Source organism: Dryas octopetala, chromosome 1 (genome assembly GCF_963921425.1).
Source record: "Dryas octopetala chromosome 1, drDryOcto1.1, whole genome shotgun sequence".
NCBI classification, from domain to species: domain Eukaryota; kingdom Viridiplantae; phylum Streptophyta; class Magnoliopsida; order Rosales; family Rosaceae; genus Dryas; species Dryas octopetala.
Genome location: NC_141366.1, coordinates 3,517,496 through 3,584,141, shown reverse-complemented (window position 1 = coordinate 3,584,141; position 66,646 = coordinate 3,517,496). Strand labels below are relative to the sequence as shown.

At 37.0% G+C, this 66,646-nt stretch overlaps 14 protein-coding genes and 1 long non-coding RNA gene across 16 annotated transcripts in view; 9 read left to right on the top strand and 6 right to left on the bottom strand.

Annotated features, from left to right (window-relative positions):
* The window catches only part of LOC147296570 (putative protein phosphatase 2C 4), a 3,181-nt gene extending 2,508 nt beyond the window's left edge, over nt 1-673 (bottom strand). The window contains exon 1 of the mRNA XM_086229387.1: nt 1-673. This exon is cut by the window's left edge and continues 1,194 nt beyond it. Coding sequence (XP_086085513.1) covers nt 1-522 — 522 coding nt within the window. The 5' untranslated portion in view covers nt 523-673.
* Nucleotides 674-7,932: 7,259 nt separating this feature from the next.
* Nucleotides 7,933-9,401, bottom strand: SOS5 (Fasciclin-like arabinogalactan family protein). The gene has a single exon (XM_086228728.1). The coding sequence runs from the start codon at nt 9,339-9,341 to the stop codon at nt 8,085-8,087; it is 1,257 nt and encodes a 418-aa protein (XP_086084854.1). The 5' UTR covers nt 9,342-9,401; the 3' UTR covers nt 7,933-8,084.
* Nucleotides 9,402-13,638: 4,237 nt separating this feature from the next.
* ATOBGM (GTP-binding protein Obg/CgtA) lies at nt 13,639-22,823 on the top strand. Its single transcript, XM_086228874.1, has 6 exons — nt 13,639-13,738; nt 14,298-14,395; nt 19,529-19,675; nt 19,984-20,069; nt 20,197-21,853; nt 22,044-22,823. The coding sequence occupies exons 2-6, from the start codon at nt 14,389-14,391 to the stop codon at nt 22,652-22,654; spliced, it is 2,508 nt and encodes an 835-aa protein (XP_086085000.1). The 5' UTR covers nt 13,639-13,738; nt 14,298-14,388; the 3' UTR covers nt 22,655-22,823.
* Nucleotides 17,040-17,915, top strand: LOC147296568 (uncharacterized). Its single transcript, XR_015120681.1, has 3 exons — nt 17,040-17,110; nt 17,525-17,632; nt 17,871-17,915. It is a non-coding gene; the product is annotated as an uncharacterized LOC147296568 (long non-coding RNA).
* A 753-nt stretch (nt 22,824-23,576) lies between the features above and the next one.
* On the top strand, nt 23,577-26,512 carry LOC147296566 (GTP-binding protein Obg/CgtA). 2 transcript variants are annotated; one of them, XM_086252065.1, is made up of 7 exons: nt 23,577-23,685; nt 23,877-24,113; nt 24,232-24,340; nt 24,501-24,583; nt 24,674-24,736; nt 24,847-25,982; nt 26,305-26,512. In XM_086252065.1, exons 2-6 carry the CDS (start codon nt 23,979-23,981, stop codon nt 25,978-25,980), a joined length of 1,524 nt encoding a protein of 507 aa, XP_086108191.1. In that variant the 5' UTR covers nt 23,577-23,685; nt 23,877-23,978; the 3' UTR covers nt 25,981-25,982; nt 26,305-26,512. The 2 variants fall into 2 exon arrangements, with proteins under 2 accessions (XP_086108191.1, XP_086108197.1); XM_086252071.1 differs by lacking the exon at nt 26,305-26,512 and having other exon boundaries at nt 24,847-26,250.
* A 2,488-nt stretch (nt 26,513-29,000) lies between these two features.
* LOC147296565 (metallothionein-like protein type 2) lies at nt 29,001-29,994 on the top strand. Its single transcript, XM_086235807.1, has 3 exons — nt 29,001-29,159; nt 29,301-29,381; nt 29,652-29,994. Exons 1-3 carry the CDS (start codon nt 29,101-29,103, stop codon nt 29,749-29,751), a joined length of 240 nt encoding a protein of 79 aa, XP_086091933.1. The 5' UTR covers nt 29,001-29,100; the 3' UTR covers nt 29,752-29,994.
* Nucleotides 29,995-31,592: 1,598 nt separating this feature from the next.
* Nucleotides 31,593-32,720, top strand: LOC147296564 (metallothionein-like protein type 2). The gene is made up of 3 exons (XM_086235814.1): nt 31,593-31,753; nt 31,885-31,962; nt 32,302-32,720. Exons 1-3 carry the CDS (start codon nt 31,689-31,691, stop codon nt 32,390-32,392), a joined length of 234 nt encoding a protein of 77 aa, XP_086091940.1. The 5' UTR covers nt 31,593-31,688; the 3' UTR covers nt 32,393-32,720.
* Nucleotides 32,721-34,457: 1,737 nt separating this feature from the next.
* Nucleotides 34,458-36,634, top strand: LOC147296563 (Tetratricopeptide repeat (TPR)-like superfamily protein). The gene is made up of 2 exons (XM_086229194.1): nt 34,458-34,793; nt 35,259-36,634. The coding sequence occupies exons 1-2, from the start codon at nt 34,458-34,460 to the stop codon at nt 36,507-36,509; spliced, it is 1,587 nt and encodes a 528-aa protein (XP_086085320.1). The 3' UTR covers nt 36,510-36,634.
* A 677-nt stretch (nt 36,635-37,311) lies between these two features.
* OEP16-1 (outer plastid envelope protein 16-1) lies at nt 37,312-39,236 on the bottom strand. The gene is made up of 6 exons (XM_086241756.1): nt 39,025-39,236; nt 38,836-38,887; nt 38,575-38,606; nt 38,263-38,296; nt 38,060-38,127; nt 37,312-37,640 (listed from the first exon to the last, which is right to left on the bottom strand). Exons 1-6 carry the CDS (start codon nt 39,136-39,138, stop codon nt 37,500-37,502), a joined length of 441 nt encoding a protein of 146 aa, XP_086097882.1. The 5' UTR covers nt 39,139-39,236; the 3' UTR covers nt 37,312-37,499.
* A 565-nt stretch (nt 39,237-39,801) lies between these two features.
* Nucleotides 39,802-41,696, bottom strand: LOC147296561 (uncharacterized). The gene is made up of 2 exons (XM_086229580.1): nt 41,071-41,696; nt 39,802-40,567 (listed from the first exon to the last, which is right to left on the bottom strand). Exons 1-2 carry the CDS (start codon nt 41,591-41,593, stop codon nt 39,936-39,938), a joined length of 1,155 nt encoding a protein of 384 aa, XP_086085706.1. The 5' UTR covers nt 41,594-41,696; the 3' UTR covers nt 39,802-39,935.
* A 1,021-nt stretch (nt 41,697-42,717) lies between these two features.
* TIM9 (Tim10/DDP family zinc finger protein) lies at nt 42,718-44,760 on the top strand. Its single transcript, XM_086228298.1, has 2 exons — nt 42,718-42,958; nt 44,292-44,760. The coding sequence occupies exons 1-2, from the start codon at nt 42,864-42,866 to the stop codon at nt 44,476-44,478; spliced, it is 282 nt and encodes a 93-aa protein (XP_086084424.1). The 5' UTR covers nt 42,718-42,863; the 3' UTR covers nt 44,479-44,760.
* Nucleotides 44,761-45,434: 674 nt separating this feature from the next.
* On the bottom strand, nt 45,435-47,244 carry CXIP4 (CAX interacting protein 4). The gene is given in 3 exon segments (XM_086255661.1): nt 45,435-45,702; nt 45,704-46,694; nt 47,108-47,244. Coding segments are annotated over 2 exon segments (993 nt in total). The 5' UTR covers nt 46,673-46,694; nt 47,108-47,244; the 3' UTR covers nt 45,435-45,678.
* A 4,440-nt stretch (nt 47,245-51,684) lies between these two features.
* Nucleotides 51,685-53,738, bottom strand: LOC147296558 (Glycosyl hydrolase superfamily protein). The gene is made up of 3 exons (XM_086250877.1): nt 52,612-53,738; nt 52,049-52,388; nt 51,685-51,929 (listed from the first exon to the last, which is right to left on the bottom strand). The coding sequence occupies exons 1-3, from the start codon at nt 53,674-53,676 to the stop codon at nt 51,784-51,786; spliced, it is 1,551 nt and encodes a 516-aa protein (XP_086107003.1). The 5' UTR covers nt 53,677-53,738; the 3' UTR covers nt 51,685-51,783.
* A 1,632-nt stretch (nt 53,739-55,370) lies between these two features.
* On the top strand, nt 55,371-57,140 carry LOC147296557 (Pentatricopeptide repeat (PPR-like) superfamily protein). Its single transcript, XM_086229369.1, has one exon. The coding sequence runs from the start codon at nt 55,412-55,414 to the stop codon at nt 57,110-57,112; it is 1,701 nt and encodes a 566-aa protein (XP_086085495.1). The 5' UTR covers nt 55,371-55,411; the 3' UTR covers nt 57,113-57,140.
* A 3,704-nt stretch (nt 57,141-60,844) lies between these two features.
* MBD5 (methyl-CPG-binding domain protein 5) lies at nt 60,845-63,515 on the top strand. Its single transcript, XM_086229077.1, has 3 exons — nt 60,845-61,250; nt 62,633-62,755; nt 62,858-63,515. Exons 1-3 carry the CDS (start codon nt 60,894-60,896, stop codon nt 63,092-63,094), a joined length of 717 nt encoding a protein of 238 aa, XP_086085203.1. The 5' UTR covers nt 60,845-60,893; the 3' UTR covers nt 63,095-63,515.
* The last annotated feature ends 3,131 nt before the right edge of the window (nt 63,516-66,646 follow it).

Sequence of the window (66,646 nt, the reverse complement as noted above, 5' to 3'; positions counted from 1 at the left end):
CTCGGAGTAACCCTTTTCCATGGGCCCGGAGAAGATCCCACGGTCGAGCGGCCCGGACATGAACCCGCGCTCAATCGGACCCGATAAGAACCCTCTCTCGAGCGGACCCGACCCGGGAACTCCATAGCCCCCGAGATTCCCCGAAATCGGACCCGAATTGATCAGATTTCGCGGGATGGGTTGAAGCGGAATCGAAGCGAAGGACGTCGAGCTCTCGAACGCCGCCGCACGATCGATACTGTTGTAGGAGTAGAGATCGACGAGAGCCGTGGACAGAGGCGTCGACGTATTAGCGCTGACGGAGGCTCCGGAGATGGTTCTGAAAGTGGTGGCCTCCTCGGAGTGGACTTTGGACGATGCGAGCCAGGTCGGGTCGGGTCGGACGTAGCAGAAGGAGTGGCCGAGACCCTCGTCATACGGGTCGGATACTAAAACCGATACGTCGTGCCTTCCACGATTACGACGACCACCTTCTCCGCCGCCGGTGAAGCACACGCTCACCTTCGCAAAGCTGTTTCCCATCTGATCGAAACCCAAAAAGTTAAAATAGAAAAAGAATTAAGCTTTTGATTATCGCTATGAACGTTGTCTCATGGCCGATTGTTTCTGAGATAGAGAGATAACAGAGAGAGAGAGTCAGAGAGCCTAAACGAAACTCAGAAGAAGAAGAAGAGGGAGAGAAATAGAGAGGCGTTGACTTTTAGGCAGCGGCTTTGAAATTAAAAAAATAAAATAAGACTTTTTTAAAAATTTAAATTTTTGTTATTTTATGTTTTTATTTTTTAAAATGCTTTGTGCTTTTCATTTATTTCGGGCGTTGACTAAGGTCGGGGTTTAACTTAACTCGTGGGTTTCGGTTTTCAGATTAGATTTTGCCTCCTTGATTACCTTTTTGACGAGCAGCGCGTGGCACCACTCTCCGCTGCAAGTGGACGATATTATGACGGGGAGGTTGGTGGGTTCGCTGCAGAGAGACGTAGTTGATTTGGTCTTGAGTGGAAGTTTCACCCACGCGCTGCCGAGAAGCGTTGACAGTGAATGGGGTGAAAATTTTGAAGGGAGCTCATAGAATCTGGAAACGATCAAAAGTCAAATTGCAAAAGCCACTAAATAGGCCTTGAAAGGCGTGCCGGGATCACCGTTGGATGGAGCAGATGAGATGAAATCGATGTTCGACACGTGGCGAGTCATTATTGCTTGACAATGTATTTTGTCAACTGGAGGCTTCCCGAGCAGGAGGCGACTCTACGCTGTCCGCAGCTCATTGTGTTGAGTGCTTGACTTTGTTTAAAATGGATTTTGATTTTTTTTTGGTTTGTTTTTATTGGAAATTTTAGCAAAATTTATTTTATGAAATTGGGTGAGGTGGGGTGGTTGCAGTCTTGCAGACTACTAATTAGGCTAAACATTTACTACAGTAGTACCGTAGGACTTTTATATTGGTCTTGACCAATGTGGACTTGTCTTTTTGTTGACTTTATATTATGTTGACTATTAAATATTGAGAGAGAGAGACAGAGAGGAAGGGGTTAGGGCCTTAGGGGTAGATGATGATCATAAAACCAGACTTCAAGTACAAATTCATCAATGCCAAGCCAGTTTAATAAATAAATGAGGAATCTTCATTTATTTATTTATCTCTTCATCCACACCAAATTACCAATCATATATATTTCTTTCTAAAATATAAATAAAATCAAGTCGGAGTTGGTTAAGTGCCTCATTATCTTTTTTCTTGGCCAGGAAAGTGCCTCACTAATCACTATCAATGTCTAAGATAAACGAGCTCATCTATGAATTACTTTAGGGGTGCTTACATTTTCACTCTTTTTTTTTTTTTTTTTTCACTCATTTTAATTTTACACTCAATATTAAATTTGAAACAAAATATAAAAAGTGTTGCTATTTACACACTTTTTTTTTTGCACACTATTTTTTACTTTTTCTCACTTCACACCTCCACACTTCTCCCACAATTGAATTTTCTCATATACACACCCCTCTTAATTACCATAATATTTCTATTTTATCTATTTCACAAAATTTCTCACTACAACACATCTCATCACCCAACACACCTCATCAACTCAGACAAATAAAAAAAACCACACCCAGCCCTTTCCCCTCCCTCTCCCCTTCACCTGACCCACCCAGTCCCTCCTCTCTCTCTCTCTCTCTCTTTCTCTCTCTCTCTCTCTCTCTCTCTCTCTCTCTCTCTCTCTCTCTCTCTCTCCCCTTGCGAACATCCACCTTGAAAAAAAAGGTTACAGCTGGTTCAGTGGACCAGTGCCAAAACTGGTTGTTTCGTTCAACAAGTACTCGCCGAACAATCGTGTTATATTCAGCGAGTACCTGCCGAACGAAACTAACATTTTCGGCAATCATCCACCGAACCTGTAATTTTTTTTTTAAAATGTTTTAGGGGCTCGCTGAAGGAGAGCGGCGTGGGGGGGGGGAAGCAAGGCGGGGAGAGAAAAAGAGGATGGGCGGGGGTTGGGTTTCGGGGAGTGAGAAAAAGGAGGGGATAGGGGTTTCAATGGGTGAAGATCGGTTTCGATGGGGAGATGGGAGATCAAGGAAGGCGGCGGGGAGGTTGCCGGTCTTGAAGCCAAACAGCGGGGTGGTCATTGAGGTGGTTGCCAGTCTTAACGGGGCGGGGCTAGGATGGTTGGCGAGGTGGTTCCTGTCGAGCTTGGGTCTGGGGTGGGGGGTGCTGTGACGGGGAGATAGAGGGAAGGAGAGATAGAGGGATAAGGGTTTTGGGTGTTTTTTGTCATTTCACAAATTAAGTTTTTGGGGTGTGCAAAAAGAAAAAAAAAAATTGTGTGCAAATAGCAGCACTCAATATAAAAACAATTTTTGTACCTCTCATTATTCCTATAATACCATTTGTCCTTTGATATACAAATTCAAACGCACACCTACTAAACACTCTTCTCATCCCTTTAATTATTATTTCACCCACCAATCTTTTTCCAAATAGAAGAAGAAAAAAAATCTTATACCCACCTTATAATTCATTCCTAAATTGCAAATTAAATCCCTAAAATTAATATTCAATTTCTAAATCAAAAGAAACATTAAAATATAATGAATTATTGATCTAAAACTATAAATAAATAAAAAAAGGTTTAAGGTATAAAATAATCATACATTTTAATAGATATATGAGCATCAACCAAATAGTATCATCGATTTTAAGTTTTGGTGACAGAGTAGAATTAAGGTTTATGAACAAAAATAATTATGGAAAAAAATAGGTGGGTGAGAAGAGAGTTCAGTAGATAGATGTTTGAGTTGGTAGATCAAATGATATTATAGGGGTAATGAGAGGTAAGAATAATATTTTTATATTTATTTCAAATTTAATGGTGAGTGTAAAAATAAAATAGATAAAAAAATAAATTAGGAGGTAGGAATATGAACACTCTTACTTTTTTACTCTAAATACCCTAATAAATTATTTTAAATTAAATTTGGATTCGATCTTTATTCCTTTTGTAGAACAAACTTTATTATATAACCAAGCGGATAAATTTTTGTTGGGTGTGACTAATTTACATAGTGAATAACATAGAACCCTTTTTTTTGGCACATTAATCTTTCATTTTCCTTCTTACAAAATGTCCTGTTCAAAACATTCATCTTGATCCTTCTTGTCATATCACCCATGTCACTTTAATGAGAGACTCTTCCATTGGGGCATGCCCCATGGAAGATTTTTTCCACTTTAATTCTCTCAAAATCAAACAATTTCACCTATGTATTATCCTAAAAAAAGTAACCCAAGCTCTTTTTGAGATCATATGGAAATGTGTTAACAAAACCACTTGCCACGTGGCAATGAAAACCAGCGTGGCAAATGATGAGAGTGAGACAAAGGCAAATGGTTTTTAGGCACATGATTGCATTGGAGCACTTAGAAAATTTTTAAGAAAGGGTGTACTGAGATTGGGAATATGTCTTGTCAAGCATTAACAAATCTAAATAGAAAATTAAGAGTGTAATAAGTGAGCCTCAACCTAGGTTGTTAAGGTTATTCATTAAACAATAGAAAATATATCCCAATTGCCACTTTCTGAATTTTCTTGCAATATTTGAGGATTCAAACCCATCATCATTCCAATATTGCAAGTGGAGAAGCCTAAGCCACCACCACACCACGTCACCAACTATGCACATCTATTTGCTTGAGTCCTTCCTTGACCCACCCACCCTTTCCCAACTTTGTCTGTTTTAGCAGCACCTCAACCCTTTTATCATAAACTAATCCAACCTAATATCAAATGGACGTTTGTTTATATGCATTTTGCAGATTAAACTAAACCACACACTTTTTTTTTTTTTTTGAGTAAAACTAAACCACACACTTAATTAATTCTTGCTTGTTGCAATTTTGGGTGTTTCTATCCTACTTAATTGTGTACATACCATATGAGTCTCAAGTTGATGGGAAAATCTATTTTATAAAACTATTGACGAGTGATCATACACTTATCAATTAGTATTTTTAATATGGCACTTACTGTCATCTACTTACATACTCTAAATTTTTGTCGCATTAATCATTAGATTTTCATCCAATCATCTAAAATATAGCATCTTAACACTACTATTATAAATTTTATTATTAACTGTGAGCAGTTGTGTGAATTATGTGAATTTATATTCAACTATCTATTAGCTTATTAGTTCGTTAACAAAAACTCCATTGATATACTGGAAAAGATTTCACAATCTTGGACTCAATCTTCAAATGCTATTAATTTATGCAGAAATGTCATGTAATGAAGCCCCAGAAAGTTGAACGGGCTGCCAATTTGAATAATGACTTGCATGCATATCCAAATTCTTTTTAGGGAGCACAATTGGTGTGGCTTGTTAAACAACTCTAGAAGAGAGAGAGATCATGGCCTGATGCATTGACCCATCAACTTGAAGAGAAAAATAATCATGCTTTGGATCCTTAAATCATTTTTTTGGTTATTATATTGATATATTATATAGTAAAAGCAGGTACATCTAATGGTTTCACCTTCTTTTTGTTTTCCCATTTTGTTTTGTTCTGTTTGGTGGGTTTTTACTTATTACCTGGTGGACCTTTAAGTCCTCTCTGCCATGCCACCATGTTTGTTGACTAATTGACTCCTAATGCTATCCACTTCTGCCAAACCTTTAAGTAATTAAGGTGAGGCCAATAATGTGTATATCTCTGGCATCAATCTGTTTTTTTTTCCCCTTATTTGTAGTATAATATATAACCTCAATTTGTTAAAAATTTATTTACAATAAATTAAAATTCTATGGCCTTGTTTAAAGTCAATGCCCTTAATCTGGAAATACAAAGAGACTAAAGAGAGTCTTCGATTGAATATATATTTCGAAAGAAAGTGAAGAACAATTATGAATGTTGTTTGACAATTTCCATCATATATATATAATAGTGCGAACTAGGAAAAAAAAAGGGCAGCACAGTGAATCAAATGATAAATTAATGAAAGAGGGTTAATTTAAACAACTCTTCTCTCTGACTTTAATCACAAGTTCTCTTATTCGAAATGTATATAGACAAAACTTGAACTTTAATAAAAGCTTTTTAAGAATCATTATATTTCAACCTGCAAAAAGAATGTTAATTTTGCTTTGCAAAGTCAAGGAAACTTAATTTGCAAGGAAAAGGGGGTGGGAACTAATTGTGGTAGACAGATATTGTAATTTGCAAGTCTGCCAATGATATTTTAAAGGATAAAAATGCCAGCCATAGAGCAAACACAATCTAGATAGTTTGACCCCAAAAGGAATTTATAGCTAGGCACCATGGTCATTGTCATTAGGGTTAAGCAAGCACCACAACCACCACCATTGCCCACTAGGCTACCACTAGTAGTACATGTACATATATTGTTGTCTCCATTCTATGCCACCCACATCTTGGTCCTAAAATTGGAAACTTGGACAAGAGGGTTTGGCTCAGATTTCACCAACATCCCTCCTCAAACTTTGGTCAATTTGGTGAAATTGAAAACCTCAACTACTAAAGTGTTTTTTATGCTTCACTCATATGTATTTCTATTTTTACTAATAAAAGGTTATAACCACTCACATTCGAGATTATATTTCAATCAACTTAGCCCTCACGATATTAAACGATTTCTAACTATTGGATAATTGCAAATCAAATTATAGTACTATTGGCTTTTGACTTCTGAATGAGAAAACAAATTAGTTAGATGTTATGATCATTAGCAGTAATTACGGGTGGACTTTATATCAATTCTATTGATCAAATGATCAACCTGTTTTCACAAAACCAGTTCACACACGGGAAGCTCAAGGCCCAGCAGTTTTAATACGCAAACAGTTGTGAAACTTCCGAGCATGGATAATATCCTGATGGGCTGAATGGTGTCCCATTAGATGGGCCCAGTATCTTTCAAAGTCTGTTTTCAGCAGCCAACCCAGCATTGTTGGCTTGCCGTACAGGGCAAGGCTGCTTTTTTTTTTTTTTTTTTCTTGTTACTTACATCAAACAGTAGCATTTTCCCAAGTTTTTCTTTTTCGAAGCGGCCAAGAAGTTACAGTAAAATAACATATGTTGTATGAACATAATGAGTCATACTCTGCAAGTCATGTAAATGCACTATTTTTTTTTTTTTTTGGATTGAAGCCTTGATGTTCTAGGTAGACTAGTTGTCAGCCTCGGAATACATTGTAGACCCATTCTTTAATAACTTAATTTTTTTGGTTAAATGATTGTATAATATGATATGAAAGCCTTATTTGCAAGAGGTCATAGATCCAAACCTCCAATCTATAATCCCAGCTTCTTTGTTAGTTTATAGGGTGAAACAGCACTTATATATTTCTCTAGTCAATCTCAAAAAGAGTTATTCCTCTCTATATAAGAAGTCATCAATTTTTTTTTTTTGATCACCAAATGAAACACGTTTTGATGAATAACCTAATGGGTAGTTTGTGAGGTGGATCCATAGTGCTGGTGTAATCTCAGAGGCTTTAGCAGCAGTGAACTTTTCCCTCATCTGTCTACTCTAGAAGGCAACAACATCAGACTGTAGTACTGTACCCACAAATAGAGTGCAGAAAAGGGCATCTGAGTACTCACACTGTAGATTTCCTCCCCTGTTCAAATAGTCCTCACTAGATCTGCCCGTACACTGTCCTCCTCTGCCTCTTCAATCAACATCCAATGGCGTAGAAATGCGTGAGCACTGGGCACCACCGCATCTTCAACTTGTACTAGATCATCACCGTCCATTTCTGGGCCCACAACATACCCTCCTCTGTCATGCACTTTCCTCTTCACTAATTACACATACCCTACCACCACTTTTTCTATTTTTCTTTTTAATTTTTATTTTGGTCTCAACTCTGAAGCAGCCATTAAATCTACCAAAGTCCAAAGCTACCTCCCCTTCCCTGCCACTCTGTCAGTCTGCCTTAGAAAAATAATAAACAAATAAAAGGGAAAATTTATTGTAATAACTAGAAACAAAACAAAGTCCAAATTGTGAAATTTGTGGTTCTAACTTCTAACTAGTTCTGAGCAAGATATTCGGCTTAACACAAGAATGAACGATTTATAACTTTATGAGTATGAATGACACAAGGCAACAAAAAATGTAAACAATAATCAAACAATTTTACCCCAAATTCGTAGATCCTTTCCTTTTGATCTCTATTCCGAGAAAATCTGCAGATTTTCCTGCATTGTGGGTTTGCACAGATTGGAAAAAAAAAAAACCAATGTGGGTTTTGATGGGTTCAGGAGCTAAAGACTAGCTAGCCAATGTGGGTTTCTCTACCATATCGGATTGGAAAAACAAAAAATTAGATAAACTTTGAATGTATTTACAGTTGGACAGCCGCAGATCCAAGAAACAAAAAAATGATTCTTTCTGATATACATACAAATTATTCAGACATTAACACAATTAACATTTATAAATTTTAACAAAAACAAAAATGGCTGCTTTTGCAGCCCAATTCAATTCAATGTGTGAAAGAAAAAAAAAAGAAACCCAAAAAAAAAATCTAACAATTATGAAGCAAAATAAATAAAAATCTCATACCACTAAATACAATCCTATACAACACGATGCGATCCCGAAGCTCCACAGCCCATTAACGGCAGAATCCGATCGAATCTCTTCGCGAAACCCCGGCGGCGAAGAGAGGTGCGATGGAGACCCATTCGAACTCTCCGGCGAGGGAGCGACATCCGGCGGCTGAGTCCCGCCTGAAATTGGAGTCCCGGGCTTGGCCAACGCTACTGGGTTTTTCCCAAAGATCTCTCTGGGCAACAAAACCTCGGAGACCCCGAAAATGGCGACGGGCTTTTGGTCGAACACGGTCTGGGTCACCGAGGCCAGGACGACTCCGGTGTTGATCGCCATCGTGCCATTGATCCGGCTGATGTTGAGCGTGTAGCTTCCGGCGCCCATGTCTTCTGTAGCCAATGTGGGCTGAACCGGGTTCACGATCGACTCGAGCGAGCCGAGTGGGTAGTAGGAGTGCAACACGTGGAATCTGAGGACCACTGCTTTCTTATCGGCTGGCAGAGACTGAAGCCTCACGTTGCTGGGTAGGTTGGAGAAGGCGGTGTCGGTGGGGACGAAGAGGGTTATTCCGGCGCCGCCCTCGTCGGCCTCGAACTCCTCGACGACGCCGGAGGCTGACAGCATCGACGCCGCCACGTTGAAGTTGTGGCCGTCGATTAGGGCCTTAGTGATGTTGAGGCCCAATGGGGGTCGAGTCTCGGAGGCCATGAGATCGAAGCCGTAGGGGACAAGAAGGGAATTGACGGCGAAGATGCTGACGTTGTAGGGAAGGTTTTTGATTAGGGTCAAAACGGTGGCGTTTGAGGGGGAGTAGGGGGCGGGAGAGCGGACGGAAACGACGCCATTGGAGGGGTCGCGGGTGAGGTTGACGGAGCCGAAGTTGTTGGTGGCGCGGCCGGTGGTTTGGAAGAGGGTGGTGATGAGTTTGCCGGAGGGGGGGAGGCGGGTGAGGTCGGAGGGGGAGAGGTACTCGAGGAGGACGTGGTAGCGGAGGACGTCGGCGCGTGAGGAGGGAGAGAGGCGGCGCGTGAGGTCGGAGGAGGAGAAGAGGTAGGGGTTGGGGACGGCGAGGAGGGTGAGGGAGGAGCGGAGGGAGAGATCTGAGGCGATGGTGGTGGAGAGGAGGGCGGTGAAGTCGGAGAGGTCGGGGAAGGAGGAGAGGAGGCTGGTGATGTTGAGGGCCTGAATAGTGGTGGAGGATAGGAGGAGGAAATAGAGTAGGGTTGTAGGGGTAAAATGGGAATTGGGAAAAGTGATGGCCATTTCTTTTGGATTGGGGGTAGGGGTGGAGGTCTCTCTCTCTTTCGCAGAGAGAGTGTTGTGTTTTTGGTTTGTGTTTGGATTAAATGATTAATAGCAGAGAGTAGAGGTGGGTGAGTGAGTGAGTGAGTGAGTGAGTGAGAGAGTGAGAGAGTGAGAGTAAGTGTGAACCGTGTGGTGATGTGGGGTAATGATGATGTGAATGGTGAATGGTGAATGGTGAATGGTGAATGGTGAGCACTGAGCAGTGGGAGTGGAATAAATGAATAATGCTTGCTTGCTTAATGGCTTAATGCTGCTTACTTGCTTGTTATTTTTGCGGGAGGGACTTTTAAGTCTTTTAAGGTTTTGGCCCACGCGCGGAAGATGCTTTTGTGGAGGGAACTCGCTGTGGAGTTGTGATAGCTGTCAAAAGACAGACAGAAAAGTCCGTCCGGAACTCAACTCAAGTTACTGTTCATGTTCGGCGGTGGGTGAGTGAGTGAGTTCAGTTCAGCTTCAAGCACTGTCTGAGAATATGGAGAATTGTTTCACATTAAACATGTACAACTTTATAAGGGTTTTGGCTACATTTTTTATTGTTAATTAATTTTGGAATGAATGTCTAGATTTTTTTTATGATGTCAGAACAGGTTCGTTTACGTGTGTTAGGCCGAGTGGTCACATATGCTCCACGTGTTTAACTTAAGTAACATCACACATGAGAAAGCGTATGAAATAAAATATAAAGTGTTGTTTCACATTAGAAATGTATAGCTTTAAAAGGATTTGGACTACTCCTCTTATTACCAATTAATTTTAAAATAAATACCTAAATTCCTTTACTCCGCAACTCCTAAATCCTAAATCCTAATCTAATCCCCGACTACAAATAAGAGCCAAAATCTTTTTCTTTTTATTTAATTACTTAATATATAAAAAGGAAAAAAAATGGGAATGTATAATTGGTACTTTCTGTATTATAACTGACATAGAAGATTTTGTTGATAATAGTATAGATTACAGTACTTATATATGATTTGGTGATAAATTTGAATCAATTTACAATAATTGCAATTAGTTTGATGAACTTATTTGACATGAAACCATTGGATGGAGATGGGTCTGATGCATTCCCAATGAACCTTGTTTTGGGATTAAATTCTTGTATGCATGTCTGTCTAAGAGGAAAAAAACAACAAAAAACAAAAAGGAGAAGCAAAAGTTGCACATATGCAATTATTGTTTTTCTTTATGTTAGCAGTTTAGCACTCGGGGGTGTAAGCATAATGATGGGAAGAAGAAGGCTTCAAACCCTATATAATTCTCAGATAAAAGAAAAAAGCCAAAATAATTTCTCTTTATATGCCTACAAATATAATACAAGAAGAGTATGAGTATTGGTGTTTATATATAAAACTTTACACAAATTTATATGTCGTTCACTCGTTTGTGTAATCTGCCACATTTTTACCTTTATTTATCCCAATTTCAAATTTTATTTGTGGTGCCATTAAATATCTTATAAAATTATACACATACGATATACATAACTAACTAAAAGTCCAAAATGGGTTCCTCTCACACACCATCCCACATAATTGTCCATCAATTGGAAGTTTCCTATCTTACAAATTCTCTTCAAGGTATAAAAACCTTTTTTCTTTTTCTCACAAATGAGGTGCACAACAAATTGCTACCCTAACTGTAGTTCCTACTTCTTCTCTATGTTTTTTTTTGTTGACCTTTGAAAGTTTCATAGAAATCTCTTACATTTATGTGTATATATGTATTCAGTACACCTAGAAATTTGTTGGAAATTATATTTCAAAATTATGTTGGTACAGCGAGGGACAATGTGTTGTGTTTGATATTAGTGGGGAACTGAAACAGACCCAGGAAGAAAAATTAAAAAGTGATAAAAGAGGCTGTGCTTAGTGCTTATTTTTGTTTCTTTGTGCATAAAATATTGGTCTCACAGGAACAACAGTGAACAACTTGCATATGAATCTGCTTGACAAAGAAAAGCTTGCAAATGAATCTTACAGCTGCTAATGAGGTTGCCAAGTGATGCCAAATTATTCCAACAATATGCCTGGTTTTAGATTTGGCACAGCAACTTCTATATAAGTTGCTCCTTTAGGGACGAATAAATATCTGTGACTCGATTATATGCATTGCTCAAATTGTACTTTTTTTAGTTGAGGAAAATTTCACGATTTATTTTGTATAACCATTGATAAATTAGATGTGGGTAAATTTAGATATTTTCAGTCTCGTAAAGTTCTAATTTGTAATGTTTAAGTTTAGGGTTCGTTTTACATGATCAATGAGAGCCACACGTGTACGTGGTTTACATATATTGTATCTCTTTTTCTCAATGAGTGTGCAGGATGAGAGATGACATTATGCTTCCTGCTATATAAACAATCAAAGTGGAAACTATGCCCAAAGAAAAAACTAGTGCTGCAAATCAATTCCCAAAATTGAAACCCAATTATTAAATTGGCTAGTTGTCAAGATCTCAACCACTAGGAAAATTGGGCCAAGCACTTCTGGGCTTTTTTGTGGGTTTTTGGGCTTTTTCCCATCCCAATGCTCTCACTAGGTAGTCTTTTTCATGGGTTCAAGGTTGACACTTTCAAAGTGGGCTTGGCATACATCATAAAAAGTCTCGCACTCCAAATTTGAAAGCTCAGATCACTTTACTTAGAATGCCAATGTTTCTAGGACACATAATACGTTATTGGAATCATTTCATATTCATCAAGTCAAGGACAAGGTCAGCATCAATATCTGATCGCTTGTTGTAATTCAGTTCCAATCCCACAATTTCATGCATTGAATTCTAGTAATTCATGTATGTGTTCCAAGTCAACCTTCTGAATTTCTAGAACACCAAGTGCATATTAATCATACACGTTATAAACACACTGCTGTTTTTAGTTATGACATTATGTGTGTAAGAATCGTAAACATTCAACTATTTTTGAATTTCCTTTTTCTTTTTGGAAAGAGTTTAGACAACTTTTGCGTGATTAAATATTTGTGATCACATATCTAGAACTTTTATGATTATCCCCAGTGATGCATGATCGGATGATCCTGCTGACTAGCTGCTGCATGTCCCTTTCCAGCCTACCATAAACATAGTATATTGAAATATTCAATGGCAATTTGGATTACGTGGACCTCCAGTGAGTTTGAATGAGTCAAAAACTGCGAGAGTAAACACTTTTTCGAAAATTTATAGGAAATAAGTGAAAATAATTGAAAAATGAAAGTCAAGGTTTCGAACCCAAAACATCTTGGAATCAAAATTTAGGTCAACAACATATATTGTAAAGAACTTTAATTATTTATCATGAGCAAGTAAATAACTTTATATACCAAGAAGAGAGAACTTCATTCATCAAGGCTTTCAAGTTTAGACCGTAATCTAATTCTCTCTTTAGTTTCTTCTTTTTAGGCAGTAATAAATATGTCTTTTGATATGATTCTTACTAACTTTATGTCTTTGCTTTGCAGCCATTATGCAAACACAGCTACCCTACTTAAACTGTAGATCCAGTGATCCACACTACCTAAATTGTAGATCTACAAGGTCAATCATGCTCCTTTGGACAATGCAATGTAAATACTCTAAATCCCACTTAGGTTATGTGCTAAAAAAATCAAAAGTAGGACTTAAAGTAAGATAAAAGAATCCAAACTACCACTTTTGAAGAAGATATTGAGGTCCTTGTAGTATTTTGGAGCCACCTACGGCATGTAGAATGATATGCAATTATTTACAAATCACACCTATTATATATAAACTTGACCATGTTATTCTTATTGAACAACATTTCAACTAACACCAACCATAACACCAATTCATGCAATATTGCTAAGCAAATGTACAAGATATAAGTAATACTTCTAAACCAGTACACAGTTAACATTCTACCGCCTAACAAAAGCTATTTGATTGTCTTTGTTAATTATATGGGTAGAGTAGGTTGAGCTAAACTAAACCTCTTTTTGAGTGTTCATTTTTATATTAACTAGCCAGGTGATTGGTCATCTAATCCAAATAGCTCTTACTTTAATAGACTTGGCTTGTATTGTAGCTTGGACCAAAGGCTCAGTCAGAGAGAGAGAGTGGACCATTCTCTGTGTCTAACATTCGTGGCGGGTAAAAGGAAGACTAACTACCTTCTTCTACAATTCTTGTTTTCCTTATCGTACACGCCACACGCCAATATCTCTCTCTTATATCACATATTTAATTACTTTAGTTACAGAATCAATAAGCTAGTTTTAATGTTTTGTAGTTCCAGTGATCTTCTTCCTTCTTTACCTTATTCAAAGCCTGCCATAGCTTTGCAAACTGTGACATATATGCTTCTAGTATAGAAGAGCGTTCCATGCTTCTTAAGGTTGAGACTTGAGAGCTCTGTTTCTGTTACTTTTTGGTTCATTAATTCCCATATTAAATGCTAACGTTGCTTGTTCACACATTAATTAGATGTACAAGTCTTTCTAGTATTTCATAAACATATTCACTTTGTTTTTGTCGAAGCTGCTTGATTCTTAAGTATAACGCCTGCAACTTCTTTCATCCCTCTATAAATCTCACTTCTTTTTATGTTTTGGGTTCAAGATTTTTTTTTTGGGGACCAAAACGTATATGGGTTTGATGAACTTTTGGTAAAGTTGCAAGCTTTACTGAATTGGGTATATGAAAATGGAATTGAGTTTTTTCTCCCACCCTTGAATTCTGATTAAGAGGCTCTGAGTATTTCAGAATATCTGTTATAAAATCCTGTGTTCCATATTTAGACACTGTTTGATATATGTTCTGTGTGAGAATAACATCTGATAGGCTTTTGAGCTCTGGTTGTAGACTTGTAGGTAACTTGGGAAATTTTATCTGAATTTATGTGCTTACGTTCATGTGTGGCTTACACGGTGGTTCTATATTCTATGTTTTTCCAGGCTTCTGCAAGAGAGTGGGTCTAGTAATTGGGATTAATACTCAAGTGGGTCTCAAAATTCTGAGGACTATATACTTTACCTTGTGCTAGAAATGGGGACACTACAAGAATGTTGTCAATAGATATCACCCATTTTATATCAGATTTGAATATGACTGATATTGTAAAAATTATAATATCAGATAATTTTTTAGCTGATTTCTAAACTCTATTAGATATCACATGATTTTTTTCAACTGATATATAATATTTTCATTTTTCTAAGAACTTATAAAGACATCAGTATAAATTATTAACTGATATCTTAACACAACACTTATAATTTTTTATCCTATCACTCAAACTGACTGATATGTAATGTGTTTTTCCTGACTTAAATTTTTTTGTCCTACTCCCAAGTCCCAAGTCCCAACACTTAGACATATACAGATATGCTAAAAATTAAAAACCTAGGTCTATCTCTCAGCTCACCTCTCTGTCTCTCTCTCGCAAATTCCATCTCGCAAAAACTGTCTCAGCTCATCAGTGTCACACACTCATCGTGGCCATCGCCGTCGCCGTCGCCACTCCCAGACTTCATTGTGAGTTCGTCTGTCTCTCTCACTCTCACTTCTCTGTCACTCTCACTTCTCTGTCTCTCTCTCACCCTCTGACTCTTAGCCTCTCGGCCGTCGCCGTCGCCGTCTCTTCCTCCTCCTCCCCCTCTCCCTCTGGTCTCCGTCTCCTCCAACAACCAGCCAAGGACCCGATTCGAACCCTAAATGTGTCAAACCCATTTCCAGCGATCCATCGTTTCTGGTGGCAGCAAGGTCTCGCGCCACCACCAACCTTCTCTCCTCGGTGCGCTGAACCTCCCAACCTACTCTTCAATCTCTCAGATCTACTCCCTCTGATCCGTCGTTCACCAAGGTCTTTGGGGTTTTACATAAAAGTTTGGATTTTCATTTCATTTTCCTCCAGCAATTGAGCGACCCACTGCCCTACCATCGGAGCCACCACCATTTTTGGTGATAATTTTATTTGTCAGTTTTTTAATTTAATTACTGATAGTTTTTATTTTAGTTTTCTGTGTTAATTTTAGTTTTTATGTTTCAGGTTGTTGATTATGCTTGTTTGAGGTAAGGAAATCCTATCTTGAGTTTTTTAATTTCTATTTTGAGTTTTAGGTTTCAGTTTTGGGTGTACCATAGTTGATTCTACATGCATTTCATACGTTGAAGTTGTCTAGTCAAATGGGTGTATGAATGTTAAGATTGATTGCTTCTATGAAGGTTGAGTTGTAGCTGATGTTATAAATCTTTGATATATGGTTCTGTTTATCCTTGAAACAGAGCTTTCAACAAAAGAAGTAATGGTTCTCTAGAATAATACCCGGGTTTTACAATGTAGCTTACACTTCATATATAGGGATTATAGAACATATAGTGATTTAATGTATGTAAGCTCTTTCTTTTGATGATGTTGGGTTATAGCACATATAGGTATTTTTTATTGTATGCTGTTGCATTTTTTTGTGTTTGAACAGGTAATATGGCAGATGCATGTAGCTAGAAAATGCAGATTGCTACACAGAAGTCTTTTGCATCTGTCAGCATGCATGAAGATAAACCATTTGATTTCTTGCTTACTTTATTTGGTACGTTTAAAATTTGCAAGTGAAGTTCCTATGCAGCATATTGTTTAGTGTTGAAGTTACTTATGTATTGATTGCTAGATTGCATTTTACTAAGAATCATAATTAAGTTCAATTCTTTGAGTTGATCAATGTATTAAAGACTGCTAATCTTTAATGATTTAATATACAATATATGGATTTCATTATCTCTTCAAAAGACCTTGGATTATAAGATGTTTAAAACATTTTTCTCTCTCAATATTTATTTTAAACAATGAAGGAAATACAGGAAATGCTTACAATTTTTATTTTTTTTTCTCTCCCTATTGGATGTGCACAATTCCCTTTTAGCCTTTTCATGTCAGAGCAATTGTACAAGTTAGCAATTCTTTCTTTTTATTACAACAGAAAAATAAACAATAATAACAAGCTTGTAGTTGAACGGAGGGGAAGGGGGAGGGCAATAGCTTTTGAATTTATAACATTGTCTATTTCTTCGAGTATGTCAGGCCTAAGTTTGTTACATACTGTATCCTTTCTTTAACTAGTATGGTGGATTTTGCAGAGGGTGTTATAGCAGGAGGTACAGCTGGTGTTATTGTTGAAACAGCTTTATATCTCATTGATATTATAAAGACAAGACTGCAGGCAGGTTAACTATGCAAATGACTTATTAATAATTTATGTTTTTATATTTGATGGATTTGCACCTCTGTTCAGGTTGGTTGATCCTTACTTTCAGCTGCAAGATATTAGTCTTTTTCTTTCTTCTTAGGTGACATTGAATCAATGCCATTCATTGGTAATTTTCTATCACACCCTCTCTATCTTTTTGTTTTGTTTTGGTAATTTTTATTTAGGGTTTCTATTAGGGATTTAGGGTTTCTATTTCTAATTCTCTGTTTGGGTCTTCAATTTTTAGTCTTAATTTGATGTTAATTTGCTAATTTTGTGTCTCAGATCTTGTTCCCTCTCTCATTGAGCTACCTCCCTCTCTTAGTTGTTAAGGTTCATCTGCTTGACTACATAAATAATTACTGATTATAATTCTGGGGGATGGTTGATTACATGACTCGTTTCTTTTTCTTATTTTGTACCAAATTATTTCTTTGTCTAGGTCTGAGTATGGAAGAACTGGAGAAGCTTGCCAATCTGGTCCCAGAGCTCAGAAGACGACTCGAAGAGACATAGCACATGTTGTCAGTAACTGATATACTGCACTTGTTGTGAGTAACAGATGCATTTCGATTATTGTAGCTAATGGTATTGGCCAATGAGATCAATTGATCAAGTTGATTGATCTTAGCTTTAGATTTTGTGTTGACAAATACACCTGCATAAATTATGAAAACACACCCCAATTCTTCTACCACCATTCATTGTTAGGTGAGAAATGTGTTGTGCAGTCAAGACTAATATAGATCATGTGATGCAATAAAAGTCATTAGACTCATGACTGGTAGCATATATATATATATTTTTTTTCTTTTTGAATTTTATTTGGATACTTGAGTTTGATGTGGTATGTGGTATAAGTCAGTAATAGTTTGAGTGGTATGCTTGGTATTTTCCACACTAGATTTTGTATGTAATTTAGTAAACATTCTTTGCAGGTATTAGAGTTCCAGCAAAAGAAATGCAGTGTCATATTTGATCTTTCACGCAATCTTGCAAGGGTTTTGGAGTTCTGTACCCAAAAGAAATGCAATGCCAAGTCTGCTGTCAGTTTCCATTTTATCTTTAATACTTTTATCTTGCCTTTCTTTATCTTTTTTATCTCTTTTTTGTTTGCTTTGATTTGATAATTCTGCTGTAAACTACCATTGCTCTTTATGGCAGATTTGGTACTTAAAAGATATGTGCATCTGTTACATTTATTAATAAAAAAATATGTCTAAATGAGCATAGTATTATATATTACTGTCTTAAATTAATTAAAAGTTCTGAAAATGTTTGCAGAGATTAGCAAGATGGAAAGTAACTTATAATATGCAGAATACAAAGTTTGATACATTTGAGTAAATTGAGTTATGCAGTTTATTGTTGTTAGATTAGTTTAAATGTTGATGTTAGTTGCCTTTTTATTAACTCATTTCAGGAGCATTTTCTATCTCTTCTTTCTGTGGATGCATGCTGATGATGATGGCTGTTTTACTGGTGAGAGCATCTTCTTACTTAAGAATGATATTCTTCTGTGTGTGCCTTTGTAGGTGGGTAGGTGGGTGTAGTGAGTTATGGTTTAAATGTAGTTTTAGTATAAAATCAGGCTTTCATTAAACATGGAATCCTTTATCTTTTACATTAATTAATTCATCGCTTGGTTTCAGGTTGGTGGATGAACTTGCTGCTTTGTACAAGGTATGAGAATGCACTTTTTTGTATGTGCATGTGCAGCATGTCCTATTTCCTTATGTTTAAAGTTGCTTTTCTTTTCTTTTTATTTCAGCTCATAGATTTTTGTGGTGCAGTTGATTCTGAAAATGAGATAATCATGGATCTTAATTATTGCAGATTTGGTACTGTTTCCACATCTCATGGATCAGAAGCATCTAAAAAGTTAGAGGATCAGCAGAAGAGAAAGGCTAGAGCAGATAGGTTTGGTCTCATGCCTCTTTTAATTTGGTGCTTGAACAGCTTCAAGAATTTGAATATTGAAAATCTCTAGTTATTTTGTTTCATTTATGTTGCAAAATGTTCTTAATGTATTTCTTGTTGATCAGGTTTGGGCTTGCTGGTTCCTCTTGCATTTGCTTATCGACACGGACAATGCCTCAAGGAAAAGTGAAGCCTTTCAAGGGACAAGTCCCTTATTATTCGAGTCATATATACTTTGTAGGTGATGTGTAGCTTAGTTATTTTGGTATATGCATGACTCTTTGGACATTAATGTTAGTTCTAATAGTTTGGCAGCTTGTAATACTTGACTTATTTTTATTATGAAATTATCAATGCAATTATTATATTCTAATGAATGTGTAATTTTGATTCAGTGTTTATATATTCATTTTGCCCTTATATTCAAATTATAGCCACAATTGTATGTTCAATTCATTAATATGCCTTTTAGGTGAAAAAAACTGATATATATCATACATTTCAAATTTCTTTTTTAAACTTAAAATAATAAACAATATCAGTTTTAGTCTAAAAACTGAAATGTTAAACCGTTTGATATTAGGTTCTCTCTGAGACCTGATATATAAACAATATTTAGATATCAGGGCCAGTTTCATACCTGATATTGATATCAAGATTTTAAATCATATTTTACCTCAAACCTGATATTGATACCATGATTTTATATCATATTCTACCTCAAACCTGATATTGATATCGGGTTATATGTCAGTATTAGTATCAAATACGATATCTATTGACCAATACTATTGATACTTGGATTTTATAGATATCAGAAATAATATCAAATTGGATATCCATTTTGTATTTAGGACATCAGGTTGAAAAAGAAAAATGATATATAAACAATGTTTACATATCAGTTTAAAACTGATATCTAAAATGTGAACATTAGATATCACGACGCGCTATATCAGACGGCTACCCAAATAGATATCAGTCCACGACTGATATCTATCGACATTTTTGTTGTAGTGGGAAGCACTTGCAGCGCCAGGACTCCAGTCTTGAGAGCAACCGTCCAGGCTGCATGTGGAGCCTGATGCATATCCTTGATTACCATAATTGGCGTAGTGTCAAAAAGATGCATCCACACAGAAAGCGCGCTGGAGGAAGACGAGTCAGTTGTAAGCTTTCTCAGATTCTCAATTCACCCCCAGCACATTTTTTCCTCTGTTCATGTGTGGTGCTGGTTTGCTAACTGATTGACACAGAAAGTCCATAGTGACACAGAGTTCATGAGGGCACTTTTTAAATTAGATGTCCAATGGAGTTTAGTGGTGATCATTTTTATAATGGAAGAAAACCAATATAATTGTTTGTTATTGGCTACTATAAATGTGTACCTTGTTTCACATAGCAAAAAACTCTAATAGAATTTGTCCAAGATATACATATGTGTATGTATATTGTCTAAATGTTCTCTTGATTGTAGGCAATGAAAGTCAAAAAGCAATTTTGGAGAACCGGGACATTGGTAAAAGGCAAGAGTTTGCAGTTACTGAAGCTGAACCCTTGCTGGTAAGTTCATGTCATTCTTTCATTTGTCACAAAATTCAGAAATGCAAGTTTTGCTTGGACACGTTGTATATATTTTTGGTTATGCAATGAAGGATAAACTGACAGTACCTAAATGTAATTATATTAGGTCAAACAGCATAGCACAGAAACTAGCTCTGCAAAGAAAAGGTCTAGAAAATCTCACATAAAAGCATCAGCTGCTAAAGAGAAACCAAAGGAAGAAAGCCACAAAAGCTGGATTTTAAGCTTCCCTGTGCAATCATGGTTGTGGCAAACCAGTGCAATACATGATGTAGAGCCTTCAGAAAATTGTTTGGAGAAAATAAGAAACACTGCTAGCGCTACTCCCAGCAGATTTCCGGATTCATCTCTCTTGAATGAAAAGTGTGCAGCCTGTGATTCCACGAATGCCGTGGACTATTTGGGGCATAAGCAGATTAGAATGAAGCAGGCACTTTGTCCCAAAAAATGTGAAAAAGCCGTGGAATCCTCACCAGACCAGAAGCTTTTGAAAGCTAATCAGCTGAACAGAGACATTTCAAATGACCAATATAGTGATCATGTTGACATTCTGAGGATATTTAAGGAAAACAAGGAAATTTTCTTTAAAATCCTACAAGATCCAGATTTTAATACAAACCAGTTTCCTGGCTTGCAAAAGTCCAATACCAAAGTCAGACTAACAAAATCAAGGTCATTTCCTGTTGCTGATTCATCTCGAGCAAGAATTATTAGGCCGAGCACACTCAAACACAAGCAGAATGAAGTTTGGTCCTTCCCAAAAGGAGAAAAACTGCTTTCTGGTACTCAGGCACCAAAGCTAGTGACACCTGAATCTAAAGAGGATTATTCTATAAAGTCCATGCCTTACATGGATGGTAATAACAGTGTAGACAATGTCATGAAACAAGAAACAAGCTTTTCTTCTCTAGGTTTTCCCAAGGGATTTAGTCACCAAGGGTGGAATCAATTGGTCATAAGTCGTTTCAAAGATCTAAAGCAGAAGCTAATGCATGCACTCCAGGAGAGCAAGCAGGAAAATATTGACACTTCCATTAAAGCACTCTTCCTTGAAGACCCTTCTGGAGATGATGGGAAAGAAATTTCAGAAACAATGGCGTTAACTATGGGCCAAGACAGAAAGAAGGTTGATGGTTTGGATGATAATCTTGGCAAGCGTCGTGTAAGAAGAACCTCCTCTCTAGATGAGTCACTTAGTAGATATACTCAGTTGTTTGAGAGTAGTTTCAGCAGTGAGAGTAAGTGGCATCGCTCTAGGAGCTTAAAGTTGAAAAGTGAAGAAAAAGTTCCTTCAACTGGGAATGCTCAGAAATCCACCAGAAGGAATCTGTCACTGCCTGATCTTGACACTTTTTGCTCCATCTTAAATGGGGCACCAAGAGATGCTCTTCGTTTAGGGATGCCAATTAAAAATGTAGTGGACCACAATACAAAAGAGGAAAATGATAGTCATATTGATCCCAAGTCAGTAAGCTTTCCTGGAAATACAGACAAGTCTGGACGACTAGATGCTGCTGTAGAGACAGAGTTTCAGAATAACATAGTAGAAAGAAGTGTCAACAGTGCAAATATTGCTGACACAGAGGACCTTAATGAGTATAAAGTTGAGCCAGCAATAGGAGAAAGCAGAACTCACCAGGAACAAGAGATTGGTTTCATGATGAATCCGGACAGCGAGCTAACACAACCAAGTGAAAGTTCTATTCTTGAACCTTGTTTTTCAGACAAAGTAACCAGCCATGCAGAGTTTTCAATCTCAGAAGGTAATCTTACTGGTATACCTCTTGTAATTGCACATTTATTTGTACAAGTCTCAAAAATTTTACTCTTTTAATCATTGCATTTAAACTATTCAATGTTTCAAGATGTTACACAATTAAAATTAATTGTTCTAATGCATCTTTTTCGTGCTATACATGATTTACTTGAATTGTTTTCACAAAATTGTATCAGGTTCAGAATTAAATCCTAGGAGCCCTCATGTGAATGAGCCAGATTCTTCTCTTGACCAACACAACAGGTGCAGCATAGATTCTTTACCGGCATCAATTATGTATGATCCTGACATCAATTATGTGAGAGATGTTCTTGAGCTGTCAGGTTTCATTGGTAATGAGCACCTTGGAACATGGCACTCACTGGACCAGCCTTTGGATCCTTCATTGTTCAAGGAATTGGAGGTTCACTTTCAGCATGAACTTGATTTCTACAAAGATGATGATGTTACTGGCAATTGGGATCACCAGCTTCTTTTTGATTTAGTTAATGAGACACTCCTTGACATCTATGAGAGATCATACACCTACTTCCCTAGGCCCTTATCCTTCAGTGGCTGCATCCATCCAATGCCTAAGGGCCACCATCTTCTTGAGGATGTCTGCACAAGAATTAGCTCATACCTCAGCTTGAGGCCAGAGATGGACCAGTCATTGGATGATGTCATGGCTCGAAATTTGGAAAAGGGTGACCGTTGGATGAACTTGAAATGGGAAACTGAGTGTGTGGCACTTGAACTTGAGGATTTGATTTTTCATGAACTATTAGATGAAGTTATTTGTAGTTGATATTGCTGAAGCCAGATCACAAGTTGTACATAAAAATTTTGTTTGTAGTTTATTAATATGTAAATGTACCTTAAAAGTTTGTTTGAAGTCCTCGTATTTGTACTTGAATGTCATCTTTGCATTTGAATCAAGTAAATGCAAAAGATTTCTGAGTAAAATTTGAAACTTGAAACTGGAACTTGGGACGAAACGGGATGACATCCCCTGCCCTAACTTCATTGTATGTATTTGTCATTACACATGTGGTGATCAAAATGAAAATGAGTCGTTAAAAGCAACAAATAGCAGGACAATTGGGAGTTTGTGACCTAAAAAAGTTGAATGTAGTAAACAACTTGTTTATTTTGTTTTGTTCGAAGATAAACTTTTGAATGAGGTTATGCATTCAGCTGCCGAGTTGATTATCCTAACATATTTTGCCTGACTTTTTTCCTATTTTATTCTTTGTTGCAAAAAATATGAAGAAATCATCTAAATCCATTCGGTGGTTATCTACCGAAACATCTACTAATATTCGGCAGATAAATGTTGAATAAACACAAATATTTCGGCAGATAACTGTCGAATGTCTGTTTTACCGAAAAATCCACCAATGTTCAACAAATAATTGTCAAATAACTATAAATATTTAGATAGATAACTGTCAAATGACCCGACGAACAAAATTGAAATTTTTTGTTTTAAAGGTAAAATTGAAATTTGAAATAGAGTAGTCGGAATAGTATTACTCTAAACTTTTTTCATTTTTTAGAAAGGTTCATATCGGACCAACACTTTTTTGATTAGTGTTTAGGGCTGGTGGATCTATTAGTTTTTTGGGCTGGGCTACATCGTAACTAGCCCATCAATCATTCCCAGCCCACCCAGAGCTTTTGAGCTCACACCCACAAAGCCACACACACTCTCTCTCTCTCGTTGCACGCTCTCGCAAGCCACACTCCACTCACTCTGGTAGCAACTAGCAAGCTCTTGCTCTCAGCCTTCCTTCCAATTTCAAAACTTTCACCCCAAGTCGCAAGCTTCAAACCCAGGTGAGTATGCTCTCTCTCTCTCTCTTGGTCTTCTTCGTTTAGACAAATTTTCCTGAATAAATGTGTTAATTTTCATTCGTTTGCAATTACTACCGTTTGAAAGGCCATCCAAATCTATTGAATGCCCAGAAAAAATATAGGAGAGACCATTTTTCTCACTGTTACTATCATATGCCATTTCATTTTTGTAGGTCTCTAGCTTTCACATGATAGCAAGGGAATAGCTAGTTTATATTCAAGGCATAAGAAGAGTTTAGGGTGTAGGGTTTAGGATAAGAAGAATAAGGAGACAGATGTGGATACACCGTGCAAAACCCTTTTGGCACATAAAGGCCTTGAGGCAGTCTTCCAAGCCTCCATGGCTTTTTTTGTTCTCTTCTTCCTACTCAGATAGTCCTCACAAGAAGTCCAAGCTTGCCCCTCTACAGGTTACTACATTCACCCCTCTCTCATCAATTCTTATTCTTGCCAGTTTTCTTGATTTTATTGGATTTTTTCTAAAACATTTTGTTTTTGAATATTTGGGATTTTTCTTTTTCTCTGTAGGAAAGGAGAATGATAGACAGGTTTAGGCTTTATGCTAAAGGGGGTGATGGTGGCAGTGGATGCTCCAGCTCCCGCCGTGGTCGACATGATCGCCGTGGCAGACCTGACGGTGGGTTCTCTGTAATACCTCAATCTCAATGTCTATAATCGTCTTTTGATTGAACAGTGTTTTATATATTTACCCCAATTCAAGCTACTTCTTGAGTTCTATGAAATTTTCTGTTTTGTAGCATTTTTGCAATTTTCATCTAACCCTGGAGCTAATGTAGGTGGGAATGGTGGAAGAGGTGGCGATGTGATTTTGGAATGTTCTCCAACAGTATGGGACTTCAGTGGTTTGCAACCTCACCTTGTATGTAACTCTCTCTTTCACATCTTTCTGAACAATGTATAGCTTTCTGGTTGACAATTGACAAAATTGAGCTTTAGTTATGTTCTGCAGATTGCACAGAGAGGGGGACATGGAAGCTCAAAGAATAAAATTGGCACCCGAGGAGAAGATAAGGTTTTTCTGTTTTTCGCAGTTCTGATTACCTGCAAAATTGTGTCATACTGTTTGTCATATGCCACCTAAATCAGAAAGCAAAATTTATTGTGAACTTTTTTTCTTGGTAGGTTATCCAAGTGCCCATTGGTACTGTGATTCATCTTTTAAAGGGTGAATTACCTTGTGCTGCTGAAAACAACGTTTCTAAAGATTTGGATCCATGGGAGATTCCAGGTTCTCCTATTGATGATTTAACTGGATCTGACCAGCAATCCGCCGCTAGTGGCCCAAATATGGCAGAGGATACCTGTAGCTCATCATCTCAACCTGAAAGATCTGTTGAGGAATCAGTGAGCATGAAGGAAACCACCCTAGTTGGATTGGCTGATGTTTATTCTCAATCTTCATCTTCTTCATCTGAGGTTTGCACGGAAGATGAGACAGAGGAAAAAGAACAAATTCAATGCAATGTTGCTGAATTAACAGTACAAGGCCAGCGAATACTTATTGCTCGTGGAGGGGAAGGTGGTTTGGGCAATGTGTCCAATGTGAAACTTTTCAAAAAGCCCAAAACTAATAAGGATATAGTCCAAGAGAACAATGCGTTAAATGCTCAAGCATCTGATGATGATCAGTTGTCCCTTGGTGGTTTCCCCGGTTCTGAAGCTGTTCTTATATTAGAACTAAAGAGCATTGCTGATGTGAGCCTAGTGGGAATGCCAAATGCTGGGAAAAGTACTCTGTTAGGGGCTATATCGAGAGCTAAGCCTGCAGTTGGTCATTATGCCTTCACAACTCTTAGACCCAATTTGGGGAATCTAAACTTTGATGACTTATCACTCACTGTCGCTGATGTTCCAGGACTCATAAAGGGTGCCCATGAGAATCGTGGACTGGGACATGCATTCCTGCGCCACATAGAACGCACAAAGGTTCTAGCTTATGTGGTAGACTTGGCTGCTGCACTGGATGGTAGAAAGGGAATCCCGCCTTGGGAGCAGCTTAGGGATTTAGTTTTAGAGCTCGAGTACCATCAAGAGGGTTTATCTGATCGACCATCCTTGATAGTAGCAAATAAAATAGACGAGGAAGGGGCCGAAGGAGTGTATGAAGAATTGAAAAGAAGGGTGCACGATGTTCCTATATTCCCTATCTGTGCTGTTTTGGAGGAAGGAGTTCCAGAGCTAAAAACTGGTCTTAAGAAGCTTGTGAATGGTGAAATGTCTGACAGACTCCTTTTAGATAAAATTATGGTTGATTAAAGGTTCGTGATGTTCAGCAAAAAATACTCTGGCATATAGCACAAGGATCATTTGTTGGGTTGTTGAGTTTCAGTTTGGTCCTTAATATTGCAAATTATCTTAAATTAAGGGAATCGATTAGGGTTAGTTGAAATTAAGGATTAATTGATAGAGCTAATTAGGGATGATTGGTAGGATTACCAGGAACTTCACACCTTGAAATTCCATATAAACCTATGTATTCTCTCATTTGACATTAATGCAATAGAATGATCTTCCTATTGTTTCTGTGTCACATGATGTAACGTCCACAGTGGTTCTAAATCAGGCTTTTACATAATGCAGAACTGGAAAACGATTGAAGAGCAGTCAACTTTGAAAAGAGGCAACTATTTCAATTCTATTTATCAATCCTTGGGCATGGCTTCCTCCACTCATAACACAGAAAAACAGTCAATTGCATATGGTCTAAGAATTGTACCAATCTACGTAATCTCTGTCTTACAATCACTGGAATCAATGAAGATCAAGCTCACCATTGTGATTTGTGAGAGCTTCCTTCTTCCCATCATCTCTCTCTCTCTCTCTCTCTCTCTCTCACACTCTCTCACACACACACACACACACACCAGATGATTTGTCACCATATATGTAATGTGTTGTTTGACTTCTAGTATGAATCAATAATTGCGTAGGAGTGTTCTCTCTCTCTCTCTCATCAGATGAGTTTGTCACCATATATGATGTTTAACTTGTAGTATGAACATTGAACAAGTAATTGAGTAGGAGTCCAACAATGGTCATGCTGATACGTACATGGCAGTTCCATTTGGCTGTGCAACCTATTAGTAAGTACACCATGCCCAACGACAATGTTATATTCATATAAAAGAAGTTTATTCCTGAGATGCATTGCCTCGCTTGCCAAGTTGAGGATGTGCTCTGTTCATTGGGTCAATCACCCCATCTTGTCTCGTCTTTATTTTATCTCGTGATGGCCTCCCATGTCCACCAAACTCGGATGAGGTGGGGGGACCAGTTTCATCCCCCATTTTTGGTTACTTATATGCTCACTACTTAATTTGGCTCTCTTCAGTTTTGATGGATTTTCCACTGGATTAAGCTTATCTGCTCATGACTCTACTGTTTTGTATCTGGTTTGATCCCCGTTTGGGACTTGCTTCTTGTATCTGGTTTTCTGCGTTTGGCCTTCTATACAAGTTTATGTGGATAGAAGCTCAACATAATTGTATATGAAATTCTAAACTAATAAGTTTGACATTTATATAATATATTCTAAAAGACATCAGCAAGTTAGAATAACTTTAAGGAAGGATGAATTTACAAAATGAAAAAAGAAAGGCAAATGGAGAACCCTTTATTATAAAAGAGGAAAAGAAAAAGAAAAGTAGACCACAGGTAGAGATTTGAAGAGAATATCATTCACTTTTGAGTCACAATCAAAGGAGGCTCCACATTCAGGGGATAGAAGCCCTTCAAGGCCCACCATATTGAATGGTGCATTATTAATGAGGGTCCTAGTTATCATATTTGCATCTATTTGCATGTGAGAAAAACTAGACCAAAATAATAATATAAAATAAATCTCAAACATGGAAAGTGGGAACTTCCCATAAAAATACATAAAATGGGAAATAATGTGTTTGAAGATGGAAAAAAAAGGTTTAAAGTTAAGCTAGCCTTTTCAATTTAGAATTTTATAACGATTATATTGAAATATATATATATATAATTGAATACCATAACTTTAAATATAAACACAATATTATTATTAGCAGGAACATGAACAAATAATTCATTAGATTTTTTAAAATTTGCATCACAAACTTCACTTAAAACCCTTTTTAGACTGTTTTTGATAGCATGGACTTTCCTAGATATTAGAGTGTGAACTTTAATTATCATGGTGGGTTAGATTCCACAAGGCCCACTAATTTTTTATTTATCTATAAGAAAAGATTTCATACCCATAATTAGGGGACCCAAGACAAGAACATTTCAAATGTTTCTTCACTTTGATGTGTACATTTCCGTCTGCAAAGTAGCATGCTCGCCATGCCTTCTTAAGATGCCAGTTACTTAACTTAGGATAATTAACATTGGCCAATGAAAAACTTAGGACAATTAATATTATTTCTACAATTGTTTAACTTATCCAGAAAAAATATCAATATTTTGTTTATGTTCTATTTCTGGGGTCCTTTCGATATGCCCAAAGGTAACAGATAAATATTTTGGATGTAGAAATTTACCCACAGATTATGACCTCGTTGTCAATTTCTTGTGTGTAATTTGAACGATCTATCCCAAGAATTAAGGACTGATATTACTATATGATGTTTTGGCCGTATTTTAGTCTTAATTAATTATCACTCTTTGTACTACTACTTGGTTAGTTGACTTGAGGCAAAGCTTTACCATTCATTATCCATTCTTTTCTGTTTTCCAACAATGAGAGAAAAGCCATCAAATCTAATAATTTCAACTTGACTAGCTTCATCTCAATAAGTTTTTCTAAACTAAAATCATTAAGTAAATATATGCATTTTTTACACATGTAAAAAAACTTGACAAGTGGGAAAAAAAGGTATTTATCATTAAAAAAAATCTCTTTAAATATTAACTTGAAATATATTGTTAACTCGTTTTTTAATACTTTTAATTTAATAATTATCTAACATGATATCATATCCTTGTAATCAAAGATTGTGAGTTCAAAATTTATAATTTTTCAATTCTCATTCTACACTTTTTTTATTAATTTGTAAAATATGACTATATGAGACAAAATGCACTTATTCATTTCACAGGTTAAGCTTTTGGTTCCTCCAGCAGTACCCAACAGAGGGAATTGGATTTGAGTGGGGCACATGAATAATGCCATAATGGTGTGCTGGATGGGCAAGCAAACTCTATTAAAACTTTATTAATTCAACCAATCAAGACACCTAGGATTCACCCACGTGTACGGTGGATCTGTAGCACTTCAATCCTCCATTGCATTATAAATAGCAGTTAAGGCCCTCCCAAGAAACTCATCCCAGACTTACAGTGAGTAGTGAATTCAATTCCCAGCATTAACTCATCCCCTAATTTTCATTCACCCAACTTTCAGAGAAAATGTCTTGCGGAGGAAACTGCAGCTGTGGCTCTGACTGCAAGTGCGGCAGCGGCTGCAAGTAATTAACTCTTCTATAATTCCTAGAAAATATTAATTACACATCTATTTCATACGTACCCTTAATTTAATTTCTTGTAATATCATGTAAACAATTAGTTTTCTTGTTCCCTAATTTTCTTTGTTCTTAATTATGTGCTAGATGTGGCATGTACCCTGACTTGGGTTACTCAGAGAACACCACCACTGCTACCATCATTGCTGGGGTTGCACCAATGAAGAGGTATGGCCGTATGGGGTTCTTTAAAGTACGGACATCGTATTCTAATATGAAAATGGCAACCCGTCAAAATCTAATTAATAGTTAAAAATATATCTGTATGTTATTAATTTGTACCATAACATTTTCATATTTTATGATCCCCTCAATTTCTTCTTGCACTTCAAGTCTGTTTTAATATTATGGCGTGCTGAAGTTAGTTTAATTAAATGAACAAAATTAATCCCATCACGTTTTGTTGCTAAAAACCTTATTTTGTTTAATTTCTTGTAGTGGCATGTCCTACGAGGCGTCTGAGATGAGCTTCGGAGCAGAGAATGGGTGCAAGTGCGGCTCAAACTGCAGCTGCGACTCATGCTCCTGCCACAAATGATCGAAAGCTAGACAAGGTGAAGACGGTCTCTCTATAAATAAGAAAGGAAAGAGAAGATGATAAATTGTGTGGTTGGATTTAGAGGTCTTGTATTGTAACTCTAAAATAAGATTGCCATATATGTGATCTGCAAATCCCATGTCCTAGCTAGCTAGGCAAGGATTTGTGATTTCTTTTGTGGTTACACCTTGTGTGTTACATCTTTCTTAATTATATGTGTTTGGTCTTCTGCTTTCTTGTGGATTTGATCACTTTTCTTTTATGTATGTTTGGGTTTGGAAATTATACCATATGTTATGCAGCAGTATGCATATGTGACACCAACACAAGTACTGGTCATGAAAATCATCTCCTTTTATTTTTCTGATGTGATTGGAATTGGATTTAAGACTTCAACTACGTCATAGAATTGATTAAATAGTTATTCATTTGTTTTATTGGGAGTCGTACTTTGTCTCAATCGAATATGTATCATCAAAAGGCCTTGCTAGTGAAGAATGCATTTAGGGCCGAGTAGAGGTAGTCGCCTTTACTCACCATTTCTCTACTATTAATTTGTCCAAATAATTCAATTTTTATATTTTGTTTAAAAAAGATGAAAGTAAGATGTTCCACAAAATGTTTCAAAGGAATTGACCAAGAACAATGAAAAATATTTGAGAACTTATTTCTCTTAAACAAAACTGTCCAAAAGTAATTCAAATCTTTCACGTATATTTCATCTCCATAAAGAAAAATTTCTGAATTTTGCTTCAAAATATGTTATTCCAAAGAAGGTTTTCATTATAAATCATACTCATTGTCCATGTCAACTTTTGTGTTTGTGGCTCTTTCTTTTATGAGGAATTGAGGATCATAATTTTTAGATTTTAGGTTGTGTTTTCAAGAAAAAGTAATTAGTATATTTGGAGAAAATTGGATCTAGGCACATATTTATGTCATTAGGATATTAGCTAGTATCAAGAAAACCCAACAGTTCTTTTTTATTTTATTTTAATAGAATCATCATCAAGTCCCAATTTACAATTTTCTCTTTATTTTTTTGGTACAAACAACAGCGTGGATGAATTTTATTGGCTTCAATTTTTTTTTTGTTACATGTAGTTCCGGATTCATTGACTGTTCAATAAGACATCTCACTGTTTTATTGGCCAACCAACATTTTTCTTACAAAAGATTTACATGTAGCTAGTTCTTGCCCACTACAAAACTTAGCCGCCCATAAGTAAAAAAAAAAAAGATTCATGTCAAAGGATGTAATATGTTTAATAAAATGATATTTCTGAGTTTTAGTGGTAGTCATGGACTCATGGGTGAATGCATTTGAAAAGGGAAAGGAGAAGGCTATATATTGTAGTTGAGGATATGAAAGTGAGCCTACACTGTGCATTTTAAAAGGTTATATGAAGATTTGTTATCCAATTACAAATTTTAATCAATTATAGGGGTAAAATTGCCAATGTCAAAACTGTAAAGACTCTTGTCAGTTTTGTGAAAAGATTTTCGGGCTCAAGCCACTAAAGTATAGTGTAGCCGTGTAGGGGTCATTTTTGTAATTTGGCCTAAATGAAATAAATAACACTCTTTGAAACCGACTATAGCTATACGGGAATGCAGTCAAATTTAACGGCCCAAAATCGTTATCATATCATTTAAATGGTACAAGAAAAATAATAGTCTACTGAGTGGTGGCATGGAAAGTCACGTAGTCTCTTAATTTAAAACCTTCAATAATTAGGGTTGTAAGAGAGAGATATTGTATGTGTAGCCGTGTAGGATGGTCCCACGTGTACGGTGGATCTCTAATTCTAGTACATAGAATATTCTTTGAGGGCATTATAATTTATAAATAGCAGTGAAGGCCCTTCCCAGAGAAGTCGTCCAAGACTTTTGAAAGTGAATTGAGTTCCCAGCATTAATCACATATTTTGAAGAAAATGTCGAGTTGCGGAAATGGAAACTGTAGCTGTGGCTCTTCCTGCTCCTGTGGCAGCGGCTGCAGGTGAACTCCATCCATATATAATTCCTTGAAACTATTATTTATCAGTTTAATTTGGGCTTCTTTTATGAACATATATATATGATTTTAATTTTCCCAACTTTTTTGTTGTCTTAAAAAATGTAAATATGTAGCTGCATGTACCCTGACTTGGGTTACTCAGAGAGCACCACCACTGCTACCATCATTGCCGGGGTTGCACCACTGAAGAGGTATGTTTTCATAAATTTCGTCTATATATGTTACGGATTCAATTAATATGCATACAAACAGATTCAACAGTTTAATTAGAAATTCAGCATGAAAAATTGAACAGATCGATCCCCTCAATTTTTCATGGGCATCAAGTCCGTTTCAATTAACTACCAAGAAGAAGTCTGTTATTAATTAAATAAAATGACTACATACCAACTGATCGACTATGGATTTTAGCGATGAAAGCTTTCGTCGCCAAAAGTGTACCACGCCGCATAAAGGTTGTCGTGACAACTGAAATCTCGTTGCAAAAAAAAGCTTTACAACTAAATGAAAATATTCCTTTTTTCTTGCAGTGGAATGTCCTATGAGATGAGCTTTGGAGCAGAGAATGGGTGCCAGTGTGGCCCAAACTGCAGCTGCAACCCATGCCGTTGCGGTAAATGATCAGAAGCTAGACAAGGTCAAGAAAACCCCATCATAAATAACAAAGGAAAGTAGAAGATGATGAACTGTGTGGTTGGTTGTGTATAGAGCTCTAGCTTGTATTGTAACTCTGAAAATAAGATTACCATGTCCTAGCTATCTAGGCAAGGATTCGTGATTTCCTTTGTGGCTCCACCTTGTATGTTACATCTTTCTTAATTATGTGTTTGATCTTCTGCTTTCATGTGGGTTTGATCACTTTAATTTAATTGATGTATGTATGTTTGGGTTTGGAAATTATACCCAACGAACAATTTATTACATCGATCTCCTGTGAGTTGGGTGCAAACTTCCTCTGTCCATCGTTGACCTTTCATCCATATTAAATATATATTAGCCACAAACTATATATATATATTATGCACATACGAGTATATGACACCAGCACAAGTACTAGTCATGACTCATGAGTTAGGTTTCATATCTTTTTATTTTTCTGGTGTCATCAGAATTGGATTCAACGCTTCAACCACGCAACAACAGAAACACAACAAGCTAGAATGTCAATCATGTCATATAATTGATTAATAATTAATACTCATCCGTTCGTGTGTTAAAGCTCCACTAGTACTGGTTGAACAGAAAAGAAACTCAATTGGTAACAATACTAATCCTTTATAACGTGGTTAGCTAAAACGGTCCAAATGGTCTATCTCATATTTATGTGACACTGATATAAATATAAAGGTCTCTTAACTCAAGTTTGAGTCGTCTTTCCTTAGGTTAAAAACAACAACAGTTTATAACTTTACATTATATGAAAGAAACTTTTGTTAGGAAATTTCTTAAATAAGTTAGGAATTCCTTTGTGAAACTCACTTCATATAGCATTACTTTTTAGGACTAGCTCCAATCAATGATCAATGATCCATGATCATCCCGATAAAATATTTGATAAATAAAAAATAATACAACTATTTAATTAAATGATTATTATTTCAAATATATATATATTGTTGTTAGCCATCGCCGGCCCACTACAAAACTCAGCCACGAATGTCAAATATTAAACTATTGTGCAATCAAATTAACAATGTCAAAACCATAATTAAGGACCTCAGTGAAAATCGGGATAAACTACGGGGATCGTTCTCATAATTTGGCCTAAATATATAAAAGAAACTAAGAAAGAACACACCTGCTCCCCGAAATAAACAAGTTGAGGGAATTAGATTTGACATTTGAGTGGTGCATTAATAAAATATTAATCCATTCCTTTTGAATTTGAACAATTAATTGATTAAATAGCCATTTATTCTTGTGTTTGAAACTCCACCACCGGTTAAATTTTTTCTTTTTGAGGGACTACTACCGGTTGAATAAAGAAGAAAAAAACTCAACCAAATTATTATTAATCAATGATCCATGTAATACGGTCATATGTTTTTCTTTTGTTTGCTTAACTTAATTAATGTATAATTAAGTAATTGGGAATTATAGTTTGTCTCACTCCAATTGACTTAATTATACACACTCCTCAAATTGAATATATATTAACAAAAGTAGATTTTTCGAGAAACTAGGCATATACATCCCTCCCTCAAGTAAGTCAACTTACGGAAAAATTGTTGTGTGTGACCGTAATACTACGTGTCATAATGATGTGGAGTTACAAATCCACTTAAATTATAACGCGTGTACAATCGTTAATTTCTAAAATCCTAAAAAATACCTTTAAAATCATACACGTGTTATAATCTTAATGGATTGGTAATATCACGTCATCATGTTACATAGTGTTACGGTCACGTACAATAATTACGAATCTACCAAAATTGAATTAAAAAATAAAATAACCTAGCAATGTGAAGAGAATATATTGGACAACTAGAAAAAGAAATAAACAAAAATATGATTCAAGGTAGGGAGTAAAAAATAAAAATATATTTAACCGTGGGCTAGTCTGTTTGGGCTTCCCAGTAGGGCCTTGAGCTGAACTTCAAGTTTGGGCTTAAGTAAAGGAGTTTAGCATATACCCGCCACCTGAAGCACTTGCTCTCAATTTTCGTTAGCTTCCGAGTAAAGCATGCACACGCTGTACCTGGTGATACAGCGCAGGTTCGTTCAGGCAAAACCTCGAACACTTCCTGTCCTATATTTTTCTGCCGATAAAATCTCAACTAGCTTCAGATTTTTCCTTTGCACCCAAACACCAAATGATTTTCCCGAGAATGTCTTGGAGTCAAAACAAGAAGAACCCAAGTGCTGCTTATCTTATAGGATTGAGAGGTTGCCAAATGGAGAACCAGTTGGCTCTGCTTTCCAGAGCTGGATGGGTGATGGCTTCCCCATTCATAGAGGTGACATCTTCCACGCCATTAACCGTCTCAGGAAGCTCAAGTTGAATAAACGTGCTCTTGAGGTCTATCTCTTTGTTTCTGCATTCATTTGATAATGGGTAGATTTTCTTGGTTATATTTATACAGTTGTCTTTGGCTACTGGGAAAATTGAGTAAAAGAAAAAAGTGCATTTTTTGGATTATAATTTTGAGCATTGTGTTTTATGTTGTTTCTGGGTTCCCAAATACTAATTATAGAAGCACTTAAAGATAGTCAAAGAATGTACTTAGGCTCAGGTACAGGGAGGTCTTACTCTTTTCTCTTTTGGATTTGGGGAATGTAGGTCTTGATTTTTAAGATTCCATATGTGATGAATTATAACTATGTGGTAATATCCTGCACAATTGCGTTTTGACTAGCGACCCAATTCCCACAATCCATACTGCAACAGGACCACCAATCTTACTGCCCTGTTAAAATTTGAACCAGTTTAACAGAGAAGCCTGACTGTGGATGGATTTAAAGGATAAGCTATTTCTTTTGACAGGTAATGGAATGGGTGATCAGAGAAAGACCCTACAGGCCAAAGGAACTAGACTACTCTTATCTGTTGGAGTTTACAACTAAGTTTCATGGGATATCTCAAGGTAAAGATCTCTTTATGCGTGTTCCTCAGGAGTTTCAAAATGAGCTCCTTTTCAACAATCTTGTGATTGCATGTTTGGATAAAGGTGCAATAAGGCTTCCACTTGAGTGCATGAAGAAAATGAGGGAATTGGGTCATCCCATCTCACACTTGGTATTTAATCGACTCATTATTCTCCATTCCTCCCCAAGGCGTAAGAAAATGATATTGAAAATCCTCACTCAAATGAGGGCTGATAAAGTGGTTCCGCATGCCTCAACATTCAACATTCTCATGAAAATAGAAGCCAATGAACACAATATTGAAGGATTGATGAAGGTATACTCCGATATGAAGCGAGCAAATGTTGAGCCAAATGAAATATCGTTCTGCATCATAGCTACTGCCCATGCTGTGGCAAGGTTGTATACTGCAGCTGAAGCGTATGTTGAGGCCTTAGAGAAGTCAGTTACAGGTAAGAACTGGTCAACACTAGATGTTCTAATTATGTTGTATGGGTATTTGGGGAAGGAGAAGCAGTTAGATAAAACTTGGGGCTTAGTGAAGGAATTCCCCCATGTTAGGTCTAAAAGTTATGTGCTGGCAATTGAAGCATTTGGTAGAATTGGCCAAGTCAGCCGAGCCGAAGAACTTTGGTTAGAGATGAAGTCAGTAAAAGGGTTGAAATCCACTGAGCAGTTCAATTCTATGATATCTGTCTATTGCAGACATGGGTTCATCGATAAAGCTTCTAAGCTTTACAGGGAAATAAAGATGGATGGGTGCAGACCAAATGCCATAACTTTTAGGCATCTTGTTTTGGGTTGCTTAAAAGCAGGATTGGTAGACGAAGCCATTAAAACTTTAGAGTTGGGGACGAGCTTGACAATGAGCAACACGGTCAGGAATTCTACCCCATGGTTGGAGACCACTCTTTCAATAATTGAGGCTTTTGCTGAGAAGGGTGATGTAGGGAATGCTGAGAAGTTGTTTGAAGAACTTGCAAAAGCCAGGTATGCAAGGCATACTTTTGTGTACAACACTTTAATTAAGGCTTATGTGAAGGCCAAACTTTATGATCCAAATCTTTTGAAGAGGATGATTCTAGGAGGCGCTAGGCCAGATGCCGAAACCTATAGCCTGATGAAACTTGCTGAGCAGTTTCGAACCTAATTCTGATTTGTAATATAATTGTACTTGTAAGGTGTTTTGCTACATTGTTTTTTGTTCTTCTTACACAAAATGATCATCATTGTTGTAAATGGAAGATAATAAGATGGAGTAGCATTGATCTTGAATTTTGAACGGTTTTCTTCTGCTTATGGACCCATTTGTAAGTTGTAACTTAGCCTACTCAGTTTATTGTGAAGATGGTGAAAATGCTCAGTTTTTCCTTCAGCGAATTCAAAAAATTCATAACACATCCAGTCCCCCACAATTCTAACTTTATTTTGGTAACACATATGTTGTCCATGAAACTTGGCCACTTGGATATGGCATGATTGGCATCACAAAATCAGGAGATAGATTGCAGTCTATATTGAGAATTGCTTTTAGGCAAGCATCTAGCGTTGTCTAGATCCTTATGGTTGAGGGCATATCAAAGAATAAAAAATGATTGACCCAATACAATGTTGTTCTTTCAATATCTTTGCGACTTAGAGGAGGTCGACCTCTCACCTCTCAGTGTTCATCTTTAGAACACTCCAAGCGCAAATCAAGAATTTGACTTCTGAACAAATCTTTTGGCCACTTTTGTACAATATCAAATTGGAGACGGTAGTTCATACCATCCCTCACCCATAATAAATATGCAGTCAGTGATTAGAGAATCTGTACGCTACATGCACAACTCTTCTTAAAGAAGTCACACCCAGATTATGAATTTATATCACACTAACATCCATTAGCATCTAATATATGTATACGCACACATATATTGCTCAATGAATGATAATATTTGAAGAGGGCATCCTTAAAGATTATTCCAGGATATCATTTTTTCCAACAAATATTCATAATCCATATCAACTTTCAGTAGTTCATCTGAAAAACCCTTGAATCATTCTTTTACAATGCAACAAATTACAAGGAAAAATGACACAACATACTACATAGCTCTTCAGATCTACAGAGAGATTAGGTAGAATATTACTTCCATGTTCAGGTGAGATAGTTGAGGAATTCCGCAGCAGTTGCAATGGCGCCTCCTGTAATTGCATCCAACAGAACCTTGTCCGATTTCCTGTTGGTGGCTGCAGATACTAAAGCCCCTGTCACTGCACCCCCAATCATGGCATTCTTCTGCAAGTTATCAAAAGAAAAAGAAATGAGCAGAGCAAACCTAAGTGTAAATACATACAAAACAAAAAGAAATGAGCAGTTACACAAGAAAATTAATAAATACAATTTCCTAAATGTAATTTCACTACTTCAGCAGCTACTGTGCAAACCTAAAAATAAAATGAGCAATTATGGAATTATGAGAAATCAATGATCTAAGAACATAGAAGAAAGAATGTTTAAATTAGCAAGTGGAGGTCTCGGGAGACGATCTCCTAAATATAGTTTCAGAAGCTACATGTGCAAAGTTAAAATGAATGATTATGAAACCCATGACCAACTGAGGCATCTGAGGAACAGAGGAGTTACAAACTACATTCTTTAGCCCTTGTTTTAAATTGCTCATGTATAGTACAACTAGCAATCTACAGCAGACATACCCAGTCTCTGGTGCCACGGACCCTTCCAATACCATACTCCGCTCCCACATACACTCCGGCTACAGTACCTGTCATGTAATAGGAAAAATTGTTGATATAGTTCTCAATTTTGCAAAAGGAAGTAAGCTGAAGCATTTGCCCAGAAGACTTGCATAATCTCATGCATGCATATATCTAAAACAAAGAAATATGACTCAACTTACCCCAATATGCACCTTCTTTACACATCTTCTTCAACTGCAAAAACAGAAGCATCGATTAGAAGGATTACTATCCACTTATTTCTATGACTTGTATTGTATAAACAACACACTTCGGCAAGAGGGAGACATCAAACATCAAATAGTAGATAAATCACAAAACCAATTAAACCAATTGAGACACAACTGAAGATGCGGGAACTAATTTAAAGTAGCTACCACTTTGAGCTCACACAAATTGGCAATCCCTCAGGAACAACAAAAATTATAAAACCAATTAATTAAACAAGGGAATGTTCTGTTTTGGTTACTCACAGTGTGTTCAAGGTCGTTTGTTGAAATGCTCCCTGCAAATATCACTTGACATTAGTAATTAAGTCACAAAACAAAAACATCTTATTCAACAACCACCATACCATCATAACCATCAGACTCAAACCGAATATGACAGGCATTATAACATTAATGATACTAAGAAACTAAACATGTAATAATTGAATTTAAACACTCTCTCTCTCTCTCTCATTTTCCTCAGGGTTTCTCGGGAACCAAACGGTAAGACAGCAGTGATAGTACCTTTTTTGACCGCATGGAAAGCATCCTCGGCAACCACTCTCGTAGCAGCGACCTGAACCAAAACAAAAGAGAACGACCCAGTTCAATTCTGAAGCTGCGATCCTAAAGATCAACACCCAGAAAAAAATTATATAAAAACGGTAAATAAAGTTTAGGATAAACACATAAAAATATGTATATAAAACGTACGGTTCCGATCTTCAAGAAGCCATCGACGGTGACGTTGAGGAGGGGGTTGCCCATGTCTATTGCCACGTCAACCTTCGGCCCTGACACAGTCCCTGAGAACCCGCTTCTCGGCATCTTCTTCTCCTTCACCACCGACACAGTACACACTCACTCTCTCAGTCTCAGTCTGTGAAGCAACTGTGAAGTCTGTGATATTTTGATGACTTTGGTGGCTTTGGGGAGATGGGTTTTTGTTTTTACTTTATGATATTTTTTAGTAATGGTCAGTTTTACGAAAATGCCATCGGAAACTTCAACATCAATTTGTATCGGACGGTGGCGGTGGATCAGTGCATGTGAACGTGTCAACACTCAAAAATGTGTTAAGTACTTTGCGTGGATTGGCAATCTCTCTGCCCAATGCTCCCTTATTTGATTATCAGTTTATCACTCAAATTTTGATTTTTCTCCCCACAATTTTCCTTTAATCTTTCGGGCAAAGGAACAGCTTTGGTTGGGACTTTGTTCTCCAGCCATAATTGCAAATTTGCCGATCCATTATTAATTTTCTACTCTTGTAGGAGCTTAACTTAATTAGGGAGAAAGTTAAGGCTTAGAGTCTTAGACTTTTAGACTCAATGAATGGGGTGCCTCCATTCCATGTGAATTGGTTTAGAATTTGCCCATCCCAACTTGTATTTGATTATAATTAGATATGATTACAACTTTGTTTAAAATCTTAAACCCACGTCGTTTTGACAGATATAAGTAGAGATGTTGTTGCACTCAATAGTTTAATAATCATAGAAAGATGAAAGCAAGGCTTGGAGCATAACTCTTTTTTGCATGCATTCATTAGCTGAATATGCCATACAGTCATTGTTCTATGATGTAGTGGGGGAACAAAAACTACAGTGAACTTAACTCATAACTCAAACTGAGTACACAGGGATTTGCCTCCAACTTATTCTAACCCCATCCTTGAAAGAAAAGGCATAGATATGACCCTTGGGCACAGCTTCATGCCCTTCATCAGGCCTAAACATTGGTGCTGGGAGCACTGGCCATGCACATGACCCATCAACCTGGAAACTTCTCTCAGTCTCTCCCACCAAAACCCACACCTCTTTCCCCCCAACCTGAACCATCCTTGCCCCATGTGCTTTCAGCCTTGGCCTCTCAACTATTTGGTTTGGCAGGAAGCTGATTAACCTGCACCTACACATCAAATTTGGATTGGCCAACACAGTCCACAGCCACAGCTTCACCCCTAACCGGTCTGACCAAGTTAGTATCATCAAATGCCCGTTAAGTGATGCTGCAGTGAACCCATCTGCCTCCTTGGGCACAAATGACTTCAGACACGCCCAAGAGTTGGAGCTGGGGTTGTAGATTTCAGCTGAGTGCTTGAGAGTTGCGCTGCCACCAACCACAAAGAGCCTGCCCTTGTGAGCAAAGCCGGATGCAAATGCTCGCGGCTTTTGCATGTTCTGCAGTGCTTGCCACTCACATGTCTTCAGGTTCAACCGTTCAGCCGAGTTCAAGTAAGATGAAGGGTCAATATCTGCATATCAAAACCAAAAATGCTTGATCATCTAATTTCAACAGTTGCTTCCCTATCTGCATCAAATATGGTCATAAGAGACGCATAAAAAAGTATTTCAACACCAAAGTAATGATATTGAACCCAATTTATATCAAATTGTCTCTTGCATTTCTGCAAATATTTATCACAAAGCATTATATCCTTGTGCAGTTGAATCCTGACCTTGAAATTTGAATCAATCTAAAAGATCAATATCAACCAGTGTGCCAGTGTACAAATTCATCAATGTGATAGCTTAAGCATTATATACTTGTTCTCAAAGTGTTCCCACACATGGCTAAAAACGAAAATTGCTTGATTGAGTACACACCCAACAATCCCGATTGGCTATATTTAGTCTCAATCTAATTTAACACATTTTCCAGGACCAAGTCATACACAAGATCACCAAGCACATTGAAACACATTAAAGCAATTAACAAAAGAATAAATTAGATGATGAATATTGTAACAGTACTTACTGGAAGAGCTACCCTTATACCCTCCTACAACATAAAGCCACCCATCAAGAAGGGCACAGGCAGCAGCAAAAGGGTTACGATCCTCACAATTCATTTTGGGAACATCATGAAAAGAATTGTCAGTGCATGAATAGGTGCACAGAGTGGCATAAGGTTGGGGACTCTGTACCAACTTGGCACACAAGAATTGGTCAGGTAAGACCCCAATCACTTGGATTCTGAACACAGATGGAGCCCGAGGGACTGCCACGGAATGGAATTGGGTTGGAGAGTAGAGATAGGCAAACCATTCCCATGATGTGCATGGAAATGTTGTCTCTGCAACTTGTTTGTTGTTGTTGTTGTTTTCTGGGTTGTGATCAATGGGGGGTTTGTGTGGGACTTCAACGATGCAAATCTCGTCGAAAAGGCCAGAATCGGATACTGGGAAAATGGAATTGAGTAAAGTAAAGCTGGAAACATTGTTGGGTTTGGCATTTGAAGCTGAAGAACAAGGTATTCTGCTAAGGTACCACATCTTCATGAATTGGGCCTAGGTTTCTGAAGAGAGGGATTGACTTGTGATCTATCTCGATGGACTGGAGAGAGATTATAGGATTGGAATTAGGAACGTTTGTTGGGTTTTTTTTTTCCTCATTCTCATATTTTGCTATATTAATTGAAGAATTAGGAAATTTTCTTTTGCCATATTAAGTTTACATTATTGATTTGATTGACTCTTAAAGATGTGATTTAGATTTACATATTAACAATCTCGTCATGTGATATTAAAATATAATTTAAATTAAATATAAATCATTAATTTAGTTAACTTTTAAGTTTTAACTAAACACATAATTCAAATTCACAATTTAACAACCTCATAAAAAAACATTGCTAATTAGATCAGCACTACTATTATAGTGTTATGGGATGTGGTGGGCCTCTGCATGTGTGTGAAGTGTGAGTACTGAATATACACAAAAATTCCTTCAATTTTAAAGGGTATTGTGCAAAATGAAATCTTTGACAAGTTCTTAAATATTGATGGACTTTCCTACCAAACTGTCCTATAAGAACTTACTAGCTCTAACTTGATATGTAAGGTCTCATTTGGCACAAGGGACTAAAATGCACCTATGAGTATATGACTATTACAACTAAGTTGGGCAATAATTCAGAATGATATGAGACAATAATTTTCTGCATCAGTCAACTTATTCAATAACTAAACTATACCAATTGACTTGGATAACAGTCCAAGCATACTGCATCAAATTTAACATAATATTCTAACACAATTTAGTCCAATTCAAATCATTTTAGTTGTGAAATAATAGTTTTACCAAACTTAAATTGTATAACAGTGAGTTATGGTGTAAACCCAAACAAAGACTATTTGTCTATTTGCTAATAAAGAAAAGGACAAAGTAAAAGGAAAAGTAGCAAAAGAAATCCCACAAAATACAAAAAAGCTTACCAAAACAAAAAAGATGATAATCTCATATTAGTCAACATGCATAAAACTCATTAATAAGAAAATTGAAAGGCACTAAAAGCCAATTTCCCATAGTCTCCTCAGATCCAACGGCCACTATCATCCCAACGCGATTGAGAAAAAACAAATCCTTAAGCGGCGTCGTTTCGCATGTCTAATTCGTCCCTCTCGACGGACTCTAGGGTTTAGCCTCACTATATAGGGAAAGAGATCTTCCACACGAGCCTGATCTATAAACCCTAACTAGCTTCGTGATTTTCCAGAGAGTGAGAAATTAAGCAAAACTTCTAGAAATTTGATTCTTATACAATCCAGTATGGACAAGAGCATGATAGGAGATCTGGATTCGCTTCCAGAAGAAGATAAGCTCCGAATGGCCACCATGATCGACCAGCTCCAGATCCGAGACAGGTTTTTTTTTTTCCCCAAATTCATTTGTTCTTTTGCCGCATTGGTTACATTCCTGTGAATTCAGCTTGATAATAACGAAAAACTGAAAATTTGGTTATTCATCTTCATCCAAAATTGAAAATTTAGTATAAAAAAAAAAAAAACCAAGTTTGTAATGTTTCAAATAAATAAACGTAGAATATTTTGGTCTGTGCTACAGTGTTTCTCGGTTAATTGATTGGATAAGGGTTGTGCTAGTCTATAATATGAAAGCTTGTGGGTCTGAAATATAATTTTGGTTATCCATGATTGATGTTTTAGTTTTTGGTTATTTAATTTGTTGATCTTTTGGTCTGCTTTGAATCTCTGCTCTACAAAAGCAATATAAATTGTTTTTATTTTTAGTTTGACCCCTATTCAAATGTTTGTTTTCATTGTTTTGTTTCGTTTGGTGAAATGAGTAACACAATGCTGTTTTCTAAAGCCCCCTTTAAGATTTTAGTATCTTTGTGAAGAGCATGGCAGATGGCAGATCTAAGGCATTTGATTTTATCAGATTTGTTGCTTCACAATTCCTCTTTTTACGATGTGGGTCACATGGTTTAATTTTGTGAAAATCTTTCTGTGAAGCCATAGAAAAGTTCTCCTTGAACCCAGTGCAACATCTTTGTGATGCTTTTGGACGTTACACTACACTAATTATGTGGTAAGAGCAAAAAAATTTTACTCTTTTAAGAATTTTAGGCAACCCAAGTAACAAAGACAGAATAGTGTTTTTCTTTAGACCAGTAGATGGGTTACTGTTTGAAATGATCATCTTATTTTTTGTTGCTTTTAACCATTTAGGTAATAATGAAGGGAAACAATGATCTTGTACAATTGTACCTTAAATCATACATCATAGAGCTTGTACAGGTTGTATTTTGATCTCTTGGTTTCTCATCTAAGCCTTTCTCATACAAGTTGCATAATTTCTTCGAACTATGTAATGTGAAGTTTGAATATATTTAGACCATCATCAAATTTCTTCAGACTTTATCATCATTAAGACCACTGCATTATCCATTTTGTAATGCTTTAGTTGCTTTTGCCGTTTTGCATGCTAATCCCACCTTACTGAACATGTGAAAGGAATGTTAATATATCAAGGTATTAAGGTATTCTTAGTACCTGGCTTCTAAATTGGAATGCTTATCTGTATGAAAAATCACTGTTATTGTAGCTTTTTACCAGTCTTTTTCTTAGCTTCTGTATAGGTTGCTTTGTATTGCAAGTAACTGAATAAGCTTTGGTTGATTCCATTTCCATTGTATACGATGGAACAAATCTGCTAACACTATCAAATTCCTTGCAGTTTAAGGATGTATAACTCACTTGTTGAGAGATGCTTCACTGATTGTATCGACACCTTCAAGCACAAATCGCTGCAGAAGCAAGAGGAAACCTGTGTTCGACGATGTGCCGAGAAGTTCCTAAAGCATTCAATGCGTGTTGGCATGAGGTTTGCTGAGCTCAACCAGGGAGCTGCAACACAAGATTAGTCATCAAACCACCAAAGGCTAGAGAGCCTAGGGGGCAGAAAAGATTAGTCATCAATTAGCTTTTCCCTTCATTTTTCTGAGAAGTTCTTTTTGAGGGACAAATGGTGGTTGTACTCGTTTTTCATGATTTTGCTTTACTTGTCCTAAGGGAACAAATTGTATTCTGTAGATACATGGGATCTGAAGTTGCTGTTAGATAAGATATTCTACTGTTGCTCATTCAAGCAGTATAGGAATCCTTGACTTCCGAATGTAATGAATAAATCGCTATATCTTTTATAAGCAACAAAATTTCTTGTACCAATCACCAAAAAAAAACATTGTTTTTGTTCCAGAATGGGGCGTACTTATTTTTTCTCAATTACTGCCTTTTCAAAGAAAAATGTATAAATTTTGGGTAAAAAACGTGGCCCGATTTTAACACGCATTAGCTGCTAGTTCGGTAATATGAACAAACGTAGGCACACAAGGAGATGAAATGGGTGCTTGGATAATCTCAACATGACATTAACAAGAAATACCAGTGAAATACCAATTCTATAAAATGAAGCAACTCATGACACAAGAAATCACCATAAGCGAGTAAACTACAATACAGAGCAAATCAGAAACCAAGAACTAAAAAGTCTCAGTAGATAACAAGTTAAACAACTTCTTCTCGTTCAGTGGCCAAAAAAAAAGAAGAAAACTTCTCGTTCAAAAGAACCAAATCTAACCAAAGCTTCTAGAAGAAAATCAACAGAATAAAGCTAATTATAATACTCATTCATACCACACTAATTAACAAAACTTGGAATATAGTCAAAACCTTGCAGAGATTAAATGTAAGCTAATTGCAAAAATCATAGAATACATACCGACAAACCATTCATAATGATAAAATGATAGGCAATGAGTCAAGAAAATTGAATATGTGACCACAGTATGTTGTGTAAATCTCATTTGGAAGATAAGATAAATAATTATTATTATGAGAAAAAAGCACAACTGACCCAAATAAAAGAGTATAAAGCACAAGATCGAATCAACTGCAGGTGTAATAGCACATTGTTCTAAACCCTGAAGAAAACAGCCAAATACAACAGAAGCTCTCCAAGAAAATTAATAGTACCAATAAGGTTGCAATAGCACATTGTTCCAAACTACAATGATTACAGCAACTTGCAGGTGTACACAGTTTAATACCATTCCAAGAAAGGTTTATTCATCTTCCTTATGATTGGCATTTTCGGCTCTTCTTCTCAGATCGCTTCCTGCCCCTACCTACCCGTGTGTCATAGGAGCCACTTGCATCAGAGTCAGATGGTGTTGCTGTCCTCCTGCTCCTCCGTTTGCGGTGTCTATGAGCATCTTCAGACGCATCGGATTCAGATTCATCGGAATACCGATGACTTCTCCTCCTCCTCTTCTCCTTCCTACTCTTCCTATGCCTATGCCGGCGCCGACGCTCACCATCCTCATCAGAGGACTCATCCCTCTTCTTCCGTTTCTCCTTCCTTTTTTTCTTTCTACCTTCATCCGAATCATCTGACTCATCTGAATCATCATATTTCCTCTTGCTACTCCTCTTCTTCGACCTTCCTCTCTTCTTTCTCTCCCCAGCGTCTGTATCTGACCCATCATCATCCGAGTCTTCATTCTTCTTTTTGGATTTCTCCTTTCTACTAACCTTTTTCCCATCTCTTTGAGCAATGAGCCTCTCCATTTCTGAATCATAATCTGAATCTGAACTATCACCGTCTTCTTCCTCCTCATCACTCTCATCAGTCTCACCCACATTTTTCCCATTCCCCTTACCCAGCTTCCCCTTCAACTTACCCAACTCAGACACAACATCAGCCTGAATCGCTTCTGGGTCTTTCTCCTTATCTTCCTTAACACTCAGAAAGTTCCTGCATTGAAAGTTGAGGTGCCCAACACGGCCACACCTCTTGCACGCCCCGCGAGCCTCATCTGCATTGGACCCAGTTATTCGCGCAAGCGCGAGGAGGCCCTGGAAACTCGCATACGCATTCTCAGCATCTGGTTCAGAATTTGACAAATTGGGTTGCGAAGAGTTCTTGTTGTCGTCTTTGTTGGGTGCATAGGGGTCATACCCAATTGCACTCTGCCATATACCATGGGTTTGAAGGGCAGCACTACTATGCACCCGATTGTTCGCAGGCATGCGAACCCTTCCAGCTGTGGCCGGCATTCTGAAATTCGAAGATCAAACCCTAAACAGAAACAATCTAATCAGATTTCTCAGAAAGTACTTGAATTGAGATGAAACCAAAGCTTAAAAATTTTTCAAACCCATTTTGGGATCGAACAAAGCCCTGGAGCTACTGAACTATAAAGGGATACAATAAGTCAACATTTGTCGGGTTTAAATTCTAGGGTTTTTTTAATTCGTCATAGAAAGCCCTAAGTGCAAACTAGCGTGCACAAATTTATGCGATAGAATCAAAATCCGATTACAATAGAGCACCCAAGAATAAATTCTCCTCCAAAAATTTTGAGATTTCCTTGACAAAAAATAAAAATAAAAATTGAATAGTGTCCGTTCGATATTCTAGGGTTTCTGGCATTTGATAGTAAGAGAAGAATCAATAGAGAGCCAATTCAACATAAAAGATAAAAGCTTTACCTGGGAAACCCTGATCGGAGGCGAAACTTCTCGAATCGAAGAGAAAGCGTTAAAGGATTTAGCGATAATTAATATTTTGTTCCCTCTGTTTCGTTTTATTGGGCGAAATTAAAAACCAGTTGCCAACCGGTTTTGGCATAGTCTGTGCGTGGCTCAATGAGATTGCAATTGGGCCTCCTCAAAAAACAGAAAAGGGTCATGAATTCATGATCCATTAGGCCCACTTACCTCCCTGTGTGGGTCTAATAACAATATAACATATATAAGAAAATGAAGTATGACGTGGATTGCATGATAATCACCAACAATCATTTGAAAAGTCAATTTTACCCATTCACGTGATTATCACGTGTAAGTCATGACATTCTTTTATCTTTTAAGTTAGATAAAATTGACAAAATGTGATTAATTGTAAGCTAAAGTAAATTACACATCTTTTATTATCTAAATTAAAACTATAAAAAGTAAAGTGGAGAATTGTAAAAATTACAAATACTGTAGGTGTAATTTAGGCTAAAATTATTATAGCAAAACTTTTATATTCAAAAAGTGTAAAATAAGTAGAAGTCCAAAAAAAGGGGTAAAACAGAAAATAAAAAAAATCTTCAAAAGTAAGTATCGTCTCTTTCTCTGTACTCTGTAGACAAATTAATGCACATGAAAACCCACTTGACACTTGAGATTACCTAGTTGATTGCAAATTTTGTTGTCTCCATGCAAGTGGTTGCACACGGTTCTGTGGCAAAGCAGAAATTTTGCAGTCACACTCCAACTTCATAGTTCATACAAATTAAGCTTCCAATTAAGAATCCCTGGCCAAAAAAAAAAAAAAAAAAAGCTTCCAAGAATATTTCAAAAACTAGAAATACAAATGAATAGGAAACTAACTCCTTGCCCTCTTGAATATTTTAGAGTACGGGGTTTTAACTTTTAACCTCTTCCACAGTCTTCAATTCCAAGTAGCATTAGTTACTTTGGTTTGAAACTCCTTTAGGTACATATCCACTCTAAGTATCTAAATCCTAGTTTATAATATGTGTAATTTGTATAATATTAATCCAATTTATATTAAAACCTTTTTTTTTTTGTTATATTGTAGAGAATCGAATTCTGAATCTAATTTAATCATAACTCTTAATTATCTCACTCATTATTATCACTTGAACTAACCTCGAAAGCTTAAAACCTCATATTTTGAAAAGAATAACTAATTAATTAATGCCCGAACTATGGAAAAATGAATGTTTGTGACTTGGGAGCGGTTGTAGTTTAAAGTTGACAAACCTTGGTTAAAAAATATTTTGTTTACATTCTTTCATTTATACAAAGTAATATTTATTCAAAGCGTGCCCAATTTGATTTTCACTAGGATTAGCTAACTAGCTTGTATACTAATCTAATCCTAGTGAAAATCAATAACCATTCTTCTTGAAACATATACAACGTACCGATCTAGCTAGCTAGTATCTCTCTCACTCTCTCACGTATACGTACTTATGCCTCTTCCTCTTCCGCCACCACCATTAGCAGAACCAGCGCCAGCACCAGCACCTTCTCTTAGTAATGGAGATAGAAGAATACTCATTTGCCTGGCAATGGGCGCCTTTATCCTAATATCGATCCTATTGGAATATTGTAACACTATCTGCAGCCGGCAGCAGCAGCAGGCACGCCATGGTCCTAATCCGAACCAAGCCCGGAACCAGCCGGCGGTGCCTGCACAAACACGGCGGCAACAGCAAGCCTCCAAGTCAAGGGTCTTCACGTATACAGGTAACCAAACAACCAGGGAAAGAAGCGGTTATGATGTGCAGACTGATTGTGCAATTTGCTTGGACAATTTTGGCCATGGCCAGGTGTGTAGGATGCTTGACAACTGTAAGCATACATATCACAGACACTGCATTGATCAATGGCTAGGCAAGGATGGCCACTGTCCTCTTTGTCGTCGTCTTGTTTCAGGTCTGCGTATCACAAATCCGAATCCAGTCTAGTCGATCAATACATCATTCCAATTAAGACTGCACAAAAAATATGCTATATATTCTTAATTATGGATTTTCTCAATTTATTTCAATGAATTATTGATTTAACAATCCTGTTAAATCTAATTCTTAAATTAATTGTTGTTTACTTATCTTTATATTAAATCTCTTACATGAGCGTGACCTAATATAATCTATACACTTCTTAGCCACATTTTTTGAACTTTAATGTTTCTATCAAAAGCACTTTAAGTCATCATTTTAAATTTTTATATAATTAATTTTTTTAAATATATATTCTAAATATTATACTCCAAAGGCTTATTCACACTATTATTATAAGATACACTTGTTTTCACTTTGCCCGTTGAAACTATCCTCTCAGTTTTGACACCTGAACTTCACACAGTTATTATGAAAGACCCTATGTCGTCAACTCTGTCAATTTTTCCGTTAAAATAGCTGACGTGACACCTATATGTCATGAGTGAGACCCTTTTTTAGTTACGTAAGATCTATGTAAGATCTATGTGGACAAAATAATAATATAAAAAATAAAAAATAATAAGATCTATGTCCATTTTTTATAATTTTTTTTGTTCACATGGATCTTACGTACATAACTAAAAAAGAGTATTACTCATGATATAGGTGTCACGTCAATTTTTTTAACAGAAAAATTGATAGAGTTGACGGCATATGAGGTATTTTATAAGGGGTAATGGTGTGAATAAGCCTGCTCCAAACTCTATACTCAAAATTTTTAACCCTTAGTTCCCAGGTTAATTCCTATTCCGAACAGGAGATAGACTAACCCTTTGTAGTGTCAAGACTCAAATTTAGAAACTTTTTTTGGTCCTTCACTCTTAATCACTCTTATTCGTGATTTTTATTGTTCCAAACTTAATCCTAGTATTTCTAGGATTTGGAACCCAGAAGGGAAATTCGAAAGACTACTTTCTATCAGAAACTAGGTAAGCTTTTTCTTCTCCTTTCCGGATTAATATAGCTAGGCTTCTTCAAGTTTATATATATTTTTACAAATAGAGTAAAACTATCATACTCTATCTCTCTCTCTCTCTCTCTCTCTCTCTCTCATACACAAGCCATGTCAGCGGCTTATCAGATTTTTCTTCCACCACCACCACCACCACCGGCGGCTCTGCCGCTATCAACAACAACCGGTTTTCTACCACTACTACTACCTACTCCTCCTCTTAATGAGTTTTCCTTGGGGTGGACCGATTTTATAGAATTTCACGTGATTCTATTACTCATTCTAATAGCCCTCTCCCTGCTCATACATTTGATGAAGAAGATGTATGCTACTCATGAAACCGATGACATCCACATCGACATCGAAATAGACATCGACATTGAATCCGGGATACCAAGAAGAACATCAACAAGTAGACCACCGCAGCTTATCTCTTGTGGTCTACTCTTCAGGCATAGAACGGATGAGAGAATTGGTATTCGCAGCGATGTGTGTGTTATTTGTTTGGAGAAGTTTAAGGAAGGAGAGGTGTGCCGGTTTCTTACGAACTGTCAACATACTTTTCACCAACAATGCATTGATCAGTGGCTGGCTAGGGCTACTCAGTGTCCGGTTTGTCGTCAGTCTGCTTGGGCTGTGCAGACAAACCATGAAAATCAAGTTTATGCGTACATCAATGTTATGTATGTTTAGTTGAAGATCGATGGATATGTTTGTGCTCTTTTTACTAGGAGCTTTTTGTTGTTGATGATGTTTTTTTTTAAACAATATTGGGAATTAATTTTACAAATTTACATTTTTTCTTATTTGTGGAAATTTGAACTCTAACATTGGGTGTGAATGTGAATGCTCTCTAACAATCCCCAACTTGTAAAACCTAATTTGTTAATTCATATTTGACGGATTAAAATACCCTTATTTTTAACAGAAGACGGATTTTGACGGAGGCAGTACATTGCAAATTTTTTTTAATTCAAGTGATAGATTGATTCAATCTAGATAGTGACTTACAAATCAGAGTATAGTAAATGTGGGTGATTTGTAAAAAAAACCTAAGAAAAATATACCAAATTTTATGGAGTCTATGTTTTGGGTTGAGGAGGAACCTCATTGGTAATGGTAATCCACTTACAAATTCTTCAGCCCGACCAGTCCTGAAAGTTCAGCCCTTAGCCCAATCCCTTAGTCCACCCCAATTTTCAAATCCTGATTCCATCCCTGCCCAAGCTTATTAATCAAGTTAGATGGTTATTTATACTCTCATTTTTTATTTTTATGAAAGGTTATTTATACTGAGGGCTTTTATTCTACCTTTTTGATGATTCATTTTTTGATTAAATATTTATAGAATGAACAATCATAATTCATTTTCTCTCTACGATTTATCGACCTCAATATGAAATCAACACAACACAAAAGGCCACATCACAAGGCGATGGGTGCAGCTAAATTTTGGTCATCGCATTGGTCTACAATCCGATGTATATAGCATTATAGCACACTACTATTAGTCTATTACACCATAAGCTTTTAATTTAATACACCTGAGCAGCCTAGCTAGCTAGCCCTTGGATCCCAAAATGGCCACCCAACAATTAAAGTCCACTACAGAAGCAGTATCCTAAGTTAATACTCAAATTAGATAAAACACTATAATTTTAAAAATAATAAAAATTTAATCTAAAATTTAATTTCTAAATGAATAATATTATACTACAAGCTACGATCACAAATATCTCTGCCACTGCCCCACATTTCAGTTTCATTGAGCCTCCCGCCACCGACTCCTCCGACTTTCCCAACCTCTCCGCCTTGTACGGATACGTGCACGTTTTGTAACCTGCCACCCAAATACCACATTTTACTTCAAAAAAATAAAAACAAAAAGAATTTCGCTATTACCAACTTCCAAGAATTCTAAATTAAAAAGAAGAAAAATAATATTAGGTGGAAACTTACTGGGGTCGGTGGTGGTGACGACTCCGGTATGGTTGAAATCACAGTTGTAATCCTGTGGGCCATGGGCCTGGTAATAAGCGTTCATGACGTAGGCTGCGTGTGATTTAACCGTATTGGGCTGAAAACACGGCCCACCGTCTTTTATGGCCTTGCAGTCCACTCCGGTGCTGCACACGTAGTCTATGTTCGCCTGCAGTGCCGCATCAGAAGCGTTCGATCTGGACACGCACCATCTCTTCGCCGTACTAGACGGTGATGGTGCCTGCGCTACGCCGGATGTGGGACCCATTGCCACACTAGCTGTGGGACCCTTTGCTATGCCCGATGTGGGACCCAGTGCCTACATAAAATAATTAAATGAAGAGTCATTATTGATAAACGACAACGACAGGTAAGCCTTGTCGTACGCAGTGTCAGAGCGCAGAAGCACAATTTTGGAATATAAGCTCCGAAGCATCGTGAGCCTGACTTCGTGTCGAAATACTATTGGGTGACTCAGTACACAAGAGATAAAAAGTCACCGGCATTCTATAAAAGCAAATTAAATGAAATTACCAATTTACCTGCTCGTTTCGTAAAATGCCCACATTGTAAACCGGGTTCAGGTCGGGCTTGAACAACCCGTAATTCTGCTCCGACGCTGTGGGCTTCAGGTTCTCATTAAACAAGGCGAAAATGTAAGTCTCAAACGTCCGGTTGGGCATCAGCGGCGTGCCTTTGCCAGAGTTCACGTGCCGCACGAGGTTGCCGTTATACGCCACTGCATTCTCCAGACTCACACCCGGTTGGTTCGGGTCGCCCGCGGAGGGCCACCCGGTTTCGGCCACCACAATGTCCACGTCCTCGTACCCTACCTTCTTCATCGCCGAGAAAACCGCGTCCATCTGCGCATCGAACATGTTGGTGTAGTTGAATCCCGTGGCGTTGTCGAAAACACCGCCGTTTTGCTTGAACAGCGCGTAGTTCAACGTTTCGGGCGTGAATCCGAAGAACGGGTACGGGTTTACCAGGAACGGGGACTTGGTCTGTCTGTGATATTCCAAAATCGGCGCGAATATGGCCTCGTCGTAGCCGGACCGGAACCGGCCCAAACTCGGCGGCCCAAAGTTGGGGGCGAGGATTCCCAAAGAGTGAGGCGTGGAGACTTGAATGTCGGTGACGTTGGCGAGGTTGAGAGCCGAGTGAAGCGCCTTCATAGCCGGCAACAGATGTGCGATGAGGCTCTTGTCTGACGTGGCGAGGATTTCGTTGCCCACGGCGATGCGGTTGATGGTCGTGCTAGGATGGAACGGCAGGATATTACTGGCCACCCAGGTCTGGGCCGCGGGGAGTTTTGAAAGTGTCGGAACGTCGCCGTTTCCGACCGTGACGGTGACTTTGATGCCGGTTTTGGCGAAGGCGCGGAGGATGTCTGGGTTGGCATCGAAGATCTTCACGCGGTCTATGGTGGTGCGGGTTTTGAGGAAGGTGGCGACTTTGGAGGGCGGAGGGAGGTTATTGGCGACAGTGCCGTAGTTTACGCCGATGGAGTAGGCGGCGGCGGAGGCGGAGGAGTGGTGGAGGATGACGTGGCAGGCGGAGATGAGGAGGAGGAAGTAGAGCTTGGAGTTGGAGCGTTTTGTGTCCATGTCTGTAAAAGCTGAGAGGAGCTGAGTGTGTGACTGGGTGCTACATGGTAGGCGAGCATATTTTAAAAGTTATGTGTTTATCAAGTTTATGTAAGGGTGTGGGACCCACTTAGTGTGCTTTGATGAAGACTATTCAATTCACTTTTGGTAGTCTAGTGAAAAGTGAGAGTCATGGGTGGACAAACGTGTCGTAGTGGGTCACTTCGCCTGTTTCTTTGAAATTGAACTATCCACGATTGTTTGGCCCAAAAAAAAAAAAAAAGAACTATCCACGATTGCATGCTAGCTGCGTCGATTCTGTAACAAGTATCGACTATAATTAGCTGGTTTTTTGTTTTTTTTGCCAACAAGTTCAACAACTATTAGCTGGTTCAAGTCATCGAAAGAACAAAAAAAGTCACGAACAGTCGTAATTCTTGGCTTTTATTATGCTCTCTTATTTTTTAATCAGAAATTAATTAATTATTTCGTTGGAGTGGGATTTTAATTATTTTTTGACACAAAAAAAAAAACAAAAAGAACTTTGATTATTGATTCCTTCTACATAAATGAACATGACGTACTTTATTTATATTTTAATATTAAGAATAGGAAATGCACTTGCTCGTCACACTAAATTTATATTCTTTTACAGCTACTCATGTCACATGGCATGAGGGTCACATGGCATGAGGAGTGCTTGATTTCACAGACGCATCACAGAGACAGAGGTTATTAATTTTGAGGATATCTTACTCATACATAAAATGGCTAATATCTTTAAAGGTTAAATCTTTCTATACTAATGCAAATACATGTATATACTGCTCAGTTTGGTGTCCATAATTTAATGGATATGTTAGATAATTAGGTTAAATGTGGATTGAACCAAAAAGATAGACGAATGTATTATAACTAGAATGAATAATATGGATTAGTAATAAGGTATTAATATCTAAAATGTATTCCCTCCCTTATCCAAATTAGTAATAAGGTATTAATATTTAAAAGGCTTATTCACACCATTGTCTCATGTGAGATACATTTTTTTTTCACTTTATCCCCTGAAACTTAAATACTCTCAGTTTGACACCTGAACTTCACACAGTTGTTGCAAAAGACCCTATGCGGTCAACTCTGTCAATTTTTCCGTTAAAATAGCTGATGTGGCACCTATATGGCATGAATGAGACCCTTTTCTAGTTATGTAAGATCTATGTGGACAAAAAAAATTATAAAAAATTGACATGAATCTTACTATTTTTTTGTTTAAAAATTTTTTTTTATTTTTTATTTTGTTCACATGAATCTTACATAACTAAAAAATGGTCTCACTCATGCCATATAGGTGCCACGTCAGCTATTTTAAAGGAAAAATTGACAGAGTTGACGGCATAGGGTCTTTTGCAACAACTATGTGAAGTTCAAGTGACAAACTGAGGAGATTTAAGTTTCAGAGAGTAAAGTGAAAAAAAGTGTATCTCACAGGGAAAATGGTGTGAATAAACCTATCTAAAATGTATTCCCTCCCAATTCACATTCACAATCCACACTTTTTAGATCCATCGAATCGGAAGTTACAAAAGCCTAAGAAGCCCAAAAGAAAAACACAGCACTCGCAAACTACAACAGAGGCCCAACAATATAAGAGAGCCCAACCAACAGAACAACAACAACAACAAACGTCTCTAACGATGTAACGACTAACGAACGAAGTGCTCATCGGGAAGACGAGCAAGGAACAACGAGCAGGAAAATGTCTCTGACGAACGAATCTCTTCTCCTCATACAAAAAATGGTGAAAAGCCCGCCACTAAAAGCCTTCTCAATTTTCAACTCCTCCACACTCCAAGGCTTCCAACACACCCACCAATCCATATCCTTTATTCTACACCACCTCCTCTCCTCCAATATGCAAATGCACGCCCAGTCTCTCATTCTACAACTACTCTCTGGTCGATTATCTTCCTCATTCTTCACTCCCTCGTCTCTTCTTCACCATTTAACTCAACCCCATTTGAGTTCGACCCCCACCTATGGTCATCTGTATGAAGCAATCATCAATGCCCATGTCCAATCTCAATTGCCAGAACAAGCCCTTTACTATTTGAAACAGATGGTTGATCAAGGCCTCGTTCCCAGATCAAACACTTTTAACAATCTACTGGGTTTTCTTGTTAAGTCAAAAGATTTTTTAAAAGCTTGGTGGGTTTTCAATGAGTTTAAGGGTAGGGCTGATTTGGATGTGTATAGTTTTGGGATAATGATAAAAAGTTGCTGCGAGGGTGGTGAGTTGAATAAAGGTTTTGAGCTTTTGGTTCAAATGGAGGAAATGGATTGGTCTCCAAATGTTGTTATATACACTACTTTGATTGATGGGTGCTGCAAGAATGGTGATATAGAAAGGGCAAATAAGATGTTTTGTAAAATGGGGGAGTTTGGATTCGTTGCTAACCAGTATACATATACTGTGTTGATTAATGGGTTCTTCAAAAAAGGCAATAAAAAAAAAGGGTTTGAGCTCTATGAGAAGATGAAGCTTAATGGGGTTGTTCCTAACATATGTACTTATACCTGTTTGATTGGTGGCTGTTGCAGAGATGGGAAAATGACTAGAGCTCTGGAACTGTTCGATGAAATGCGTGAAAGAGGAGTGGCCTGCAATGTTATAACATACAACATCCTAATTGGTGGGTTGTGTCGGGAAATGAGGGTTTGGGAAGCTGAGAGGTTTGTGAATCAGATGAAGAGGGATGGTATTAGTCCAAATATAGTTACCTTTAACACACTAATTGATGGGTTTTGTAATCTTGGGAAGTTGGACAAGGCTTTGAGTTTATTTGATCAGTTGAAGTCAAGTGGACAGTCTCCATCTTTGGTGACTTATAATGTTCTAATTCAAGGCTTTGCTAGAGCTCAAAATTCAGCAGGAGTTACTGATTTAGTGAGAGAGATGAACGACCGAGGTATTTCTCCTTCAAAAGTGACATACACAATTTTGATTGATGCCTTGGTTCGATCCAATGACATGGAAAGAGCGTTTCAGATGTTCTCTTCCATGGAGAAGGCTGGTTTGGTGCCTGATGTTTACACCTATGGTGTTTTAATACATGGGTTATGCATGAAAGGTGATATGAAGGAAGCATCGAAGCTGTTCAAATCAATGAGGGACATGCATTTGGAGCCAAATGATGTCATATTTAATATATTGATTCATGGCTACTGCAAAGAGGGTAGCTCTTACAGGGCACTAAGGTTGCTCAATGAAATGAGAAACAATGGAATGGTTCCAAATGTGGCTAGCTACAGTTCCACCATTGGAGTTCTTTGTAATGATGGGAAGTGGAAGGAGGCTGAAGTGCTAGTTAAAGAGATGATAGTGTCAGATTTAAAACCATCAGTTTCTTTGTATAATATAATTTCTAAAGCCAAAGATAATACACTGGTGAAGTTATGAACCTAAAGCTATGAATGTCAATGAAGGACAAGAGATCAGGAAATAAAGTATTGCTATTGTTATAGTACATTGCTCCACTCTGTATCTATAGAAACAATTTTTCCATCACCCATGTGTTGCTATTATTCAATATCAAACAATTGGAAACATCCATGGATGAGCAAATGCGGTTGCTGCCTGCTGGAAACAATTAAAGAAAAGTTTAAAGCGGTTACTGGAAGTTGGTATGGAAATCTGTCCTTGGATGAAATCATCTTCCTAGTTCCTATAGTATCTGCATGAGAGACTCTTTTACAGAGTTCAGTTTCAATGGTAGATAGAGAAAGAGGGTGCCCCTGTCGCACCATTTGTAACTTTTTTCGCATCAGAGTCTACCTTGGAAATGGCGGGAAAAAACAGTAAAAGGGAGTTTGGGTGAGTTAATTACACTTACACTCCTGAAGTTTATCGTTTTTTTCATATACACCCCCTGAGGTTTCAATAATTACACATACACCCCATGAGATTTCAAAACTGTTGCATATAACCCTCTATAGTGAGATAAAAAATGATGAGAAATTATGCAAAAATGCATGCTAAGGGGTAAATGGCCTAATAAGATTACTCAAGGTGTAAGGTCCAACCTCAATACAAATATTTTCTTTTTTGTTTATTTATTTTTTTCTCTTGTAGGGGGTTATATGCAATAGTTTTGAAACCTCAGGGGGTATATGTGTAATTATTGAAATTTCAGAGGGTGTATGTAAAAAGACAATAAACCTCAGGGGGTGTAAGTGTAATTAACTCGAGTCTGGGTACTAAATCAAATAGGCCTCACCAAAAAGCCCAAGGCCCGAAGCCCACCCGAAGCCCGCCCGGCCCATTAGGCCCGAAGCCCGATTTGACCCGAAAATTGGGCCGGCCCGGCCCGGCCCGAAAGTCTCTTGGGTTGGACTTGGGCCATCCCCTTGAAGCCCATGGGCCGCCCGAAGCCCGGCCCGTTTAGGCCCGCCCAAAGCCCAATTTGGAAATCATAACATATTTAATAGGTTTTTTGTTTGTTTACTATAATAAATTATTAATATGCTTATTAAGTTATTATATAATACTATAATGTTAGTAAATAGTAATAGTGTAAACTATGTAATACCATAAATAATGAAGTAATAAACTTTTAAAATTATATACAACATTATAAGTATAATAAAATATAAATGTATATGTGTATATACAACTTTTATAATACAAGTATAATTAAAGTTATTAAACCACAATCGTCATTTCATTAATTCAACGATCTGAACCGTTCATTTTCTATTTTCATAGTCAAAGATCATCCTTACAAAAAATCGGCTAAATCGGAATTCATCTACCCATTCGATTATCATTAGAAAAACCACGATCGTTCATTAATTCGATCACCGTTACATTTAGAAAAATCACTTTTACATCTTCGATTAAGCTAATTTTTTGCAAGAATTCTCTTTGAGTGGAGAACTAAAACATGAACGGTTCGGATCGTTGAAAACAAGATCGATATATGAGCTTCTACATATAAATACACTTGAAGAGTATAATTCTAATAACTTTCCCGTTGAAACCTTATTGTTTCCATAATTATGAAGACCACAACGTGATTTCAACAATCTGACCTGTTCATTTTCTATGTTCATAGTCAAAGATCATCCGTACAAAAAATCGGCTAAATCGAAATTCATCTACCCATTCGATGATCATTAGAAAAACCACGATCGTTCATTAATTTGACCACCATTATGTTACTTTTACATCTCCGATTGAGCTAATTTTTTGCACAAATTATCTTTGAGTGAGGAACTAAAATTTGAACGGTTTGGATCGTTGACAACACAATTGCATCGTTTGTTTATAAAAATATGTAATAAAATATATATAATAATACATATGTACATTTATGTTTTATTATAGTTGTAATGTTGTATATAATTTTAAAAGTTTATTATTTATGGTATTACACTATTACTAACATAATAGTATTATATAATAACTTAATAAGCATATTAATAATTTATTGAAGTAAATAAACGAAAGAGCTATTAAATATGTTATGATTCACAAACTCGACAAATAAACTAGTCAGCTCAGTTGGTTGAGAGTTGAAGCTTGTTATGTGAGGTCTCATGTTCAAATCACAATATAGCCAAAATCCTTTTTTTTTTTTTTTTGAAGATATATATGTGTCTAAATAGGCTTTGGGCCCATTTTGGGCCGCCCGTTCGGGCTTAGACCGGCCCGGCCCTCCAAGCCCGCAAGCCAAAGCCCGATGGGCGGGCCTTGGGCTTGTGTATTAAAGCCCAAGCCCGGCCCGGCCCGGCCCGAAAACCCTATTGGGCTTCTATAATTCAAGCCCGAGCCCGGCCCGAACCCAAAAAATTTGGGTCGGGCTAGCCCGGCCCGGCCCATTGCCGACCCCTAAAATCAAACACGTGTCAAAGTTCATACATCAAAACCAAAAAATAGAAAGAAAACACTTGTTTTCATTCTCTTAACGGTAGACAAACACATTTCACGCACACATGTCGAAAGAGTTTTGGTATTAAATCAAGACATGAGATTCAAATTTTAGAGATAAACTTCTCTACAACAGGAATATAGCTAATTTAGTATCTCAATTCAATAAAATGATGGCACCTATGTTTTTATACTTCATCACATAAAAATTTCTCCAATTTCAAAACATACTATCTCTTAGAATGATGCCAAGTCAGTCCCTCTCCCCGTTATAAGTAAGTTTCTCTCCAAATTTTATAGAACAAATGTCACGCACACATTTTACTCAACCAACCGTAGACAAATTACTTTTTTCATCGTTCTTCCTCTCACACATTCCTCCATAGTGCTCTCACCCAAATTCCAAATGCAACACATCACCATGGCAATGGGTAATTTTTCTCTTCATGTTCCTCTCTCTCTCTCTCTCTCTCTCTCTCTCTCTCTCTCTCTCTCTCTCTCTCTCTCTAACTTTGAATCTATTTCTTTGTTCTTGCATAGTTGCACTTGTTTGAATTTTTGTATACCTCTCATTTTTAATTGATGAGGATACTCCACATATATAGAAATTAAAATAATTATTGATACTTAAGTCTTTTTATTTTCAAAACTTTGATCGGGGATTCAGATCCTCTATTAATCTCTTATGTATTAATCCCACACTAACTAATTAAAACTGTGTCATTTTACAATGTAAGCCTTGATCGGGTATTAGAAGAAGGGGAAATCTTTTGATTTGGTAATTACAAGCATCCCATGGATTATGGATATATCTTTTATTTCTTTGCCACTGTGCATTTATAATTTTATAATGATTTATGTGGTATGGTCATCTTTCTTATTTTCTAAAAAATTAAAGCCTAAAAATAATTTAAATGATTTTCTTATTCTTTTTCTACCCCACTTGTCTAATTTTTCATTTCCCTTTCTTCTCCTTTCATGTCCTTCCTATTATTTTTCTTTAATTAAAATAAAAATAAAATTATTAGCTCAACAATTTTTAAGTCTTAATTTTATCTTTTATTTTTTTAAGAATAAATTAACCCAGTCCTTAGTCGGCCCATTGACCCAAACATAATCAGAGCCAGAGGTCGAACCTAGACTTTCGACATTTTTGTGGATACACCCGGCCCAAAATAGTATGATCCAATTGAGCCCATAGGATTGGGTTCACTTTACCCGAACCATTTTTTACACTCTTCTCTAATCCTACATCACCTCCAAATGATCAGAGTCAAACTGGTCCTACTCCGCACACAGAACACAGGCACTCATGTCATCCCCCGAAGTTTCGGGTCAAGATCTGAACCCGAATCCGAACTCGCCACTTCGTCACCCAAACGGAGCCTTCAACGGCAATATACCCGACGATCCCCTCCTCCAATCGGGTTCCTTCATCGACCCCACCACGACCTCCAATGCCCGAAGCTCAATGGAAGCTCAAAAGGCCCAAACAACAGCTGCCCAATCGAACGGTTCGGCGTCGGTGACTCCGGGTCCTGAGAATCCGGATAGTGGGGCCGGGCGAGTAAAGAGAAAAGGGCCGGAGCCTCTGGATTGGTTGCCACCGGGTTGGCTGGTGGAAGATAAAGTGCGGAGCTCTGGTGCAACAGCTGGAAGTACAGATAGGGTAAGTTTCGGTGTATTATGGGTTTTTATTAGTTTTGCTATCACTTCATAAATGAAATATGAAACTTCTTATTTAAACACAAAAAGAAAAAAACGAAATGTTGTATTATTTATATTTGTCTCATGAAAATTTCACCGATATATTATCAATTTTGAGTTCCTTGTGCATATTTTTTTAGGAAAAAATTGAGAGTTTGGAGTGTTGGGTTGTATTTATTATGTGAAATATGAGGCACAAAGCATTATAAACTTGTGATTTTTCTTTAAACTTATGCAATATCAAGTTGGGTATGTGGCTGGAGAGAAATTAGTCAATGGGTTGAAGCTTGTCTTGACGCAACGGGTGTTGAGGCAGGCAGCGTGGAGGAGTTGAAGAGACAAATTGGTATCATCCTCATGATCACTCCTTGCCTTTCACCATTAATCTTGAGTTAGTTTTGTGTTAGAGATGGCAAGCTTGCAGCATATTGTTAAGGGCTTAAAATTTAATGAGTTCGGTCTATTTTGCGCCGCAAGTCTTATACTTTGAGTGTCTGTTCTTGAAATCTGCTTCAAGGTAGATTCATGTAGCTCGTACCTGTAATTGAATATTAAATTGGTGAGGAAAAACTTCTGGCATCCATTTTCTGTTGTGTCATTCTCTTAAGTGCATTTAAAAGTCATCAAAATTCATATGCATTAGTATCATCCTATATTGGGTTTCATTGCATGATGTTTGCACTACAAAGAATGCTTCTCATACATGTTGTTTCGATAGTAGGTTTGCTTTCCAGACAAAAACCTATAGGAATTCAACCAAGTTCTCTGTAATTGCTTTGTTTAGGGGTACCAATAATTAGACCTATTGGTTCAACCTATTGTTTAGCACTTGTGGCACATCTGAGCTTTCAGATTGTTGATGTTCAATGTTAAAGATCAAAGGCATTGGTTCACAGGGTCTTCTTTCAATCAGTCTCGGTGGCTGTGTTTGGTAGTCCAACGGGTGAACAAAATTAATAAAATGATGTGTGCCTATTGAATGCTTTCATCTACTGATAATGGATCTTTTGCGTATGCTTAGGATCATGTCTTAGTAATTATTTAGTTGACATTAAAACATTGATTGTTTCCCAAGATCTTTGTTGACATTTTAGTCATTGATAAGGTAAATGGAAAAAAAAAACTCAACAGAGGACTTTACGGTGAAATTGTGCTTGCCTTTCCTGTGTAGGCATAAGATGCCTGTAGTTGTTATTGTTAGGTGATCTTCAATTTTTGACAGATCTATTCTTTGCAATAGTTCCATTTAGATAAATAAAATGCTACAGAAAGATAAAAACATCAAAGATTGCTTTACACAGCAACCAAAGTCTGACCAAGGTTTGAATCATCTGTCTTATGCAGTATTACTTTGATCCAGTCACAGGCCGTAGATTTCGGTCAAAGAAAGAAGTTCTTTACTTTCTGGAAACAGGGACAATGATTAAAAGGAAAAAAACAACAGAGAATGCTAGTGCTGACAAACCAGTGAGTCAGAATTGAAAGCTTATTTATTCGGTTGAAGGAGGTTGAAATTATTCCCTTTCAGTTTTATTAATACTAATTTTTCCTCTACATTCTTTCTGGCAGTCTGTGGAGGGTTCTGGAAGCCATAAACAAAAGAAGTCTAGCACAAAGCCAAAGAGTTCTACTTTGAACTTTGATTTTTCTAATGTGCCTGAGATGGTTTCTTGGGTTCTTACAGACTCTTCCGAAGGGTCCTGGATACCCTTTATTGGTGACAAAAAGGTGCCTCAATCTACTAAACAAGAATGGGATGCTGCATTCACATTTCTCACATCCAGAACCAGTGGCCACTCTTCTTGAAACCATATTGAACCATCCTTCTGTATCTCGAGATTGTACCCACCAACAATGATTGTCTTTTTTTCCAACAGAACTATACTGACCAATATTAGATCCTCTTTTTCACCATATTCTCTCCCTTCTGATCTTTTTGGACTCTTTTGGATGATACGGATTCATACCATATGACAGCCGAGCTCATTGACATGTGCTCATTGTGGATTAGAAGGCTATTCATAACTCTTATATTTTCTGCTGATCTAGTTTTGTTTATTTTTTCTATACTTAAAGTATACATGTAGCTCATGCCTATCTATGTATAGGTTCCTTGATGATTTTGTGTTTTGACAGTTCATTCAGTAGGCATCTGTGGATTTTTTGTAGTGAAACACCCTATTATCCCTGAAGAAGTGGGGAACACTTAAGAAAGCCAAGATTACAATCTCAAGTAGAGAAATCTACCATCTTATGTGCTGCAACGTTACCTTCTCTAAATATAGGCGAAACTTTGAAAATCATCTTTGCCAAAAGACCAGAGCAATATTTCCAGCGAGCTCCTAAGCACACGCTGGGACATAATATTAACTTAATATCAAAGAGAAATATTATTAAGCTAATTAAGGTGCATGATCAGCCAAAAGCTGAATGAACTAAATTTTCAATTATTATTTATAATAATTAATGTTTTCTAGATTTTAAAATTATAATTTGTTAAAGGATGACTTTGTTGAATAACTGGGACTAATTAAAATTATAGTTGACAACTTGACATTCATAAAAAGCGTCTAATGAATTATGAATTCTTTTCTTCTTCTTCTTTTTTTTTTTTTATCATTTTGACTAGGTAAAGAATTATGAGTTTTTTTATTTATTTCAGTACAATAAGGCCGCAGCCCAAAAGAAAAGAAAAAACTAAGGCGAAAATCAAGTCTGGGCCTGGCTAACCCAGCCCTGGACCTTCTGTAAATGGGTTAAGACGCAGTGAGGGGATCCTACAAGATCTGAAATCCCAAACTACTGGCCAAGCCCAATTTGTCCCAACTATCAGCTGCAAAGTTTTTTTTCCAGACAATCATTACGAGACAATTTTGTTTAGTAGAAAGACAGAAATTCTTTACTTTATTATCAGACAATTATTTATTCACAAACCAAATGTAGCGACAATTAATTTGGTTCTTTGTTGTCGTAGAAAGTATGAGAGAGAATAAAATTTATTTCTTTGCTAAAATTAGAGTAATACATTAAGTATTTATTCAAGACTCAGTTTTTTTTTTAATTTTACCTTTAGATCTCTCTCTTCCTTGCATCTCTTGTTTGTCTGAAACTCACTTTTTGTTTCTAATACCGGACAAAAGGACCAACTACAATGGTGTAAAACGACAGTGTGTGAGAAAGTATTACACATAAAGTCAAACGACATATAGGTTTTCTTGCTAAAATAATAACAAAAAAAAATATGGCTAGCTAGCCAGGCTTTCTTAATTGAATTGCCATCGGTTAATTCAGTCAGTAGCTTAAATAGTTTTTAATGTCAATATATAGTCGGGTCGTTTATTAAACTAGAACAACATTTTGTTCTCAATTAATCAGGATCCAATCGACTGTTGGATCCAATTTTTATAAATTGATAGAAGTAAATAATAATGATTGGATATTGACACAAATCATTTGGTGAAATCAACAAATTTCAAAAATTTTCATAATGGAACTCTAAGTGTAGACGTTCGCATAACAAACAGTGAGTCGACGTTTATAGTCTGTAATTAATAAAGATGATTGCACTTAGATGAAACTCAACATCCTTTTATATCGATCTAAAATTTTTAATCATATTGAGCTTCTTAATTAACCTAATTAAGATGAAACTTCAAGCATTTGGTTATCGAGTAGTTTTCATCTCTTTAAGTTATAGTGTTACAGACTTACAGGCAACCTAATGGTTTTTTATTTTAATAGATTTAGCCCATTTTTTTAACGGATCTAGTTCCAATACTTGTTTATGATTTTTTATTTAACTAAAACTTGTATGATTTTCAAATAGAAGGGTATGGATAAGCTTGACACAGGTATATGGCTATGAACTAATTATTTGGAAAAGACAACTAAGAAAAACTAACTTGACTAAATGTAAAAGGAAAAAGAGAAAGGAAAAGGAGAGGTTAATTAGTTGGAAAACTTGGAATAATGAAAAATTGTAAAATAAAAGAAAAACAATTAAAGAGCTGAAGACTATATATTTTTTTTCTAATTTTTTTATTTATAATTTTTCTTCAATCGAACAGGCAATATCCAAAGTTACAAACTTACAATTAATAAAAAATACATTAAAAGAAAATATTCATATTATATCTTTTTCTTTATTTATTATTCATATATTTGTTTATAAAGAAGTAAATTAATGTGGCACTCCATATAAAGAAGTAAATTAACAAGTATACATATTCTCAATATATGTCAATTCACATCAGCACTTACCAGGGCCAATGAATCTGACCGTCCATGTATGGCAAGCCAGAGAAGAAGAGAAATCTATATCATACATTTCACCCAAACATGGACATTTTTTCAATATTGTTATGGAAATTGCCTCTGTCACTTACACACACGTACAGATCTAACGGCCAACTTAATTAGAGAACCTTGTCAAATCATATAGACTATCCAAAACCCTTAATCCAACGGCTGTGATTACCTAAACCATGAAAGCTTGATGCCCTAATTCCAGATTTTCTTCTATATAAGCATGCGTTTGGTGTTTGTGAGGGCACAGCCTATAGCAGCTAGCATTTGAGCCCCCACTGACTGTCCCACCTAGATTTTCTGTCACTTTTCCCTCATTCCCTCGTTACTCCTTTCTCAAGAAAATGACCCATACATCTGAGGTTTTTGCAGACTGCACGTACAACGCTGTCGGGGGAGTTCTCCCTCGACATAAATTATGTGCAATCTACACCAACAGTAGTTGATAATGAGCTAGCAAAATCATTGGTATTACCACCGTATGATATTGCAGCTCCCGATGAGCTTGAGAAAGCTCTTGTGCCAGTCGACCTACCAGTGGTACAAGAAAATGAAGATATGATGGAGGTTGAGCCAATTGTGGGTCATCAACCACAACCAGCTGCCTTTAACCCTCGCTTGGCTCATGAGGCCAAGCTAATTAGCGACGAAGATATAATCAAATGGGTTGAGGTAGTAATATTGCAAGAAGCTGATGATCAAGATGAAGAAGCAGGACCACCCACAAAGAGAAGAAGAAAACTACTCTTGATCGGCCGATTTGGTTGCCAGATGCATGGCTGGAAGTACGAGGCCAGGGTGCGTAGGAGTGGCAGAAGCGCGGGCCAAATCGACAAGGTAGTCAAAATTAAGCATGTTCTCAAATTTTGATCTATATACTGCACCAAAATATATGAGTACGTAGTTCTAGCGTTTTGCGTCTTGGGTTTCATCGAAATGCATAGATTTATAGTGTGGTGGCCTCGTTGGTGCATGCTAGATTGCTGTTTGCTTCTGTGTGATTAATTTCTCAACAACTAATTTAAAAATCTTTCTTACTAACAAATAATTTGC

What these genes read in the sequence shown, in the direction of transcription:
- SOS5 (XM_086228728.1), bottom strand. Translation starts at nt 9,341, where the DNA reads ATGGCCATCACTTTTCCCAATTCCCATTTTACCCCTACAACCCTACTC.
- ATOBGM (XM_086228874.1), top strand. An exon ending in TGGAGGAAGACGAGTCAGTT is followed by an intron (nt 19,676 to 19,983) that starts GTAAGCTTTCTC and finishes TCTTGATTGTAG; the next exon opens with GCAATGAAAGTCAAAAAGCA. An exon ending in AGAGTTTTCAATCTCAGAAG is followed by an intron (nt 21,854 to 22,043) that starts GTAATCTTACTG and finishes AAATTGTATCAG; the next exon opens with GTTCAGAATTAAATCCTAGG.
- LOC147296566 (XM_086252065.1), top strand. Translation starts at nt 23,979, where the DNA reads ATGTGGATACACCGTGCAAAACCCTTTTGGCACATAAAGGCCTTGAGG. An exon ending in CCAAGCTTGCCCCTCTACAG is followed by an intron (nt 24,114 to 24,231) that starts GTTACTACATTC and finishes TTTTCTCTGTAG; the next exon opens with GAAAGGAGAATGATAGACAG. An exon ending in TCGCCGTGGCAGACCTGACG is followed by an intron (nt 24,341 to 24,500) that starts GTGGGTTCTCTG and finishes GAGCTAATGTAG; the next exon opens with GTGGGAATGGTGGAAGAGGT.
- LOC147296565 (XM_086235807.1), top strand. Translation starts at nt 29,101, where the DNA reads ATGTCTTGCGGAGGAAACTGCAGCTGTGGCTCTGACTGCAAGTGCGGC. An exon ending in AAGTGCGGCAGCGGCTGCAA is followed by an intron (nt 29,160 to 29,300) that starts GTAATTAACTCT and finishes ATTATGTGCTAG; the next exon opens with ATGTGGCATGTACCCTGACT. An exon ending in GGGGTTGCACCAATGAAGAG is followed by an intron (nt 29,382 to 29,651) that starts GTATGGCCGTAT and finishes AATTTCTTGTAG; the next exon opens with TGGCATGTCCTACGAGGCGT.
- LOC147296564 (XM_086235814.1), top strand. Translation starts at nt 31,689, where the DNA reads ATGTCGAGTTGCGGAAATGGAAACTGTAGCTGTGGCTCTTCCTGCTCC. An exon ending in TCCTGTGGCAGCGGCTGCAG is followed by an intron (nt 31,754 to 31,884) that starts GTGAACTCCATC and finishes GTAAATATGTAG; the next exon opens with CTGCATGTACCCTGACTTGG. An exon ending in GGGGTTGCACCACTGAAGAG is followed by an intron (nt 31,963 to 32,301) that starts GTATGTTTTCAT and finishes TTTTTCTTGCAG; the next exon opens with TGGAATGTCCTATGAGATGA.
- LOC147296563 (XM_086229194.1), top strand. Translation starts at nt 34,458, where the DNA reads ATGCACACGCTGTACCTGGTGATACAGCGCAGGTTCGTTCAGGCAAAA. An exon ending in TGAATAAACGTGCTCTTGAG is followed by an intron (nt 34,794 to 35,258) that starts GTCTATCTCTTT and finishes TTCTTTTGACAG; the next exon opens with GTAATGGAATGGGTGATCAG.
- OEP16-1 (XM_086241756.1), bottom strand. Translation starts at nt 39,138, where the DNA reads ATGCCGAGAAGCGGGTTCTCAGGGACTGTGTCAGGGCCGAAGGTTGAC. An exon ending in CAAACGACCTTGAACACACT is followed by an intron (nt 38,297 to 38,574) that starts GTGAGTAACCAA and finishes CTGTTTTTGCAG; the next exon opens with TTGAAGAAGATGTGTAAAGA. An exon ending in TAAAGAAGGTGCATATTGGG is followed by an intron (nt 38,128 to 38,262) that starts GTAAGTTGAGTC and finishes ATTACATGACAG; the next exon opens with GTACTGTAGCCGGAGTGTAT.
- LOC147296561 (XM_086229580.1), bottom strand. Translation starts at nt 41,593, where the DNA reads ATGAAGATGTGGTACCTTAGCAGAATACCTTGTTCTTCAGCTTCAAAT. An exon ending in GTATAAGGGTAGCTCTTCCA is followed by an intron (nt 40,568 to 41,070) that starts GTAAGTACTGTT and finishes TTTGATATGCAG; the next exon opens with ATATTGACCCTTCATCTTAC.
- TIM9 (XM_086228298.1), top strand. Translation starts at nt 42,864, where the DNA reads ATGGACAAGAGCATGATAGGAGATCTGGATTCGCTTCCAGAAGAAGAT. An exon ending in CAGCTCCAGATCCGAGACAG is followed by an intron (nt 42,959 to 44,291) that starts GTTTTTTTTTTT and finishes AATTCCTTGCAG; the next exon opens with TTTAAGGATGTATAACTCAC.
- LOC147296558 (XM_086250877.1), bottom strand. Translation starts at nt 53,676, where the DNA reads ATGGACACAAAACGCTCCAACTCCAAGCTCTACTTCCTCCTCCTCATC. An exon ending in GCATTTTACGAAACGAGCAG is followed by an intron (nt 52,389 to 52,611) that starts GTAAATTGGTAA and finishes TATTTTATGTAG; the next exon opens with GCACTGGGTCCCACATCGGG. An exon ending in CGTCACCACCACCGACCCCA is followed by an intron (nt 51,930 to 52,048) that starts GTAAGTTTCCAC and finishes TTTGGGTGGCAG; the next exon opens with GTTACAAAACGTGCACGTAT.
- LOC147296557 (XM_086229369.1), top strand. Translation starts at nt 55,412, where the DNA reads ATGTCTCTGACGAACGAATCTCTTCTCCTCATACAAAAAATGGTGAAA.
- MBD5 (XM_086229077.1), top strand. Translation starts at nt 60,894, where the DNA reads ATGTCATCCCCCGAAGTTTCGGGTCAAGATCTGAACCCGAATCCGAAC. An exon ending in CAGCTGGAAGTACAGATAGG is followed by an intron (nt 61,251 to 62,632) that starts GTAAGTTTCGGT and finishes TGTCTTATGCAG; the next exon opens with TATTACTTTGATCCAGTCAC. An exon ending in ATGCTAGTGCTGACAAACCA is followed by an intron (nt 62,756 to 62,857) that starts GTGAGTCAGAAT and finishes TCTTTCTGGCAG; the next exon opens with TCTGTGGAGGGTTCTGGAAG.